The sequence below is a fragment of the Homalodisca vitripennis genome, chromosome X (assembly GCF_021130785.1).
Source record: "Homalodisca vitripennis isolate AUS2020 chromosome X, UT_GWSS_2.1, whole genome shotgun sequence".
NCBI classification, from domain to species: domain Eukaryota; kingdom Metazoa; phylum Arthropoda; class Insecta; order Hemiptera; family Cicadellidae; genus Homalodisca; species Homalodisca vitripennis.
Window position 1 is genome coordinate 59,993,299 of NC_060215.1, and position 56,594 is coordinate 60,049,892.

At 32.3% G+C, this 56,594-nt stretch overlaps 1 protein-coding gene across 1 annotated transcript; it reads right to left on the bottom strand.

Moving 5' to 3' along the window:
• Positions 1-14,302: 14,302 nt before the first annotated feature.
• On the bottom strand, positions 14,303-53,469 carry LOC124369051 (protein BCL9 homolog). Its single transcript, XM_046826751.1, has 9 exons — positions 53,199-53,469; positions 46,814-47,171; positions 42,529-42,624; positions 40,928-41,172; positions 37,960-38,148; positions 24,230-24,425; positions 22,017-22,676; positions 19,539-19,746; positions 14,303-16,937 (listed from the first exon to the last, which is right to left on the bottom strand). Exons 2-9 carry the CDS (start codon positions 47,094-47,096, stop codon positions 15,407-15,409), a joined length of 3,408 nt encoding a protein of 1,135 aa, XP_046682707.1. The 5' UTR covers positions 47,097-47,171; positions 53,199-53,469; the 3' UTR covers positions 14,303-15,406.
• Between the last annotated feature and the right edge of the window lie 3,125 nt (positions 53,470-56,594).

Genomic DNA, 56,594 nt, shown 5'->3' on the forward strand with positions numbered 1-56,594 from the left:
AGGTATACACATTTTTGTTTACAATTTTTCGATACAATAATGCAGAGCCTATAAATTACTCTATCAAACTTCACCATTGTCAGGTCAAAATAAGAAAGAAATGTTGTATAAAGTATAAGTCTTGCTTTATATGTCATAACAAGATAAGACTATATACTTTATATGACATATCTTACTTATTTTGACCTGACAAATAAAATGGTGAAATTTTATAGAATAATCTATCAACAGGCTTTTTCCTTTTCTATAGATGTTTAAACTAGAACTTGAGCACAGGAATTACAACCAACCTTAAATGTAGCTGATTTATGGCAGTTAATGACATTAAGAAAAAATAAATAAATTGCAGACAACTTTCTCAATTACCTTGTAACTCACAGTCAAAATACTTACTGTTACAATGTTCCACGTGTTTAGCCTCAATTAATATAAATGATTGGGCTTCTTCAAATAGGAAAATAGTTTTACACAAAAAGAGCTGTTAATAAGAATATTAAAAGTCATATAGGGAAATTTTGGTTTTAGAACTGACATGCCTGATGAATTCTAGGATAATGCTGTCTTAGACTACTATGGTTAACATAGCAGAGGAAGCCGGCATTTCTTATTTAGTGGAATATTTGTTTACCACATAGTTAATGTTTTAATTTCAATATATCCATACTTTGATCCAGAAGAAAAGGATGTAAACAAGTTTTTTGCATAGCAACACATATGGACATTAAAAAAATAATTAATCAAACTTTTATGAAAAACAAAACCATAGTTAAAATTTATTCGAGTTTAACACCTATCCCTTCTTGGATTATCAAATGGAAGCTCAACATGAGGTAGAGATGGTAACAATTATTAGAATAATGAGAAACATGTCAATTATTTATGAGATTTTGACATAATTTAAAATACATACAACATATGTACTTTATTTTTAAGCTGCAAAATACTTTAAAATGAGTGCAAACTAACGACTAATGAAAAGAAAAATACTAAAATATAATAGTTTTAATGAGTTTCAAACATTAATATAACAAACTCTCAAAGGATTAAATTTATACAAACAATCCAACAGAGTGAGATCAATGCATTTAATAAATACCTGGCATTGACAAATTATCATGAATTATTATTAACCTTAGAAAATTACTAAATCTATTTCTAACATATATAATAAAGTGCTTCAATCTTTGAAAAATAAAACAAGCAACAACAAACCAAAATTATTTCATTATTAAAATATTACTCATGTACAATAGAAAAGTGTACTGTCTCAAAATTTATTTATTTTTGGTTTTACTGCATGAGAATAATTCTTACAGCGGTTTAAGAAATGTTAAATGTAATAAAAGCAAAAGTAATACATTTTGAGTTGTGATACTTTTCTAGCGTACATGCAAATTATAAATTAAAAACTCTTTTTTACTTAAACATTTCATGCAATGTAATTGTAAAACATATTCCTTAAGATATTTTATAAGTAAACAATAATAAAAAAAAACAAAAAAAAAAAACAGACATTTGGATCAAAACTGAACAATATGATTAATTTCACTTCTACTCATTAATCATGTTTACAATAAGGCACGGATTGCTTAGTATGAAGGTAACAATGTTCGCAGAATGTTTCTTGTAAAAGAAGCAATGAAAAATAATACCAATTGTACATAAATGTATTCACAATAGAAATGTACCATATATTTTTATCATAATGAATTTGAAGAATAGATTTAGATGTTTTAAAAATAATGTTTACAATTTTCTGATGGTACACACAAATAATTTACATTACAATATTTTGGATAAAAATAACAATATTGTTTTATTCTTGTTTTACAATTTTAACTTAAGAAGCAAAAAAAGACAAAACACTTTATTATGCGAGCATTTACAAAAATCTTAAGATGTACAAAATAGTAAAAATATAGTTGTAAACATTTCCAACTTTTTTCTTTAAATTTGAACTAAATGAGTGTTGATGTTGGGTAGGATATACAACACTGGAGGAGGGAGATGAGCTAATTGTTCCTTAACCAATCTTATTTAAGACTCAGGGTACAATTTTTCGGACTGAATTGTGGTATTATCCCAAAAGATTTAAATATATGAAATAGCCTGTTGGTTCTTTTTAAGACGTACCAGACAGCATACTACATACTTTTTAAGTATTTGTACAGGTTTCACATAATAATTATAAACTGCATTTAAAACAAACTGTCAATAATAAGTAAGATCCGATTGATGATCAAAATTACGTGACACTCCCATGATTTAAACTTAGGCTCTAGCATAGTTAAGTGGGTAAATCAACTTTAAATAAAAAAAGTGCCTATTCTTAAAGTTGGAGGAATTTAGCTGTGCTCGTAGGACCCAAATACTACCCTTTCAACAAATAAACGCTATTTGTTTGGCGGGTTGCATTTATGTGCTAGCCGTTGAGATAAAGGCGCAACACTCTCTTTAACGACTTTAAACTCACGATTTCGATTTGCAGATTACTATTGACAAATACGTTATTTTCAAAAACGCGTTAAATAACACTATAACAACTGAAAAACAAGGATAAGTCCTATTATTGCTATTATTTGGTATTCTCTTATTATTTAATTCCACCACAATCAGCACTGTCATAAAACAGACTGATTGTAGTGAGTGTGATGAGTTATTTGGGTCAATACGATTCCTGAAAGGAGGGTTTTACCCATGAGTCACAGGAAATGTTTTTGGGATGCAGCGCATAATGGTAACCCACCACCCCTCCTGCCTATCATCACACACTTAAGGTCACGTGCGCAGCTGAAGTCCTCAAACTGTACCTGTAATAGGAAGACAGCAACCATATCCACTTTGAACGTATGTAAATACTTCATGTAGATGAAATTTAAATTTGAAATACATTTTCAGATTATACTATAACATTAAGAGAAGAAACTATCTCATTTTTTGAGTTGACAGACGAAACAACTAGACCGACTCAAAGTAGTATTTGAAATTTTTGGAGCTTACCAGCAGCCAGTTCAATCAACTTCTAGCATTAGGAAGTGTCTACTAAAGCTACTGACCCTAACAATTTTGCTAGTAGAATAGAGAGTTCAGAAGATATGTAAAACAAAAAGCTAAACATTGTAACACAGCAAACATTACCAATTTATTTTTGTGCATACTTAATCTTAGGATTCTTTATTGGGTGAGCTTTAGCGAAGCCTATCACTAGTGGAGCTGGAAAAATTTCATTTGTCTTTCTGTTTGCATGATATCTCAAAAACAAACTAATCTATAGCTTCATTTCTACATGAGGAACACCAAGTTCTAAGATGGTGCATGTCACTACAAGGGAATTGGCTGAGCGTTAATGAATATTTTTACCTTGCTCTTATGGGTAACTAACTATGATGGCAATAAGAAAATAGCAGAATAAATAAATTTGTAAACAAACTTAATATCCCCATAAGAGATTCGAACATGTGACATCACACAAATGGCAAACGCAACATTTTCTCCCAACAAATTTATTATTTTATAATGACTGAGTGTATAGAATTTTATTGTTTAAACACTAACATGAGACCCAATTTAATGAAAAAGAGTCTGAATGCATCTGTGGTAAGGTTTGTCGAGAAAGATTTCATATACAGACTTTAAATTTTGCAAAAAACTTGAGTGCTACAAGAATAAATTCTATGATTCGTCATTTTTATATAAATGTTTTTCCTGTATGATTTTCTCTTTACCTATCTGTCTTCAGGATATCTTGAAGTGAAATGAGCTATAGAATAGAAATTTCCATGCAACTTTAGTGAAGCCTGTTACGTGGTATGGTGTACTTCTACTTTGTATTAACACAGTGATTAAACTTTATGTTAGCAAGGCTGTCTTCTAAAAGATTGTTATTTCCAATAACTCAACATAATATAAACACTAACTACTGGTTCAAATACTATCTTTTGAAAAGAACGCATAAAACACAATTTGGAAAAACGATTTTTAAATACTTCGGGGCCTTTCCAGGAGATCCTCTTGGTTCCAATATGGGCACACTTTTCTTCTTGTTCTATATTAATGATGCAACATCTGTCCTCCAGATTTCTTTGAATATGTGAGAGGTGTTTTTTCAAAAAGAACAAGGATACATGGTTGTGCATGAACTTGGATTTTGTAATGTAGATGACCTAATTTTTAACATGCTTTATAGATCCTTGGTCTGAAGCCATCTTGAGTATGCCACCATTGTTTGCAATAGGGACAGAATTGATAAGTACATAAATACAACAATGAAAGTGGTACAGAAGAGACTCGTTTTGTGGATAACCTGAACCTTCGAGAGGTGCCTTAAAGAAATGTATAAGAAGAGCTACAACTTTCTGTCCACCTTGTACTGTGGTAGACTTTTTATTCTATTAAGATTTACATGGTTACGGCATATTCCAGAGCTCCATAATATACCTTTTACAACAGACACCCATTAATTTTTCCTTTTTTTGGAATTTATAATCTGTAAATTACATTCACTGGGATTCAATTTTGATGTTTAATTTTTGGCACAACTTTGGCAAGTTCTTACAGAGCATGAAACTTACATACTCTAGGACACATCTTGTCTTTGGTAAGGACTCATTTTCTCACATGTTGCACTCTCAGACCTCAGAGCTACTTTGGACATTTGGTTTTTTAGAGTTCAATTGGACCATGAGGGTCATATGTGCAGAAATAACTGGGAGCCTCGCTCTATATATATATATATATATATATATATATATTTATTTATTTATAATGTGTGTGTATTATACCCCTCTTACCAGTGTGTCCAAAATCTAGCAGTACTATTACAGTATTGTCTGAGCTGCCAGTGCAGATGTTAAAGTTAAATTACAGGGTTATTGTAAACCATTCCATTTGGAATAAATAGATCAATATTACGTTATTAATTTACTTCAAGCAAAACATTGAGTAATCAATATATTATATGTTTAAAATATAACCTGAAAGAAGGACCAATTCTAAAAAAAAGTAAAGAATGTCTTATTTTACCAGGCGAAGTTAGGACTAAGAAGCCCTCTCTAACACTTAACACTAATTCTGACATGGTTTCAACTATTGCAACTTGCAACCAGTGAATCTACAATGTTCTACAAGGAATCCTGTTTAAGCTGGTATATATTAAGTACCATCTGGTAACAGACAATACAGTTAACTATCAGCATATTCCAAATACGTGAAATATTTAGTCTCATATGGTAGTAAACAAATTCCTTGCAGTAACAATACCAATATATCACACTTCCCATTCGGAACTCAAACTCTTGCAACTTAAATTGAACATCATTTAAAATTATTATTTTTATTGGAAAAGTATCTGGTTATTGAATATATACTGCTGCATTAAGATACAGAAACCATATATAAATCACATCTGGAATCTTCATTGTGGAATCTTTTTTCTGACATCTCCACCCTTTGGACACCAACCTTTGATAGAAATGCTGAGGTTCATGTGAAAAGCCAGGTTCATTTGAAAATCACTGATGTCCAATTCATCAGCTGTTAGGTACAAAATATTTTTAACTTTATTTACTTATTTAATGTTATTTATTTTAAAGTTTGTTTCGACTGATCAGGTTTTTCCAGGTAAATGAGGACAAAATTGATCAATTTTGTCAAGTGACCCCCCAGGAAGTGAGTCCCCAGAAGCAGTTCTAAGGTCTCCTTCCTGTTCACAAGTTGGTATGTAATGACCTTGACACAGCCTTTATATTTAGTTATTTTACTCTCCTTTTATTCTTTATGCCTATTATAAACATTTCTTGTTATTCTATTTTAAAAGTTTTGTAATTTCATAATGAATATAAGGTGCAACTACTTTATCAATTTAAAATATTTCTGATAAAATTATTTTTTGTACATATTTGTTGGTCTTAAGTGATTATCTTATGTAAATTACTTTTTTCTTAGAAATTATCAAATATGTTATATACATAATGCACTTTTATTATACGTTACTTGATAACCAATCTAAAAAACTTACAAAACGAAAAATATATCTCAATTTACATGAATAACTAATGTCTCGAGCGTTAGCAGTCACAGATTAGGCAGCAGCCTTGGTTTCTGGTGTCCAAAGGGTTAAATTGGACTAATGTTGATAGTTTTCTAACTCGAATCTACAAACCTGTATAGATTGTATGTCCAATTCTTCAGGACATGGTTGTATGGGCCAAAATAAACAAAAATGTTCCTATAAAATGTATGTCCTAAAATATTTCTTTATCACCAATCTGCCATTTTTCGATTCGGTTTATATTTCTTAATATAACCTCATTGTCTTACATAAACTAAATAAAAGCTTAACCTATTGAACTTATGTTTACATACTTATCCACACAAATTTTATTTTGACAAAATAATCAACCCCATCCAATGTTTTGTTTCAAAATGGTGATAATTTTAGACCTTTATATTGAAATAACTCTCACACACAGTAAAGTATTATAACGTTTGGAATGGTTACCAGCTCTTTAAGTATTAAAATATAATAATCTAAAAAAGAAACTTTGTTCCATTTGTGGTCAACGTTTAATAAATAATTGAGGTTAATGCCTGTACTTATGACCCAAAGCCCGTATTTCAAAGTGCAGTCAACTTTCTTGAAACATTAAAATTAATCTAAACATTTTGTACCTCACAACTGTCTGTAATAGACTGTCAATAATCAAACAAACAAAACACCAATGCCAGACTTTTAATTTTAGTTGTTGTAATTTGTCAGAAGATAAAACCACAATAATTATTAAAATATTATGACAACTGATAATTAAAAACCTTACATCATGCTCACTAATTCAAACAATTAAATTATAAACAAAAATTTACAACAGTAAAATAAACTCAAAACATATATATAATTAACTCATAGAAGTTTACTATACATCTTACAGTATTGTATATGTATTATGTTGTAAATTGATATACAGTCCAATAAAATCTAAAACACTTAAAACTATACATAACAATATAATTCGGAACTAATTGTTAATACAACTGAACACTTAAAATATACAATTAACACTATTGCTTGTGATGTATTTAAATTAACGCATAACTTTTATTAAACTGCAGTTGTTAGGAACACAAGTTTTGTCACATACCATCAGTTTCAAGTTTTGTTGAATAAGGTGTATTGGCTAGATATACAAAACAAGGTTTTAAGAATCCCTCCCTGCATCACAGACAAATGACAAAGAACAAAACTAGAAATTTGTTCGTAAGTGTAGATTCTAATTCTTACAGATTCGACTAATGTAGTCTTATATTAAACACAAGTTATTCCAATTTTCTAACACAATGCAAGGGTCTTGTGAAAACCTCTCCATTAACGATAATAAGAAAATAATAATATATTATGTTTCAGCATAATAAAGATACTTTCTAATCCTTACAACTGTTGATGAAACTCTTAAAATAAAGCATTTTACAGATAAATAAACATGAACTAAAATATGCTGGGCTTAATTCTTGCCAAAATGTCTGTTCTGATTCTAGATTTCTCCCATTTTATTCAATTGACTATAGCAGCTTATATTATGTGTTCATACATATTTTTACAAACATAATAGTTGCTGATGAATACCGTATGGTAATAAAATTTATCTCATTATAATCCAATCTTTCAATCCTATTTTTAAATACATACTTATAAACAAAAAATGTCATGCTATTTCCATTCATGTTTTAACAAGAAAATAAAAATTCTAATATCATTAATTATTGTAAGCTAGTTGTGTATGATTCAAATCAGCCCACATAATGTCAATTGTACAATTAAAGAGCTCAAACAAAACAAAAGCTTTACATTTTTAAATTTTATCATAATAACGTAACAAATGGTTGAAACATTTTACAGTAGGTATGTATGTTTTCTACAGAAAAACATTTCCATTTTTAATATCTTGAGTTAAATCTAATCCTTTTTTGTTTTATTGCCTTTCTTACAATACTGGTGCAACTCTTGATTATGGATCCTTCTAGATATGTCATCCCTATGAGACGGGTGTGAATAGCCAGTGTATCCAGTTTTACGTGGTTCACGTACCCACCACCAGTCGCAACCATTGCTTCACCCATCAGCCCCTCCCTCCTCTAGCCCCTTGCCTACCCGAAAAATTCATGACCCTATAAGAAAGACCAACAAATGTTCCTATTGGAATATTGGATAAGAAATAAAAAGTAATGTTAGCAAAATAAATATAAAAAGAAATTGAGCCATTAAAGACCCATTATTATTATTTAAAGAAAATATAGTAAAATGTTTTACTCTGAAGAAATACAGAATAAAGCTATCCAATTCAAATACAGAAAAATAAGTAACTTATATTTATGGCAAGCAATATACACATAAAAAGTACCTTATTATATTAAAAACTATGAGTATGTTTTGTGAAAGGAAACAAAAGTAATCTGTCAAAAATGAATTAATAAACTTAATCAGTCTGCAAATAACGATTGTTTTTAAACATTTGGATTAAGTTAATTAAATATATGATAGTTTTGTTATAATACAATGTTGACAGAGAACAGTTGATTACATTTAGCAGGCTCTTTCAATTAATATTTTACAGCTTTGGAGATCAAAATGGGATTTTTTCACTACTTTAGAGACCGGTGGGGCGTAGCCCGGAGGGATTTTCAAAATAATAATTGGCCTATATTCATACTAGGGAAGCTAAGAGTATTCATGTTAAATTTCAGTAAAATCGGTTGAATAGTTTGTGTAAAAACCAAACAAACAGTCACTTTCGAATTTCTAATATTATTAAGATTTGTGTATATTATATTATAAGTAAAAAATAAAAATATTTAAAGATGTAGTTGAGATTTACCTTAGACCTAAGATTGAGGCTGTGTAAATTTAAAATTAGCTGATGTCAATTTCAATATTCAAAAATGTATTGGATACAAATTAGGTTTACCTACAGGATTTGTCTCATGTTGCTCTTTGTTTATGTTTTAATCTGTGCTTTGAAAGAAATATATATTCTAATTCCTGAAATGAGCAAAATGAGGACCAGTTTGTTTCTAAATGATAAATTGTTTTTAAATTGAAGCAGTTTTTGAAATAATTTTGGTTATATTGAATCGCATGTGCAGATAATGGTCTCATGTTGTTACACCAACTTTACACACATATCCAAGACAGGTAAACGGCCGCTGGGGCCTGTACGCAAGGTTGCAACCTCAGGACGATTCATAATCAAGTGTTGCAACAACCTGCTGTGGCAAGTGTGTTTCACGTGTGCATGATCGCTCCACCGTTTACCAGTTATAAACTGCACAGATTGCACTAGTTCTACAACACTCCACTTGGCACTGCTCTCTGTTCAATAATAGCATGTGTTTCTAGAGTTAGCTGCTAGGTGGCACATAAGTCGAGGAATTTCAAACGGGCACAACTTATAGCCATGAAAAGTATATCTTCTCAGAAGAATCCATAATCAAGGGTGTCGCAAAGTTTAAAGTAAAAAACATACATTAAACATTTAAAAGGAAACAGAATAGGAATAGTCTTCTGCCTGCAGTTAATTTATAACACAATCAAACTTAATATTGTTATCAGTAATGAGAAAAGATATTAAAAATATTGAAAGCTGATTTTGACTAGAATCCTGCAAAACTAAAATATTATAGGATTATGGCCACACATAATTATTTTAACTTTGAGTGGCAGTCCATTGCTAAAGCTTTTAGATGTTTAATGATCTCCATCTCTCACCACAGATTGTAAGAGCTCTGGTACTTTTAAAATAAAAATTTAAGCCCTATTCAAATACATTATGTTATGTTTACATTAAATTAATAGTAGCATTTATAATTAAACCTATTAACTAGATTACGTGCAATTGTTAAAGAAATTATAAATAAAATATGTGAGTGAACTTTAAAATGCTACCTTTTCTCATATATAAAACAGAAATTAGTTACTGGAAAATAACATGCAATTTATATAAACAGTGAATTGTGAGGATGTTTTGTAGAAACACAAAAAGTGCTTTAAAGCAAAATATCCTCTGTTTGGTTTCTCCTGAGGGCATATGAAGCTCAGACAGAATCTCTTGTTTTCTCTATCTTTTTTTTGCTATCAGTTCACACTAGAAATGGTTCACCACTAACTCTTTCTTAATGGTGCAATAGCCCACATTTAAATTCTATTATGCCAAATAGTTAATAACAAAATACATATTTAGGACTTTGAATGTTCTCTATAATAAAAAATATATACTTTTTGAGCCATCCATTGCAATCAAAATGAACTCTCTTTTTATGCTCTTACGGAATAATTCTCAACATTTTATTTTATCGCATAATTAGGATTTATTATTGGAGTAGGGGATCTAAATTTTAAAATATATAATAATTTCTAAAAGCCCATAAAAAATCAATCAAATATGAGAACAATCAATAGTTAAGGAGTTTACTTCTAACTTTCAACCAAAAGCGAGTGCCCCTTCAAAAGTCTTTTGGCACAAACCAAATTTTATTTTTTGTTTTTGAGATATTTTAGATCCAAGTTAAAATTGAACTCATTTACAAAAATTCAACTTAATGTGGAAAAATAAAATATTACTGCTAAATGTTTTGAAGAATTTTCAATATAAAAATTAGGGATAAACTTTTAAAAATTCCCCCTTGAATCTTCTTAATCTGTACTGAATTTTGTTTAAAATCACATGCCTTTGTAAAATTATACACTTTTAAAGGTTAAATAGCTGTAACTAAAATATTTTAATAAATGATGCATCTTGGATACTTTGTTATAAAAATCTTTGGGAAAATAATTTTCAAATGTCGAAAATCAAACCCAAACATTTCAAATTCTGATTAAATGCTTGTTGAATGGAAATCGAATATAAATTTTACTATAATCCAACTATACATTTTCGTGTAAAGTTAACATATTTTCTTAGAAAGTAACAAATATTATTTCAGTACACAAATGTACTTGTTTAGAATACAGTTATTGGAACACAGGTTTACATTTGAACCTGTTGATATTTAAACGTGAGAACTCCGGTTGGGCACACCCTGTACATAAAATCTATTTTAAATGGATTATCTGTATGGTATTGTATTTTGTTTGTTGAGCTGGAAAAATTTCATTTCTGTCAGTCTGTCCGCATGATATCTTGAAAACAAACTGACCTATAGACATGAATCACGATGGTGCATGTAACTCCATGGGATTTAGCTGGGTGTTAGCGAATATTTTTACATTGATCCAATGGGTAACAATGATGGCAATAAGAAAATATCTGAATAAATAAATTTGTAAACAAACTTTAATACACCCATGGGATTCAAACATGTGACATAGCCTAACTATTCCAACACATACTACACCGTTTTATAGTGACTTGGTGTGTACTTTTATTACTTAAACACACCAAATCCAATTTAAAGAATACAAATTTAATTAATGTGTTAAGATATTTTGAGAAAGATCTCATATACAGATTTTAAATTTTGCATTAATTTTTATTAATACAAGAATTAGTTCTGTGATGCATAATTTTTGTGTCAACTTTTTTTGCATGATTTTCTGTCTATCTGTCCGCAGAACATCTTGAAGTAAAATGAGCTATAGATTTGAAATTTTGCATGTAACCTCAGCGAAGCCTGACGTGGTGTGGCGTCCTTACACCTAGTTTTTAATAGTTCTAACATTGTCACATTATACATACGTTTAGGAACCCTTGGTATAAGTTTTGTCTTGTCACTATTCAATGAGAACATGGACAACACCCCACACCACTAAATTGTTTAAAGAAATAACACGTACAAAGAAAATATTTAGAGTATTATTTACTCAATTAAAACAAATTTAAAGCTCAATACTTGTTTAATTGTGTTAAATTGATTTTTTGCACAAATATTATGTTTCCTTACTATATCTAGAACATTCAAAAGAATCATTATGTTTGTAATATTTCCAGTAACCATAGTAACCCTGAATAAAAAACTATTCTGATTATTAGTTCATTCATTCATATTATTGTTACTGAACCAATGAACTGTGTTACATATGTAAACAACACAAATCTTTGAGATAAGGTTTGTAAATTAACAATTTTAAATTATTTCTGAATTTACTGTACGTTAATGAAATTATGTAACATTTGAAAATTAATGTTAGGACATTATAATAAATTGAAAATAGAAGAAATATATCTTTAACACTCTATATTAATCCTGTACAAGATAAATAAAAATTAATCGGACAACAAAATGAAAAATTAATAACAAGGTCTTACTCTACATAAAGTATAAAAAGGAGAAAGAGTTTCTCTGATAGTTACAAGATTACATATGCCAGTAAATAGCTCAACACTTAGTAACAGACTTTTCAAAATAAACATCAGGATTTTACGGTTATTGTAGTATTAATACCATTTGAAACAATTATAAATTATACATCAAGTTTGTCTTTATCTTCCTTTTGAAATTAAAGATGGTGACTAATAATCTGAAAGTCTTTTTGTGTTTTACACTTTGCAAAGACTGAATCTGTAGTTACATTAGTTCTACTGTAATCATTCAAGTAATAATAGTATATCTAGATGTTATCATCACTTCAAAACTCCGGCTGTCTATGTAAAGGGGTAAAAACCGACCAATAGTGACTGAATTATGTACTGGAGAAGTGAGAGTCTTTCATGCACAGCACCAAGAAGTTATGTGTGGAAAGCAAGTCTTGTATTAGCAATTACAGTACAATCACTGTAGAGAGTGTTAAGAAGACACTTACAACTACATCCTTATAGTTTACAGCTGTTGTAAACTCTACACCCTGTAGACTACAGTTTAATTGCTAATAACACCTTAAAATCCCGATATCCATTTTGAAACACCCTGCACTTACCTTTTTTGAAACTTTAATACCTAGTAATACCTCTAACAAAACAAGTGAGGGAAGTTCACGTTCACCCCATAACCTAACTTCTGGGTATAAACATAAAACCATATGTTTAATAAACAATTTTATTTTAATTCTGACCCTTCCAAAATAAGGAATGGATTGATAACTCCCAATTTGGGATTCATTAAATAAAACACCATAAAAAATAAATCCATTAAAACTGCCCCCAGGAAATGTATATCTTTGTCATACTGAGGTTACAATTCTGACATTCTGAGTTCCCATATGTACCTTTATAAAAAAAAGAGATGACAAAAACCAGGAGATATGTAAACAATTTATATTTTTTATAAAATGTAATATGAATGAAATGGTCTAAAGACAAAAGAACCTTGTATAATTAAGTGTTAAAAATGTTCTATTGAGTGCTCAATACACTTTTAGGTTATTAAACATTTCAATAACGTTTAAGCATAATGGTTACAGAGAAATTAATTTTTTTTATATACTTAATGGTTCCTATACACAACCTTACTATCCCTTCACATATTCCAAAAGAGGGACGTAGCACTTTGTCCGAACTGAAGTATTAAACTATTAACTGGCAAGACATCAAACTAGTGGTAAATTGTAATAGCTAAATTATTGAAGAAGGAAACTATGCATGCCACTCAAAGTATAAGACCACACATTCTGGATGTTTTGGTGTATGTTACAAACTTCAAAACTGATGAATGGTGACGAAACTAGGTAAACCTATTATGCTAGTATTTAGCTCTTGATATACATTATATGTATGACCTTTTTAATGCCTCAGATTTTGTTCTCAACCACTTCAGGTATGTAAGTTGGGTATTATAAAAAATATTATAAAACTTAAATATATTAGATTTAAACAGTTAATAATAAGTATGTAACTAACATGTTTTATTATTTAGTGATAAATACTTTTAAGTTATAAATACTAATTTACTGTTTACAAAAAGACATGTCATCTGGCAGAAAAACACATTTTAGGTTGATTTTTGCAATAATTGTTCTTAATGTAAGTGCTTCATATTTATAATGAACCTTATAATTTAAAATCTATATCAAATTATTCAACTTAATTTTTTTTAAGCATTCAACATTATTGCTTAGGCATCAAAACCGATCACACACATTTTGTTCATCAAGTACTGAATGACACAATGAAATAAATTAACTTTCTTGTTTAGATCCTGACTAATTAAAAATTAACAACAATGCAGTGACATAAAAAAATAAACATTGATTTACATGAGTAAAATGTTAATTAAAAAAATGAACAACTAATGTTAAACATTACAAAAATGAAATTTGAATATAAATTGCAATACTAATTAGTAACAACAATAAATAATTGTTTTTAATTATTAAAATGAATAAATAAAACAACAAATTTATTCTAAAAAACAGGCAAGAAACATATTAAGTTAATAAAAGGCTACAAAAATATACATCTATTTGTTTGTAGTAGTGATGGCCCGATGCAACCCCAACAGTTTCACCAGAGTGACTGTTGCTCCGAGAAACTAATGAGCAAGGATAGCTGTTGCAAAAACAGGTACTGATTCTAACAACTGTTCTGGCTTTGATGGCTATATCAGTTAATGTTGCTCCTGGAGAATAATTACTTGTTTATTTTCTCTCAGAGTACTCTACTCTCTAGTGTATTTTAATTTTTAGTAGGTCTGCATTTTAAATTTTCTGGATAATGTGATAGATACTTGTACCGGTAATTATTGAAAATTTTGTAACAAAATGAACTTATATGAAATTTTGATTTATACAAATGCATTGGTTTATATTTCAACACAACTGTCTACACTGATTTAAACCTGTTTGAATTGACCAATTAATATTGTAAATAAAATCTGAATAATACATAGTCAAGAATCTTTATTTAAGTTTTTCTGCAGTAAAAAATCAAAATGTGATTTTTTTATCTATCTAGTATTGCATTAGTTTGTAAGAATCAAAAACAACGTCTAATTTAATTTTATATGCAGGTGAAACAGGTGGATAAGGTACAGCAATGCCGCAACATTTGATTAGTATTTCACTGTTGCAACGCTTAAGTTCAACGAAACAGTTGCACAGCGGCAACTGTTGCGGTTGCAACTGTTTCATGCAAACAACAGTTAGGCCATCACTAGTTTGGAGAGTTTCATCAAAAACCCATATAAAGTAAAAATATTCTCTGTGTATCTGACCTATTATAATAGCATATTATATATTAAAACAAAATAACAGAATTTCCAGAAAAAAATATAATTGTAATTGAGCTTATTAGAATCCGTAGCATAGTCACATAACTAAACCCATATACTTAGCAAAATATCATGTTTATAGTTTCGATAAAACCTTAAAAATATAGTCTTGTTTTAAAAATTAGTTAAAGTTTAAAATTTACATTACAAAAGTTGTCTCACAAGTAAGCGTCATAAGTAACCTAGCTATTTACACTAATTATTCAGAAAATTATGTTCATTTTGGAACAAAGAACTGTTGATTTGTTCCCATGGCCTGACTGCCTAGCTGACTTCTTGTATTAGTTGCATACAGTTGCTGCTGGAAGTTGTGGAACTGTTGTGCATAGTTAGGGTCTGCCGTTGTAGGACCAATGAATGATGAATTTTTGAAGTTGTTGGCTTGTCCCATGGATGGAGGTAATGGTTGACTGGCCTCCGGGGCCATTCCTCCCATCCCCAGTGGTGATCCTTTAGAACTAGGCACAAACATCTGACAACTGGAACCACTGGGATTGGGGAACATCTGTTCATTTCCACTGAAACCGGGCATGTTCGGCATGTTAGGCACACCTACTCTCATCATGCCTCCAGAGCCTCCTCGCAAAGTGCCACGCATCACCACATTACCCGGTCCCTGTCCCATGGCTCCGCAATTAATATTACCCAACACGTCCCCACCCGAGCTGTTTTGTTGATAGTTGTTAGGGAAATATTGGAGATTATGTGTGGGCACTTTAGCATCTAGATTGGACAAAGGATTTGAGAAACGATGAAGGAATTCTAAACTGGGAGGCCCTCTAGGCCCAGCAGATCCTTGTTGGGGTCTTGTGGGTAGGTACTGGATGGTATTAGGGGCACTGGGTTTCACCTGGATATTAGCTCCGTTGTAGGAATTAGGCACTGGAGCTCGAGACACTAGGCGGGGCCCCGAGGGCCCATTGTACACCCCCTGCATCATGTTGGGTTTCGGTGACACAGAAGGACAAGGCATTCGGTTCACAGATGCTCCGTTTCCAACAGATCCTGGACTGAATGCATGAGGATGAGTTGCCATCTGAGGATTTCCCAACCTCACTCCCACACCAACTCCTGGGCTGCCCATGTCCTGACCTGGACCTTGGCATACACCCATTTCATTCATAGGCATCATGTGCATAGTATTTGAGCCACTTGAGTTGAATGGCATCATACCAGGATGCATTCCTGGAGAAGGACCGATTATCCCTCCAGACTGATTTACTGGTGAGCTTCCAACATTGTTTGTTAATTGTTGACTCATTTGAGCTAAAGATGTTATTGGATCAAAATGAGACACTTTATTCCCATTGCCTACAGAAATTCTAGTCATACCGTTTGGATTCAAAGGTATATTATCTGGTCCGATGCAAGGATAGTTACCTCCCACTGGATCCTTGATGTTATCCCCCACACAGCTTTTGTTGGGAGAAGGTATGTCTATAAAATGGGGAGCACTTTTAGGTTGCTGTTGTTGCATGAAGCTGTTAGATATTACTGGAGATGATGATATCATATTGAACCTCGATGTAGCAATGGAGTCTTGTATCTGTGGACTCGAGCAGAAGCGTTGGTCGGAAGGATTACGTGCCGTAGGCTTGTCAGGTGTTGGCTGCGGACTTGAAGTGTACCGTGACACTCCCAGCTCCATGGACACTGGTGTCAAGGGTGTGGTTCGTCCAGACACTTTGCTGTTCAGTTCTGAATTTGATCCTCCTGTTAACACTCCCTCGACATTTTTCTGAGGCAACCTGCAATGCAAATTAGAGGATGTAGAGTTAACAAAATTATTATGATTATAACTTGTTAATTAGGTTTAACCAGTTAACAATTTTCCTTCAATTTTTCAGAATACTCTTTATTGAAAATGTGTGTATTAGTGATGGGCAAACCCGGAATTTTTGAATCTCGAAACCTATTCTGAATCTTAAAATATCGATTTCCAATCCTAACGCTTAATTTTTTAAACCTGATTTAAACAGAACCATCACCAATTCAATTTCTGTCATTCTTAAATCTTTGAAGAATAACATTATAGAAAGTAATCCAAGAATACCATTCTATTGTAAAAGGATTAGAAGAGGTTCAGAGAAATAGCTATACTTTAAGGACTAAGTATATATCCCCTACATTCTACTATAATTTGATAAGATATAGGCCTATTTTAAACTTTTAAAAGTAAGACAAAAATTAAAACTACTAGCCATGATAAACAAGTAATAAGAACAAAATATATTCTATAGAAGAAATATAAATAAAACTACTATAATTGCAAATTAAAGAAAAATTTGGATTGTCTGTCTGTATCACGTTGAGTAGCTGATGTCTGCACATATACGCAGGAGATGCGCGGCATTGCACAAACATAGAAAATACAAACTGATAGCAAAACATAATTGACAAAAGCACAATAATTTGGTAATCTATCTATCTTTTTCCATACACAAAGTACGACAACACCACGTTTTAATTATTGGTACTTTGTATAGAAAATCACTAACAATTCAATTTCTGTCATTCTTAAACTTGTCATCTGCGAATAGATGAGGCAAACTTGTGGTGATGCATGGCCATTAATTAAGAAGATACTAACTGCAAGTAAAATATTATTTTAAAAACTATGATAGTTTGTAAATTAGATTAGATTATCTATAGATTTTCATAAACAAAATAACAATAATAAACACGTTTCTTGCCTATCAGCTTTATCCGTTTATAAATGGAGTGATTCGCAGCCATTCACAAACATAAATATAGAAAATACTAACTGTAAGCAAAATATTATTTACAAAACTCAGATAATTCATTAATAAGGTTATGTTTCAATCACAAAGTATGAAAAAGTGTTTGAACGATGAGTAATTTATCTACTGCTGATAATTAATGACGTGGTGAGGCTCCACAGATTCAATTGTCGCATTTGAACCTTTGATGAAGATTCAGTGAATTCAAAATTCGGCTTCGACACATCACTAATCAGCGCTAACCTTGACTAGCCCATGCGCCATAATCATGGCAACGTCACTTCTGCAAGGCTGTTTGGAATTTCTGTAAACCTCGATCTGGAAATTTCCAGAAGGTCTACTTGTCTGCCCTCTTTTGAACATTCAAATAGAATACAAAAGTAAACGACAAGAATACAAGATACAAACGACAAGAATTACAAGAAAAAGCAGACAATTATCCCTGTCTATTGCGAAATTCTCTTGACTTTTTTATGGATTTTTTTTCATATTGTTAAAATTCCCTGACTATTATACCTGTCGCTAGACACCCTGAATAAGTATTAAATAAAATTAATAATAGAATATAATACAAACTACTATATTAAATGACGCATTGAATAAATTAATAACAAAATATTACAGGTTGATAGTAACTCTTAGCAGATAATTCTGATAGATAGCTACCAGCAGTCAAGATTTATTAACACTCATTAAGACTATAAAGAGCCTTAATAAATGAAGAAGTATTTTAATTTTGTCTTGAATCATGATAAGACCTCTCATTTTTTGAGCAATTTACAATAGAAAATTGTTCGCATGAATCACTCTTGGCCAAGTGACTCTGATATCTGATGATGGGTTGTGATTATGAACTTCATTGAGTTGGCGTAGACTATCATATCTGAGTTTGAGGGATAGTAACTTCATAAATATATGTGCCACACACTGTCATAATACATTATTTTACACTGAGGTGACTGTTAAAAGGAGTCTTAAAAAAGTCCTAATTGCTCTTTTTTGTATTTTTAAGATTGAATCTAAATTTCTGCTTCTTTTCGTGCCAAATACAGAAAAGACCAAAGATATCATTATTGAATAAGATATACGGAAATTTATATAAGAAAACTGTAAAATTGCTTTGGACAAATGTTTTGTAATTTACTTGAAGCATCAATCCTAAATGCTGCTCTAGCAAGAATACTTTAAATATATTAGCTTTCAATATAGATTTTCATCTATAGATAATACTAGCAATATGGAATAAACAGCTTATGCAATCTGAATATCTTAAAGTAGGCTGAATGGGTATTTTTGTTTGTGATTAAGAACTATGAAATTGTTTTATCAATATTGAAAATCAATTTTTATATTTTTTACTTGGTGCTGGATGACGTCATCACTCATCATCAGATGAATCTGATTCTGATTCCCAATGAACTCTATGGTTTTTTTTTCTTAGAAATTGAAGAATTCTAAATTAGTTTTAATTGAATTATAAAATATGTGAGTTTATTATTTTAGTAAAATCGCATATAAAGGAGTCCTTAAAAAAACGTACGTTTGTACAAGACGTACAAAAGCCAAGAGAAACTTAAAAAGTAAGCTACTTTAAAAATAAGCACTTACGAAGGGGACATGATATTAGTTTCCTTAAGACTCGTGTTGGGCTGTTTCTGGATTGTCAGTTCCTGGCCCTCAAACGTGTTCAGATATTGTATCTGCTGAGGAGAAGGCACTGGCATCAGGTTAGGCTCCTTAGACGTTGGTGTTGAGTTTGATGAAGATTGTTTCTGTTGGCCAAGTGATTGAAGAGATCGACAAAAGAGGCTATCGACTGAAAAATAATTAAATAGTATACAATAAAATGGCTTATATTACATTAAACTATACCATAACATATTAATTCTGAGACTTAGTTCTAACCTACAAAGGAGTTTAGAATCTTATCAAGTGTATTACTTCATTACAGTACTAAACAAATCAATCAGATCCAACATAAAGATAGAAGATACAGTAAAAAAAAAGGTTTGATTAATTCAGGTCTAAAACCAGCACTGCTGTATGGTTTACTTAAAGTGCACAAGGAAGACATTAAAATGAGACTAACAGTCAGTTTTATTGGCTTACCAAAGTCTAATGTAACTAAACACATCTCCAAGTTGTTATCTGCTTTTGTGGGAAAGACTGATTCATACATAGATTCAAAAGTATAAAAACTGTACAATGTTATACATGTCAAGTTTTGCAGATGAATCCATTTTCATCAGCCAATTCTGGAAACAGTTCAGTTAACTAAGTACATAAAATCTCAAGAAATAGCAGAATTGGCTGAAATATGCCTCAAATGAACCTATTTCTTTCTTGACAGTAATATTCACCAGCAAACTGATGGTAATGGGGTCACTATTATCATCTGTAACGCCAAACCTGCATATGGAATCCTTTTAGAAGATTGTACTAGAAAAAAACACAGAAGAATCTTAATTTATGGATTCATAACATAGACGATGTATGTAGGCAATTTGCCTAGCACCAAGTTAACCATAAAATGTAGCTATGGTATGAAGGGTTGATTCAATTTTATTGTTGAATTTAGCTCCAGTTCACCTTCATTTTATTGCAGCGTCTGGTATCTGACACTGTCTCAGACTTGACTCCTTGAATGTGGAGTCATATTTGTCTGAAGAGATCCTAAGAAGAAGCTCAAAACAAACCTTTACATTGTTTCGACATCAGAGACACCTAAGACTACAAGATACAATAATGTAGTGTAATTTAGGTGAAATGGTAGTCTCATCAGATGGACATTTAGTGTGAAGGAAACCAACAAACTAATAGCTATCTGAATGTCCAACCTGATCATCATTAGGCCCAGAAATTCACGGTATTGATATTTTAATTTTATCAATCCTGCTATCTACAAATGAGATAATATAGATGAAATACTGAGAAGAGGACATTATACAATGTATTACAAAAGAAAGTGTACAATAAAGCACAGATTGAGGTTGAGTGGTAGAGAGGACTTTACAATCCTAACTCTGCCTCTTTAATAAAGGCATATTTCATTTCATTAATCAATCTTAGAAAGCCTATCTTCCTAACATGTATGGAATAACTGACAAAAGTTTATTTACAAAATTACTTCTTCCACTAATTTAATGATAAGTTTTAAATATTTATGGAAAAAACAATAACTTCTCAAATAAACAGCAAACTTTTAAATACATCTATTGTACTTTTTAACATAAGTCAATTTGTATTTTCACAAAACTGAAAGTACTTAAAGTTTTACTACAAAGTGTGTAAAAACGTAAGCATGAACAAAACAATAGTGGCTAATAGATAAAAAAAATCTATAAAAAGAGTTTACTATTTATTGGAATACTATGACAAAAAGAATATGTAAGAAGCAAATATTAAATGAGTAAACTATTATATATGTCAGCAATTGTGGGCTGTAACAAATCTAGTATCAGTTCTCAGCATGACGTTTGCATTTGTGAATTAAGAGTGTACCAACTCTAAAAATTATAAAGGTATTTATTTATTATTATTATAAAGACACTTATGTTAATGAAATCTTACACCATAATAAAACATTTTAACCATATCTTGTTAAAAATGGTTTTGATATTAAAACAATACAAACTCTGTGTTGCAACAACTATACAGCAATGGCATCACTGTATATGAATTTGTGATAAAGAACATTTTTTGTACAAATGAGGCTGATCCCCTTTTAAGTCTTATTCTGCTCACCCTCATGGGCCACTGGCATGTGTGAAGATCTTATAAAACAGAATAAGGAATAGTGTCGCTTCAGTATAAGATCGATGATACTGATAAAAAGTGCTACGTTCACAGACAGCATTTGAACTATTTTTAACACGAATCCCAATACATCTCGGCCATCAGCTCTCGCAATTAACTTAAATTATAATGAATTAACTTAAAACTAAAATCATAGTTCTTACAGAGAGACTGCATAAACCAGCCACATTTAGATACAATGTACCCACATCATACTAAAAACTAATTTTATTCAAGAAGGCTATGCTGAAATATCAAGAACAATGTTAACAATAATATAAAGATAATTACCCGGTGACTGCTGGCTAGTGGGCGCTGAAATGTTGCTTGTTGGGGAAAATTCACCAACTACACTATTATTTCCATTTTGCTTCTCTTTCTTAGGTGACAGATGTGTGGAGACTGGAGTGCCTGGGTTACTAAGGTTCATAGAGCGAGGTGGTCCTGGTGAGTCAACAGGTGGGCTAGGGCCTGGAGGATGTCGTTTGGATTCGGCAGGACTGTTGAGGCCTGAACACGTGCGAGGTGAGGGTAAGGACAGGTTGGAGGTAGTGTTGTTGGGGGACCCAGGAGTGGGACTGGGCACTGCTACCGGGACACTAGCTGAGCGGGTGGCTTGATGATACGGGGGAGGTGGGCCCTGACCCCTCCCATTGTTTTGACTACCACCACTTTGGGTAGGGTTATTACTTTTTTTCTTCCTTTCATCATAAAATTGCATCTGCAACTTTTGCCAGTCAGCCTGGCTAACAACAGGCTGATTCTTATGATTCATCATAAGTTCTGCAGCATCTGGCATCACCTGGTCCAGGTCAGTAGTGGTGTTGTCACCAGTACCAGGAGAATGATGCTCAGGAAACAACATCTGCTGCATCTTGCGCAAAGTGGCCAACTGTTCTTCTCTGTGTTGCCGTTGCTGTGGGGTTAGGTTTTCATCTGGCACTTTCACTCCTATAAAATAATATACCATTTGCTAAATATCTGTATAAATTAATAATAAGTACATTTGAGTTAGTAACATTACTTGAGAAACAAGGAAATGCGTGATGAAAATTATGAAGATTTTACAAAGCAAAGCAAGATTGGTTAAACTTACAGCACATGACATTTTACATAAAAGTGTGCTTTTTGTATTCAGTTTTGTAGTACTCTAAATTAATACCAGTGCCATATCTATTAAAATTAATACATTAATACAGTTAGAGATGGATAAATATATATTAGGGTTTTCAAAAACTTGATAGGATTAAGACTTTGTTAGATGTTATTTTATATTTGTTGGAATTCCAATGAAACTTAAATTTGGAATAATTGAGATGAAAGTATAGTCCTATTTTGTAATGGAACATATACCTAGAGTTATGCCTGTAACTAATCAGCACTATTTATGGGTATTTAATAAAAACATCAAATATTTTTGCTAAAATCTGTTTTGTACTCTTGATATAGAAAATCAACTATAAAATTAAAATATCAAACTAATATTAAATGGGTCCTGGATGTACCTACAATGTTGACTAAATGCACAGTTTTAGGTATCTAGTTGAAAGACGAATTTACTTTTTAAAGTATACATTTCTGTAAGTATTACATTTGTATTTCAAATGTAGCAACTAAAAAGTTTTGTTATAAAAACAATAATTTTTATATAAGAACTTATCATGTTATTTAAAAATAAATGTCAGTGCTTGGAATACTCTTTTAAAATAAAACTTGTAATACTAGCTTATTTGCTAGTAATGTGCATGCATTTTTAACCGGTCAAAGAGTTTGTGACAAGACGCAAATGAGTAGAGTACAACCACTGTCAATGACTTGCACGTGTATCAGGAGCATACAGTACATGCACAGGCACTCCACACTTTGCAGTTTCCGCCGAGTACTGTCATTGGTTCAAATTATCTGCGTATATTCACTACTATTTTCAATTATTAAAATTTAGATTAAAGGTGCTCCAAACTGACCAATGTATTTTATTTTTCAATAAAATAATTATTTTTACTGTGAAAGATGTTTTTATACAAAAATTATTGATATTCTTTACCATTCACCTATAGAATCTATTGATGGATATGTCTAGCTGGTATCTTTAATGAATTGATGGTAACAATTTTATAGTGTATAAAACAGTTAATGTCAAGAGTAGATGGCGAAAAACACAAGACTGGACATGTGTAAAATGACTAATACTGTGACATTATAAGGTATAAAAAAATTAACAGTGCCAACAGATAACTACTATTCATAATAAAAACATGTTCAAATACAATTATTTTACATTAAATCAATTTTTATGGTATAGCATTAAGTCTTGTAAACTGAAAATAACATTAAACACGTATAGTACCAAACAACCAACGAAGATATAAAATAATCAGCATTAAAAGATAATGGTCAAGAACAGTTTATCTTATTTATCACCAGTTTTTAAATCATTTGTGTTTTCATAAAGTAATAATAAATGTCCTATAACTAACTAATAAATATACTGTTATCCCGCCTACCAGCTAAAGAATGGTGTGGACCTAATGAGATGCCGTCATCTGAAAACTCACTTAGGGAAGGCATTATGCCTCCCTGCAGAATGTTGGAACCAGGGGAGCCAGGCATCATGGTGGAAGGTTCTGGTTTCATCTGAGGGCCAGAGTTGCCCATTCCTAGTCCTATGTTGTTCCCTCCATTGCCTCCCATCGAGTTGCCCTATAAAAAGAAAACTTCAACTTAACCTTAAGACGGTTTAGTGTCATTTTCAGAGCATTTTTATTTTCAAAGAAGAACATTTTGGGTTATTATCTATTGTATACCATACCTCATTAAACCAATTAGGCATATTGTATTTAGTATATTTAAGTTGTCAGTCTTATGTGGTTACAGCACATGTATAAATTTTCACCCTATATTACAATAACATGACTAAATGATTTAAGGCAGGGAAAAGTTTATAAAGTACAAATTTACGAAAGTGGAATTTTATTATTTAATTGTGATCAAATCCAATTCCAATCAAATTAAAAATTCTCTGTGTACAGATTAAATACCAAGTTCCATCTAAAATAAATTAAATAAACAAAAAGTTAAAAAGTAAGAAACACAGGCTCTGTTCAATAAGTATCATGACTGGTTCGATGTAACCTCAACGGAGTGGTGGAGATGGTCCGACCAGTTGGCCCCGGTAGAGAGGTCTCCCACCACTCAGGTGCACTTTAATTCAGTCACCTGCGGGCATGCGTTGAGGCAGGAGGTGGATTTTTGTGACAAGATTTTTTTTATGGTATCATTGAGTCAGCATGGAGTAGCTGTGAAGTTTTGCTTCAAACTCGGGAAATCCGTGTCCAAGACCCTTTAACCCATTGAACAGGCTTATGGGGATGATGCCTTAAGTCAAACAAGAGTTTTTAAGTGGTAAAACATTTTTAAGGAAGGCCGTGGTTTCTGACATCGTTTAACCATCGCTCTTGTTGGTGAGGACCGGCCTTTTAGTTGGAAATGTCCACACCATTACAACAGAGGATCTTGCGAAAGTGTGCGTGCAGCTGGTGCTGAAAGCCTTGAGCAAGGAACAAAAACTGTCGTGGGGTGAAAATTTCACAAGAAATTTTGGACTGCATCCAGTTTTTTTATTTTTACCACTGTTCACCAGAAGTTTGAGCATACTGGAACAACCGTAAACGTTGCATTTTACATTACAAGTTTTACATTTTACAAATACTGACACGTCTGCGAAATTGCATAACGCACATGCAACCAGCAATTGCGAAGAATTGGAAACTTCACCATGACCATGCGCTGTGCTATGGTGCGACTTATGTGTGGCAATGTTGCCTCAACCCCCCTACAGCCTGGACCTGGCACCAACAGACTTTTTCTTGTTCTTGCGATCGAAAAGAGAGCTGATAGGACATCGATTTCACTCCATCAAGGTTCAAGAGGCGACGACAAAGGTTTTGACAAGTGGCAGATGCGCCGAACCACGGTATTGATGCAGGAGGAATGTATTTTGAAGATTATGAAGTAATTGTAATAATACCTTTTGATTGGATAAATTTTGATTTTTGGAACCAGTCCCGATACTTATTGAACAGACCCTATATATTGGAATTAAATTAATTTAATTTCAAACAGCTAAATTTCTATAAAAAATCTAAATATTCTACTATTTTACGATTAAATTTTATCTATTATTCTGGACTATATTTGTTCTTTATATCTATTTAAAACTAAGACAAGTTTTCAGCAAAAACAAATAGAATTAAACAAGTGAACTAAAACAACTTATTTGCTTCATTTAATAAAGTTTATCAAATTATGTTCCAAAAATTTACAAAATATTATTAATAAGTCATTCATTCAAATTTGTATCCTTCATTATAATTTAAAACATTTATTATTTAACATGCAGATCAGGATATTCTTCATTATTCATATTTTGTAAATCCTTTATACTATTATCATTAATCATTGAAATCTTTCAATATAATCAATGATTTATCTTGTCAAATTTTTAATAATCTAAGTTCTTTTAAAAGAACAAAATAATTGACATTGAAAATAATATTGGTCTCTTATAGTACAATTTTTCCCTACGCGATAATCACTTTAAAACGCCAATAGTTCTAATTAACCATCTTTTAACACTTGACACTCGATAATAAAAACACATGAAATTAGTGATCCTACACTTAACCCTTTTAATACTGACGTGTGCCGTGAGCGCACGTCACTAGGTTTTACGAAAAATGCCGACGTGTGCTGGGGACGCTTGTCTGGTTTTTGTTATATTGTAGTTTTAATTATTGACCAAATGCCACTAAACTTTGCATACTGTATCTAGACACTACTACTATTGATACAAAAAAATCTTTTTCACTCTATGCTCAACATGTGATGACGTATATCAGCTGTTTTCAACCTCATTTACGTCCAATCATTCAATGAGCGTCTTTGGTTGCTGTGGTAATACGTTGTTGCTAGGTTATGTTTTAATGGGAATTATTCATGCTTTCCTTTTGTTTATTTCAGTTTGCTTATATTATTATAAGTTTTGTGATTATTTTAAATAGATTTGACCATGAGTAAAAGAGGGGGATTCATACTTTGTGCTTTGGCAAACACAAGTATTAAAATATTTTAAATTATGTACCCTATATTGTAAATAATTAATTTTAATTTTATGTAACCTACTTTCTTTATTATTTCAACAAACAATTTATACATTGGGCTAAACAACACGTGTAAATAAAGTGATTTTGAATGAAACTGACCAAAATATGTCATATTGAATTTTACTGTAAAATGTGGACTTTACAAGGTTTTCGATAAAATGCTGTAACTTCTCTATTTTTCAACGTAAGTTCTTCAAATTTGGTGAGTGTGTTAACAATTAAATATAGTACAATTGCCGCTAACTACTTTTTAGTTAAGACTAATAATAAAGTTACTTTTATATGTTCAAACTCGTTTGTTTTTGTTTTTTTATTTTTTTGTTTTTTACAAATATAAATTTGTAAAAAATGTAATACTCATTTTCTTTAAACACTCCACATTATTACGTAAACAACAACACCTCAATGGATAATTTCCTTCAATAAATAAAAAAGTTATACATTAAAAAAAATAGTTGTCAAATTATGGAAAAAGGGCCTGGCATTCTTCGCATGTACTTTTTGAAAACAGGCTGGCATTTTTCGCATGGTCACTGAAAAAATGTATGGCATTAAAAGGGTTAAATATGACCATCTTCATCTATCTCCAGTCAGTGGTTACATTAGTTTGCCCATGCCTAATGCAACTCATCAGTCACCGTATGTTTTCATTGTTAATGCTTCGCAACTAGAACCTAAACACCTAAACATAATTGACGAACAGCTTCAGGGTGGTGGCTACTCAAAACCTTTTTCATATTCCTTGTTTTCCTAGAGTTTATGATTCTCCGGTCCATTTTCAAACTAAATATAACTGTTATACTAAAGAAGAAGAATACTGTATACAATAAAGCCAAATGCAATAGTGACGTTTCGTCACCAGCTATATTTGAAAGCAATTCCACAAAGCTGCGGTGGCCTAGCAAATTTCGTTGTTAGCAGTATATGCGAGAAATCCAGTTACAATTTGTCGCTGCCACCTATTTTAACCCATTGCGGATCGTATTGTTTTGGCACGCGGGCACGAATTAATTTACGGTCAGTGGCCGCACGAACAGCAACGGTGCGCCACATCGTATCGCTCGCTATTGTATACTAGAAAATTCAGCTGTGAAGGCATTCATTCGTTCAGATGGAACATGGGCCTTCTGGGGTATCCGTTATATAGGAACGATAACACGTGAGCAAGGTTCCAGAGTGGCAGGGATGATGTCTGAATCATAGTCTAAATAAAGCGACTCGGGCGAAGCGATTTCAACATCCGGGCCATTGTCTAGACTAAACCCGCCAACATGTACGTCTGCGTCATTTAGTTCTGTGTCACTAACCTTAAAAGTAGTATAATAACAACTGAGGAAAACACCCAATCAGAAGCGCTAAAAAGCAGCGAGTAAACTCATATGAATGATTTTTCAACTTCGACATACAACTGCGATCTGTTGGATATTTATAAAACTTTGAAAACTCTAAACGTAGACCGTTGTTAAACACTCTTAGTTGACAAGTGAAGACGATCGCCCGATCTACTATCCTTATGGAAAAAAAGCTTAAAATATCATGCTGAAACAATTGAATTTGTAGAGGTTTAGGAAAATTGATAAATTTTTAAAACTGCAAGTCATATACTCTACCTTCCATTTTTCAATAATAGAAATGGTAGATTATAAAATGGGTTTCTAAAATATATTTTATTTACATAACACTGTATGGGTATAATTTGTATTACCTATAATAACATTTGAAAAAAAAATCAAAAATCTTGATCTAAAAAGGTAAAATTGTCGTTAAACTAGCAATTATCTCTTTTGCCAAGCAGCTGACGTCCATTGCGAGCGTTGACAAATATAGTCACAGAAAATATGAACTTCCAATAAAATGTTGTTTTAAAATCACGCATTTTGTTAGTGAATGTTGTTAAATAATTTTGTTTAATTCAAGGAACTATCAAAACATGTTTTAGCAATCAGTGCTTACTGATGATCAGTTGTTGTCTGTGACTAGACACAGAAAACTCACGACAACGTGCTAAAATTACAACAAAAAATTTATTTTTAAACTATGGTAATTTGTTAACTTTGTCATCATTCTATCTACATTTCTTTATACAGAAAGCAAAACAACAACACGTGTTAGAAATCAGTAATTTATGAACTGTCGATCAGCTCTCGCCCGAAAATACTTATTCGGATGCGAGATTCAGCTTTGACACACCACTAGTCATAATATTATGAAATCGTGACTTTCCTAACATATTTTAAGTAATTCTGTTTGTATTGAAATCAAATGAAACAAGCCGCAGTAATGAGTAGTGAAATCGAGCCATTCTTTGGCATTATAAAAATTCAAGCATAACCCACAGGTTTCCAGGTTTTCATTGCCAGTGGCAGCCCTAGTTACAGCCACACATATTGTGGCTCAAAATTAGAGTGGCCACTAAAAACCTCTTTTCAAATTCCCGGTTTTTTCCCAGTCGAAAATTTCCACTACTCTAGTTTATTTTAAACGAAATAAACAACTGTAATACTGTATATAACCCTTCCGCCGAGTTCAACGGTGATGGTTTATCATCACCAGCTGTATTTGCAAGAAATACCACAAGCTGCGGTGCTCTAGCATTCAGTTGCTAGTGATATGCGAGAAATTCGGTGACGATTTATCGCTATCACATATTTTAAGCTCCTTAGTTTTTATCTCTGTGTCTTTTGATGTGTTGACGAAACATCATGTATACCTAATAGCTTTCCTTTTTCTGTGATGTTTGGAAAATACATATATCCAATACAGAATAAAGAAAGATAACAAATAAATATCAACACTGTGCTACTGCAATCCAGCGTTGCGGGTCAGAGGTCTGCGGTAGACAAACTTTCGGTACAAGACAATGATTTCGTCGGTACACAAAGTCGGTCAATCTGATACTTCATCAAACACTTTCATCTGAACTTTAATTACTTTATTTATCCTTTTTTTGTGGGTGGGGAAGGGGAGCAAGCCTAATAATACCATACTACTTCGAAGTAATATACAGAGATTCTCCTTTTAAATTATAGAAGTAGTAGATTATAAAATGAGCTTCCAGAAAATATGCCATGTACATAAAAATGTATGGCTATATTTACAATTATAGAGAATCTATTTATGTACAACAACACAAAGTATGACATATACTTAAAATAAACATTAGAGATCGCCTGTTTTCCGCTGAGCAGCTAACGTCAGCACATAGAACTGGAGACACAACAGCGTTAAAAATATAAACATAGAAATATAAACATAAATTTAAATATTATTAATTAATCCCGGTATTTTGTTACCATATGTTTCTAAATAGTTTTTATACACAAAGAAGTACAAAAACACGTTTCACCAATATGTAATTTGAGTACTGCCGATAGTTTTTGTCCACGAATAGACAGAGCACTCTCGACGATGTGCCAAAATATATATATATATTAAATACTAATTATGGCTAAAATATTATTTGTTAAACTACAGTAGTTTTTTACTTTGGTTATCTATCTACGTTTTTTCATAGGGAAAGAACAAAAATGCTTCAGCAATGGGTAATTAGCGTAATGCCGATCTGTAGTCATTCGGGAGTAAAATATTTTTGGATTTGAGATTCAGCTTCATCATATGAATGGAATACTGTGAAATCGTGATTCTTCAAGCGTATTTAACCCTTTGCACGCCAACGTACCTATATTACGGCTGTTGGCTACTCAATTGAAAATCGCCAACGGCCGTAATATAGGTACGTCACGTTTTTCGCCTGTAATTTTCTTATAGTTCATCTGATTGCCACGAAATTTTGACTAATTGATAGTCGATTAGTTGCTTTGAAACCACAAAGTAGTTTATTCCTTTATGGACTGTTTGTTTGGTCGTATTTGAGCTTCGCAGCTGTTGGATTGTTTGGTCGAGAGTGAGGTTACGTTCGTGTTGCTGTGCTTTGTTTACGTTTGTATTTCTCTCATTACTTTTGTTGTTAGGGCATTTTTATTATGCCTCTTTTATTAGATTTATTGGTACTTTGGGATTATATCGACCACACCCGTACCTTATTGGTACTTTGGGATTATACCGACCACACCCAGGCATGAATCGTTATTTGACATTTTGCTTCTACTGATTACTAGATTAGCGTAGAACAATATTTTGTCAGTATAAAACAGGAATTTTCTTATCGCAAACCCCTCCCCATCCTCAGACAGAGGTCAAAGTCGAGCGGTCTAATAGATAACGTGATTGAAGAGTCTCGTCGCCCGTTCAGCTGGTGCGTCGCTTTGTTGTACTTCCGTGTTTTACCCCTACATTTCTCCAAACAACAAAAACAAACATTACCAATCAAAAACTAAACTCTTTATTGAAAAAAACACACAAAACTTGTTTTTATTCTTGATCACACTACGCCACCCGAAATGCGAGTGCCTCCGATCGAAGGTGCTGCCGAAGCCCGCGCTGATGTCAACGAAAGAAAAACATCCCTCGAGATAGTACCTATCAGTAAAATATCAAATTCTAGAGGGGCTGATCAGAAATATAAATTGAATTGTAATGGAAAGGCAATTATGTACTGTGCAAAAACTTAAATAATCATGTGATGCCGTGCGGCCTGCCGTAATCGGGATTTTCGAGAAAGATAAGATAACAGCGACAACAACACCGATCACAATACCTGGAAAAAAGCTTGTTGATTGATGGAATGTTAGTTCTGTCACTCAACTACATAGTTTTATAACGTTCTAAGTTCATTGAAAAAAGTTTAAGCGTTGGGGGCATATAACGGAATCTGACCCCATTAACAATTGATAATCGTAAGTTTGTAATTTTGTAATTAAAAAGTTGTTTTTTCGTTGTATCATGTTTGTTTCTATAAATTTATATTTTTGTGTTCTTCATACTGGTATGGTTGGTATAAACCCAAAGTACCTATTTATTTTAGTATAGTGTTAAATATTGATTTATGAATATATTGTAACATTACATACAACGTCCATGCAACTTACAAAAACTGTGCCCGTGTCACATTTAGTGAAAAAAATCACAACTGAACTTCTATATAAGATAGGCTTTTGAAATTTTGTAATTAGGTTAAGGGGTAGATATAGTTGACTAGGATATAACAGGAAATCAGCATACTATTTTTTTGAAACCACTTATTTGTGCTAAAATAACTTTTTTTTGAATATTTTAATTTTCTTTTCTAAATTTTTAATTTTTTTATAAGTTTAAATTACTTTTATGCAACTACGATTTACCAACTGAACAAGGGCATTTCATAAGCAAAATAATGGTAAAGAAATCATCAATATCTGTTCAAAAATAAAAAAGTTATGATACATTTTGTGAAAGTTTGCAAAACTGCTGAAAATGCCCTGGGCGTTTCTGGGTAGTACTTTTGGAAAATAGGCTGGCATGCAAAGGGTTAAGCACTTCTGTTGGTGTTGGAATCAAGCAAAAAGAGCCCCATTATCAAGTATTGGAAACGATCCATCCCTACTAAAAATTTCCACTATAAAAACACATTATACACATTACATTATAGAGCCACTATAAAAATTCACGCATATTCAAGTTGTTTCCCGGAGTCCGAAATTCATGCGTAATTCACGCTTTTCCAGATTTTTATCGTTAGCGTTAGCCCTGGTTAGAGTCCTGTTATATATCCCACTGACGGCCAATACATGAAGAATGCATCAGAAAGTTATCTGCTAAGGCAGTTACCCAAGTGCGGTTAGTTCACAATCCGTAGAAATACCTCCTACAGTTGCACCCAGAATACAAGCACAATTATTATTATCAATTACTAGCTCCTAAATATTTTATGTCAGCCTTTAATATAATGCAAGAATAGAATCACCCCATCCCGACAAAACACAGTAAATGAACACACAAAAGGCTGTGGCTCGTCACAATGTGTTCGTTAATATTATAGTCATGGACTACGATACAACATAACATAATGCTCCTTATACATGTTGGACTATTTGGTTTGAACAGTTTGTCCAACCGATCATCACGTGTGTGGGGAAGTTGTTCAGGTAAATAGTTGATCGAAGAACTGATGGGATTTCAAGCCGTCATCCAACCAATTCTGCTCTGACGACGAAACTGACGTGCGTGGCTGATTTGGTCGGTTGGATATCTGCTGTCTGTAGACTGGCGACAATATTAAGCTGAGTGTACACTGGCAAATAAAAGTTGCAAGAGAATTTGCACAACTACTGTCGCATAATGTGAACAAGATAAACAATTTTACTCACGAGAACCGTCACAAGTACTTGTTACAGTTGTATCATTGGTTGTTCCGAGAATCAATACGAAGTCTGTTCATACACACAGCAGTGATGTCTCAGCAATGTGTATAGTTAAAATTTTGAAAGTTGAGACTGATCTACAGTTCTTGTAAACAACTGTCCGACACTGGTTGCAGCGGCGCTCGTGAGAGCTCTTGCACCTGTTGAGACACAATTACAGGCTGCGATTGTGCAATTGTTTGCCAGTGTAAACGCAGTTCAGTTGAGGTTTTGATGTGACCGTGATATCAAAACACATCACTTTCTTTGTTTTAACCTATGTAATCTGGTGACCAATCGGAATGTGTGCGAGGAGCAATCATTAATAGACCAACCGAGGTCTCGCCCGCGATACAAGTGGTAAACAGTGGACAATGAGCGCTAAATCGAGCGGCGATTTAAAGTTTAATGTATGTGTTGCACATATGGGGAACACTCACGATAGACATGAGTGGCAGGGCGGTACGACACGATGTCGCTTATCCGCCAATTCTAACAATAAATGTTTCTCCTGTACCTCAGCTCTTACCTCATTCTGTCATTGCTGTGCAACATGTCAGATGCAAAGCGCCTTTCTTGGCGTTACTTGTTATAGCTTAACCACTATTTTCTTCTCGCAAAGGTATCTTATCAGGCATGGTAAAAATCCAACTGAAATTCTGGTGTGCTCAAAAAACCGGGTATGTCAAACCGGCAAACATATTATATTATTTAACGAACCGATTAATAACCCGTTTGTATAGCGGTCACTACAGCATTGCCGCTTTACCTCTTAATGCGTACCGCTCGTTTAGTGCCAAAATCCGGAACGGTTGGCCGATTTTAAACTGTTCAATGCACTTTTTTCTTTTACCGCGGCACAAGAGTAGAACTAACCAAGATAAACTCCACTACACTAGTGAAGGCAACCCTCAGATGAAGCTCGCAAACATATGTCGATCTTCATTCACAATTTTACGATCCACGTAGTGTATAATATGATGTTTTGAGATTAATAAATTCTTGATTACAGATGCTGTCAAATTATGTCTTGATTTTATAAGTTTTTGGAGACGGAAAAATTGTTTTTGTAATTTTCCCGGTTCTCAGAAGAATTACCGGCTTATTCTCGGTTGGGTGGCTATCCTGTGACCAATATATGGAAGAATGCATCAGAACGTTTATCTGCTACAGGGGTTACCTAAGTGAGATTAATTCATGTATCCAGTGTAGAATAAGTAGACGCCTGTACCGAAGAATACCTTCCATAGTTGCCCTCAGAATATGAACATAATTAATGTAACCAATTACAAGCTTTTAAATACTAAAAACTAAAAAGTAAACAAATATGACAGGCTGTTGTTTAGTTCACAAAATGTTTGTTAGATTATAGTCATTGCACTATGAAATATCAGGACACCCGATGATTGGTTGGACGATTAGATTTTAACAGTTTGAATTGTCCACGAGCTGCTATCCAACCAATTCCATTCTAAAAATTGACGTGTGTGGGGAATTCGGCTGGCCGAAGTGCAGATTAGCAACAATATTAGATTAGTTGAGGTTTTTTTTTTTTTCCCCCCCTTGGGGCGGCCTACTGCCATGCACAGATGTGACCATGATATCAAATCAGAACCTCGCTTTCTTTACTGTAACATATGTAATTTAACGAACAATTAGAATGTGTGTAAGGAGCAATCGTTCACAGATAAACTCTACTACTTTTTTGTGTGTCGTTATACACACTGTAGTAACTACACACTGTCCACAAATTCTTTAAACAATTCAGTGACATAATCACCCACATGTCTATCTCCATTCACGGATCACATCGTGTAAAATACAATATTTGGGATTAAGCAACTCTTGATTCACGAAGCTGTAATAAATTATTTTTTAAGTTTCCCCAGTGAAGTAGCCAAACTCAGCTAATCTTGTTTTACCTAGCACTATTTTTAAATGCTTTAACAATATTACAGCCTTATGTTACATCTACCTTAAATACTGTTACTTCATGTTTTATTATAAACTTAACTTCTTTTAATTAATTGGGATGGGCTGATACCAACACAATTTCATTCTGATACCAAAACTATGATCTTGATTCTCCATTCTTAATGTAATTCTGATTTCTGCATTATTTGTAACTCAGAATAAAGTAGCTAGCTAAATGGGGTTGTTTTGTTACCATTTAAGTAAACCTGGCAAATTTGCATAAAAGCGTTCCGCTCTTGTCTGCGAATAGAGTCATAGAGATGGATGAAGGTAAATATAGAAAATACAAATTGTAAGCAAAGTATTATGTATAAAACTACGGTAATTTGTTCATTCTTATTATGTATCTACATTTTTTTGTCATAGAGAAAGTACAACAATAACACATTTTAATGATCAGTAATTCATATACTGCAGATCACTGTCGTTCACTTATTTGAAGGTTCAGTAGATTTGAGATTCAGCTTCGACATATCACTAGTGTTATTGTGAAATTATAACTTTCAAAGCATATTTTAATCACTTTTTGTTCAATTGTTTATTACTTTGTAACAAAATATATTGAAATTTTGGTTTGTGAATCGAGTGAAAATATCTGCAATACCGACTATTGGAATCGATACATCCCTAATTTATAAGTAATGGCTTACTTGTGTTTTATATATATATATATATATATATATATATATATATATATATATATATATATAAATTGATTTTCATAAAAAATGCTGCTTAGCAATATTAATTTTAGCAAAATCAATAACTGTTATTGTATATGTCACAGTAATAACAAATGATCATTTAAAAAAGATGAAACGTGAAAATAAACACTCCTTCCAATCACACCACTTTATACTTATCACTTAATATATATAATTTTCAATGAACATTGAACCGCAAAAAGTACTTGTCCGCCGGGATTCGAACCAGAGTCTCTCACTAGCTGGCTGTGCATGTTACCACTACACCACAGAGCCCTTACTTTTTACAATTCATTTTAAGTGGTAATAGCCTGATTTAATTTTCAATAAACATTGAATAGCGCAAAAAGTACTTGCTCCACTGGTACTCGCATCTGGGTCTCTCACTTGCCAGGCGAGCATGTTACCACTACACCACAGAGCCCTTACTACTTACAATTAAATTATTTTGTATTTGACTGTTTCTGTTACATACGTTTGAGAGCACAGTACTCAACTGGAGTTACAGATAATTTATATAGCTTTCTCTATTGAGTTACGGAGGAAGCTATCATTGTTAACACTTTATCAATTTATTGAAAATTATATTAAATGTTATCACAATGTTAATTTAGGAGTGCAATACTTAATAGGGGTCATGAATAGTTCTATCATTGTTCTCACAACTTAGTTTGACATGGATAACTAATAAAAGCCAGTATTGAAATCAAGCATAAAATGTCAACAGTTTTTATGTTTGCTCTTACCAATCATAAATTTAATTAAATACGCATATGTCTATGACCATCCTTTAAATTATAGTGAATGAATGAATGTAGAGTATGGTTACATTGCAAGTAGCATATAATTTAACTCAAATTCATCGTCTGAAATCTACATAAAACTTTGAAGTAAAAATAAAATTGTTTGAATAGCCTTATCTGTAGTTATTAATAAAAAAAAGAATTTGAATTGGATTCAGGTTCAAGCATCCACAATGACTTTAAAAAATAATAGTTTTAAATACATGTAATAACACTTCAAACCAATAAAATAAATACACTTTACAGTTAATTTTGGATTAAATATATTAAGCAGTAAGAAGTCTCAGTTTATTTTCCTCTTACTAACATTTAGAAAATCTATAATACAAGTGTTATATTAGGGTGCTTATCTTTATAAAGCTTTTCAAAAACACATGTAAGGCTATTACAAAATTAAACTAAATATTTAAAGTTTATTAATTTACACAAAAACTATTGCTTAATGTAAAAAAATATCAAGTTCAAAAGGAAAACTAAAAAGCGTTTGAATGTGTATTTATTGAATATTTAAATGAGACATCTCTCATAATTTTATAACCAATAATAAGGGTGTAGAAGTGTATAATGTTTAATGTTGTTATTCTAGGATAAAACTCAAGGCCGTTTCACTACAGCTGGCTCTTAAGGAACCAATATCAATAACTACTGAACCAACCGCATTCCAACTGAATATTTAAATCAAATCAGCATTGTTACATAGTAATAAAGAATCACCATCTGGTTTTTCACTTTCTCACTAGGCCCTTTCTTAAACATAACTATTTAAATTTTACTAACTTACTTTTTTCAGTGAAACCATATCGCCTATTTGTTTGTAAAATTAAAAATAGACATTTTGACTGTATAACTTTCATGCAGTACATTCTGACAGGCATCATTTCATGGTTAAAATGTTCACCAATTCGTTTGTGAAAAAATCCATTGGATTAAGTGGAACACTGAACACAAGTGGATTGGAACAGAGCTGATACCAAAATTGAAACAGTTTGATTAAAGTGAATAAAATATACTTGACTATTTCTAACACTAAACCCCAATAACACAATTTTAACCTTCAAATACACCATCTACTTTCCATGATTTTTTTATAAGTTTAATGCTTCTTTATCCTAAAACTGAACTTCAATGCTACAAAATAATAGTGTTAATTTACTCTAGCAGTCCAATAAGATCATTTGATTAAAACTTGTTCATGAAATATTACCAGGTAATACATTTGTTGAAATGCATAGGACAATATCATATATATTTAAACAAAACATATTGTATAGTAAACACACTTATAAACTTAAATAAGTATTATAAAAGTTTACCTGGTTCCAAAGAGGCATTCGATTACCCATGCCTAGCCCTACGTCCATCATCATATTGTTTTTGAGTCCTCGGCCCATCCCTTGACACTTGAGATTGCCCGGTGCATTTTTCTGCTTTATCTGTGCGAGGTTATTTAACCATTGAGCAGGATTTTGCCTGTTGAACTGAGTCATCTTCAAAGGATGTTTCTGAAATCCAAAATAGTACTTGTAAGTTATTTGTATATTTTAATTTTATTTGCTATAAAATTTACAATGGTTCATTTTCATGAAAAACAAATTTTACACTGACTTAATGCTAATTAGAAAATATACAAAAAACAGCAAATTATTATGATATAATAACGCATTGCTACCCCTAAAATGAAGATAAATGATAATTGGCCTACTATCCATTTGTAGATTAGTGGTACATCAAAACATTTATGATTTTCTTGATAATAAATGAGTCATTTCACAATGAAATAATCAAATTATTTATTAATATGTAAAGTGAAATATAACAAAAGCCTTAAAATACCCATTTTAAAAGTTGAAATTGGCAACACTAAATGATTGGAATCATATTTTTTCATTTTGATGTTTCTTGATTGTATGAGTGATGTTATTCCATTTTGTGGTTGTGGACCATTTCTGAGCTTTGTGTAAAAGAGTATTTTTTTAAATTGAACTTTAATTTATTTTTTGTTAACATTATGTTCAGTAAACATTGCTTTAATACAAATATGTAGGTTAACCACGATATTTGTATTTTGTTAACCTACATTTGTGAAATGAACCTAAGTCTTACTCTATCCGCTTTTCATTTATAAAAATAGCATACTCTCTTGATACAGATAAATGGATGGATGCATTGTAAACGTGTGTGTATTCCCGGGTCTCAATTCCTAATATTGGTGTTATTACTCATTATGAAATAGTTCTCATTTTTGCTCTGTAATAAATAATTGGAAATATATACAAATTGATTGATTTTAATACTCTAAACAATTTAATCAAGACTAAACATGTTTCCTGAAACAAGTGCTGGATATTTAGTTGAATAAAATTTTGTTAACTGAATAATTATGAATAAGATTCTTGCTCCTCAATGTAGCTTTAAGCCAGACCCACTTTGGTAGGTGATTAAAAATTGATAACACAATGTAACACAAGGCAATGCCTGAGCATCGGTATCTAGAGTTGGCGATGGGGCTATCTAGCACAGCATGTCAAAAACCTTCCCATGACTTACCAAACAACCTACTCACATATTATTTTAAATCTGAAAATGACCATAAAAATGTATTGCCTATATTAAAAATATTTTTAAAATATAATTTTATTTTTTACTTATCAACAGGTATCGACTCATCCACAGGAACTGGCACAGCCACCAGTCACTGTCCGACTCCACCTGCTGCCCGTTCCAGTGCACTACTCCTGATCGACTCTCCCGCTTATCCTGCAGACCTTATCATTTGGTGCCCTCCCTCTCCCTCACACATTAACTTATCATCTGTCCTGCCTGGCTCACTGGGTTACCCTGCCAATTGAAATAATATGTGGTGAATACCACCACATGATCTTTAAAGTAAGGAAAGGGTACTTTACTTGGAAAATCAACATTAAAATATGGTTCTGCAACCAAAAACAGAAAACTAATAACACTATAAAACATAAGAACTATTATGGTAAAGTATAACTCACAAGAAATATTACGGTAAAGTATAACTCACAAGCTAAGTGTTGATCAAAATGGGGAGCAGTAAAGACTATTTTCAATGGCCACTTCCATCACAGCAACATTAATAATGGAAACGCAAAACGAGTCTCACATCAGCATACAATCTGACATTTTCAGTGATGCCTCAACAGTTTAGAAAGGTTGACATTGTAAATATAAACAAATGCAAGTGTAAGTGTGCCCGTTTTGTGATGCGTACCACCACAGAACTTCCTTCGGATACAAACCAACAAGGGTTAAGGAATTATGTTCTAATTTAATATGCATTTATGCCAGTATTTATTATTCATTGTACATGTTGATAAGTGTTGACAAACGTAGAGACGACGTTTTAGAAGGTTTCCTTCTTTACTTACGAACCTAGGAATGGATATTTCACCCAGAAACTGAAAATAAGTTTTCTGTGCCACTATAACACCTTTAACCAGATTCTTTTTTAAATGAGAAAATAGAATATTATACATGTATTTTGTCGAACAGTCAACCTGTAATTGCTGTTGTGTTTGGAACTGTGTGAGGCTGCTATGTTTTATCAATATCCTTTTAGAACTCAACAACTTACTGTTAACGTCTACGTTTTGCTAGAATGTACCAAACATATTTACAAACGTTTTAATATTTTGGATAGATTCTAGCCAAGAAGAATATGACAATACATTTGTTGTACTGAAAGTAAGGGTATGCTTCAGTGTAAATCAATGGTGTAAGCTGAAACATCCATCTCATTATATGAAAAATTTGGCCAACATATTTTATCAAAACTTAATCTAGTAGTCGTCTCATATCAAAAGAAAAATATAATGGCTTCACATTCTCTTTAGTATTATATTATTGTTTCAAAAATAATTGAAAAAATAAACTCATCAAATTGAATACATGTTCCATCCAAAATAAGCATGCAAAATACATAAAATGCAAAGCTGAAACTATCAATTCAAAGAATTTTCAAGTTTAAAAAATTGAAATTTCTTATAATACGGTTTTGAGTCTTGTTATAAAGGTCACTATTAAAAAACCATACACTTTTTAGAGACAATCATACCTTGTTCGAAACATTCTTCTAAAAACATAACTACATTGTTTCAACATGGTTTTTATATTTTTTTAACAAAACTTCTCATTACTTCATATGAATGTAGTGTACCTTATGTTTTTGAGTGAAGACCAGTACAGTTATGTACCCTGGAATTAAATGTCCACTTAATTTCCAAAAGAACTTATCAGTAGAAATAACCTAATTACCTCAAGGAATTTTTTGGTACGGGGTTGAGCACAATGGTAGGCTATAATAGAGGGGAACTGGCCTTGGAGTACAGATTCAGCTGATTTATTTGCCAGAGCTGTAGAAAAGACGAATATCTGACTTTGCTGCTGCATGTACTGTGCTTCCATGGTGGCAGGTTGTTTATTGATAACATTGCTGGCCAGAGGCTGTACTCCATCTTGCGCAAGAGACAGTCCAAGCACTCCTTCACATCCACCCACCTCTATTATCATACAACATGATTACTATACTGTCACTAATTTACTCATAGCAGTTATGAAACACTATTATCAACCAATTTCGTGTTACTTGGTAGGGTTTCTTATAATTTACAATCTACGAATTTGGGACTACTCTTGTACAAAATTAATAGACTTGTATACAAACGTATTCAGAAAATAAGTACATTTTCATTGTACAATTGCTGCAGTACTACGGTTGGTGATCCACGCATGCGAGCTCATCTTTATCCATCACTTTCTCTTAACTGACACCACGTTTTACATTGCGTCTTCAGTTTGCTGTGCACATTTTAAATTACTAATCTCCCCAACTGTGAGATTCATGCTGTAATTTGATTAATGAATGCAAGGAATGTGAAACCGGTTGAAATTTATCAAATTACGTTAAAGATGCGATGAGTGGTTGATTGGTGAGAATGTGGGTTAGAATGTGTTATGAAGGTCATACAAATGTCTACAGGGCTCAAAGTGGTCAGCCTTCAGTTGTCTATATCTTGATGGTAACAATGAAACAGTGATTCTATACTTGCGTTGGGAGAACGATCACCCACCATACAACCTGGACGTACTGAAGAGCAAACTAGACAGTAAGCGTTTTGAATCCAATAATGAGGTGAAAAATGTTATGGAGTCGTGGCTATTGGTATTGACATTGATGTCCCTAAAAAAAGGTATAAAAAAGATAGTCACCCACTGTGACAAGTGTTTGAACATTGCTGGAAACCAAGTACAAAAATATGATAAGTATGGTCTTTCACTCATGTAGAAACAAAATTGGCTTGAAAAAAATTGTGTTACTTCTTTCTTTTTAATAGCATTTAATGAATATATCATACATACAGTAGATAATAATACATTTAAAATAACTAAAATTAGAATTGTGTCAAATTTCAAAATGTATTTAAACCTGAACCAAACAGTTATTTATTATGTAGCTATTTTATTCACCATGTATACTTTAACATAGGTATATTTATACAACTTAACAATTCAAGATTTGACACATTTAATTCTTAATTTGGTTTTGTATTGCACAGGATATCAATTTTAACTTACATAAAAGTTCTCTGATATAATAATCTAAAAAGAAAAAATGTCCAATTACAATATGTAATGGATCAAAAATAAGAAATTACTCTTCGTTACTCAAACAAGTTATTCTGATGTTAAAGGCATTAACTATTTTAATGTTATACTAAAGTTCTATAAAAATCCAAATAAGAAAATTGATACATTTTAGCAGATTTAAATACATATTTTGTGATTTAAATATAGTTGCTATATGATACAATTATTTAAACAAATTAATGTGATTAGATTATTTGTTCAATTCTTACCAGCTCCAAAATCCGGTTCAGAATTAGCACCATCTTCAGTCTTTAGAGATTTACAGGACACTGGATTGTCTAACAGTTGGTTTTCTTCGATTTTGGCTAAAATAATAATAATAAAATAACAATTTAAGTAAAATTAATTTAACTAATTGAATAATTCATTGATAATTTATAAATAATCCATTATACATATTCTACGAGATAGTATTACCAACATATATTTACAAAATTGCTCGGTACAAGAAATAAACAAAGAGATCATTGAATAATGATTTGTTTTGTAATTTGACCATGAATGTAATGTCAAAAGTCATTCCTTGCATTATGTCTTATACAATACAACTTGTTTACTCTTATGTCATGATATTGGAACAGGTGTTTGTCTCCTTGATTGTTAAGATGTTCAGTTTATGGGCACACCGACCGGTGGAGGGCAAGAGCATTTTATTTCTAAATAATCAATCGCTTAGTCTATTTTTGAATAAATATAACAATTATGTTGAAACTTATAATTCACTCATAATCAAATATACTAATTCTGACTTTATAAATATTTCAATTTACAAAATACACAACACTGTTAGTATAATAATTCAATTTTGTTCAAAATTAATTTTTTCACTTTACTGTCATGCAGTAATTATAAAAGTGAGGTTAGTCCTAGGTATTTCTTGTGGCTTATAACTGTACCCGAGTACAAAATGTCAAACAACATGTGCTAAACAAGTCCGAGTACTTTCAACCAGGAACATGTAACTGTTCCTGTTAAACATGTAAAAAATATGCATCATAAAAATACCTGTACTGGGTACTTTTGGTTTGTGATGACTAGGACTCTCGGAACAGACAAGTGTCCGGTTTAGAGTATCTTAGTCCTGACATTATCAGTAGTGAGTGAGTTGCTGAGTTCTGAACAGTTCTGTATTGTGTTAGTTTCTTGTCACTAATAGGCAACGACGATAGACGGATTGTGAAGGAAACAGGATTTTTCCGAACATTTGCCATCGTTCAGTGGTACAACACAATCAGTACAGTATTAAACTGTTTGTGTTTACAGTATACAATGTAGTTGCAATAGGGAATACATAGGCAAGACACAAAGATCATTAAACATAAGGATAAAAGAACACAAAGAAAATACAAGAAAAGAGCTAACAGAAAAGTCCAAAATTGCACATCATTGTTGGTCCAAAGACCACGTATGAATTTGGATGAAGCTAGCAATTACATCGTGAACCCCATTTTTTGAAAAGGAAACTATTTGAGGCTTCATACATTGAACTGGCAAACCAACCAATCAATCAGCCATCAATTAAAATTAGGTCGCTTTTATTGCCAATTCTGAAAAATGAACTAACAATAAAACCTAAAATACCTAACAGATTAGAACTTTGTAATAAACCAATGTGGGGTCATAGTAGGTTTTAAGAAGTACACCTTGCATGAACCAATAGTAAAAATGGACCACTCCTGTCCCTCCTTTTTTCCACCATCTTGTTACTATTGTGATGATCGTCATTTACTATTATACTCTAGTCAGTTGTAGTTAGATGACCGATGAGTGTAGACCTATCATGACCTGGGTTCTGTAGTTCATTTTTTAAAATTAGTGTTTAGTTTTGATTAAGTACATTTTTTAGAGTTATTGTGTATGAAGTAGACACAAAACATGGCTGTTGTAGTTCCTGACTTATGTCACAACGCTCTGGTATGTTTTGTTTAGTTTAACCTGAGTGGTAGTCATGCATTAGTTTAGTGATTTACCTGAAGAAGAGATCAGATTGTAGATCTCAAAGATTGTATTGTATCACTGAACAATGGCAAATGTCCGGAAAATTCTTTTGTCTTTTTGGTAATTTAATAACAACTTTTTCAAACTATTTTAAAATTACATATTCAATTACAGAAGACATGTATATGCACCTTTATAAACATTTCATCTTAACCCTTTAAGGAGTATGGACGTCATATGACGTCTTCTTTCGATAGGCTAAAATGAGTAATGGAGCAAATCCAAAAATTACCAAAAGGAGTAAAAAATAAAAAGCCCTAAATTCTCTTAGTTTTTTTAAATTTATATTCTAAAGCTTAATAAAAAAAGACTACATGTATGTGTGTTGTATGTTCTACAAGTCAATATTTCAATATTTCAGTACTTTTTTTAAAATCAAATGTCTTATTTCCTAACTATGACAGACTCAATCAATATTGACTGCTATTTGGACAGCAGTAAGAAACTAGATGGTTGCTCCACAAATATGTCACTCTCACAAGATAAATATGGCCACAGTATGCAGTATACATGGAATGGCTAGTATAATGTGGCAGAATATTCTGACAGCAAAGCGATGCTCGCGTAACACAATCTTCAGTCAGTGGCTTCTACCAGGTGGCTACTGCGATCTGGTGGTAAAATTTGATTACAAGTGAATGTGAGCACAAACATGGAAGTTAAGTATGTTGCCGATAGATGGAACCACTTTACAAACTAATATAACTAAAGGCAATCAGTAATAGCAATGCATTTACGATAATACAAAAATACAGAGGCTAAACATCATATGACGTCCGTACTCTTTTGGGCCATTACAAGAATATACGTCATATGACGTCCTTATTCATTATGTACAGTTTACACGCACTCCTTAAAGGGTTAACTGCATCACAAGTTTCCGAGTTATGAATGTTCGAAGTTGCAATATAAAACTGGAAGTTATTGTAGTATTATTATTATAACGCAGAAAAAACAATATTAATTTCAATATAACTCCCATTACTGTATCTCTATTAGTTAGTTTCTAGTGAACTTTCAAACTCACGATATCTATACATTTTGATCCAGATATCAAGATTAAGCTTTGGTCTTGATTTGTTACTTAGACAACTATTTTGTTTATGCTATAATTAAATTTTGTTTTAGTTAAATACATTTCATATAAATGTTATTCATTGCAGAAGATTGTAATTATCCCTGTTTCCTAGTTATTGGTGGTAGAGTGCTTTCATTGAAACTTTATACACTCTGACCTGATATTTCCCTTATTTTTATTAATTCAGAAGTGCTATAAAATAACAAATTCTAAGACCTAATATTTCAAAACTTAGGGTAGAACCCCCAAACCCCTTACTGATCTGAAGGGTTTTTCATACCCCCTGACTCCCTGGTGTTCCGGACACCACCAAGAGAAGATTTCTGGGTGCGCCACTGGTTCAGTTCGCCCCTGTTTCTTAGTTTAGTTGAAAACACCTTATTAATATATACTTTGTTGTACAGTTTGTTACATAATTTTACTTTGTATAATGTTCATACTGTAAGTAAAACATTTCACATCACAACAGTGAGGTATATAGTAACCTACTATACATTTCTCTTTATAAAACTTTGTAGCAGATTTTATAAATAATGGGTATCCTACAGGTACATTATTTTACATACAAGATACACGTCAAGAAAAAACCGGTAACTTATAGAAATATTACTTTGAGAGCACTGTACACTAAACTTCTCAGTTCATTATCTCACACACTGATGTAATCTGCCATTTATCTAGGACTGATTAGAAATATCATCTCTGTTGAAAAAACACAGATTTCACAACAAAGAATGGTATGTTTCCAGTATTATGACCTTGGCTAACATCCATTAGTTCTTTCCGTTACCAAAGTGGTTTGAGCTCAATTTTTTTTTTTTTTTTTGTTCATGTACAATTAGATAAAAACCCATTTTGGAAAAATGTACATCTATATTTTACTGAACAGCATATTATCTAAGAGTATCTTTAACAACATTGCTATAAAATATAATTGCTTTATTTTGTCCTAAACAAGCCTGTTATCACTGATAAAAAATTTATGAAATATTTGCTGGTCCTAAAAGTGTTAAGAATAGATTAGAACAATAAAATACACACTATTACTTAACCTAAATTATAGTTTCCCAGAAGTGCCTTGAATCATATTTGTATGTCTCTTTTGTAGTTATAGTAGGACCTTGAGTCATCTTTGGTTATAAAAATGAAATGAATAATGTCTATTTTTGAGGTGGAGGCCATAATATTGCTTGTAATCAATCGATAGTACACCAATATTGAAGAAACATTTCTACACTAATTCGTGAATCATACCTTGAACATGACTTTTCTTTTTTATTCTATTTAATATGTAAGACAACTAAGTGCAACATGTAATTTGGATTTTTTTAGCTTAATATACGATAAAAAAATAATTTATTCTTTGAGTGGCCTCCTGAAACTGAGCATAAGAAAAACTGTAATTTACTATTACTTACAGTCAGAGAGGTTAAGGTCAGGTGGTTTTGTATCAGATGGCATATTCTCTTCATTATGTTCACAAACTTGAGGCTCCTCTGGGGCAGCCTGCGGCTCCTCCTTCACCTCTTCCTCCGTTCTGTCCCGTTCTCTCTCCAATGGCTCTGACTTAATCCCAACACTGCTTTGCTCATTTCCATTTCCCACGCTATTCGGACCGTTCTCCCCCCCATTGCCTGGTACTGAATTGTTTCCATTGCTTCCTTTCTTCTTGTCTCTATTTACAGGCTTGTCCTTGCTCATTGCACTGGCTTGTCTAGAACATACTGTGCTGATGATCTGACCTGAGGCTACAAGCCTACTAGCCTCCCATCGACACTGCAAAAGAATAAGTCATTGGAGAATATGCCTTAAAATAATGTTATGAAACCAGTTAATTAAATAAATTAACGGATAAATTAAATCATGAAAAGAACCATAAAATATCAATAAAACATTTATTTTGCCTGAGTTTGAATACAAGCAAATATACTCAATACGTATAACTGGGGATATAGCTCACATGAAAGCTGCCTTAGAGGTTCGGCAGTGTCAGCCAATATGCGATCTTGGTGCGCTGCAGTAACCACGTACAAAAACCTCCCGCCATCAGTCGCTTACTGCTTGTGCATCCCAGTTTATCACCAGTCTACAGGATAACTAGACGATGTGGCACCTTCTTCCCCTTTAACTGGTGTGCCGTTTGATATTACAAGTTATATATTAAAGTGGTCTCAAACATTAAAGTTTTTCAAACAAGAGAAGAAATTATTAAAAGTTTCAAATTTGTAATAGTAATGTCAAGTTTGATTTCTTTACAAATCAATCAATTAATAGAAAAAAATATGTATTTCATAACACAATACCAATACCAATTACTGCCTTCCTGCACACACCCTCAGTGCAACTGAAAAGAAACCATGCTACATGGGGGCGAAAATGTGGAACAACCTACCAGAAGACCTGAAAAGAACTAACAGAGACAGTTTCCTCAGAGAGTAAAAAACATGGCTTCAGGACCGACCTTTCTACACACTGGCAGAATTCTTTAATTGGAGAGGAACTCAAGCATAAACTGAATAAAACACAATTTTATAAAATTATGTTATTTCAATGATTTTATTTAACATCTAGTATTAAGATATTTTAACATATGTGACGCAATTACTGTTCTTGACGAATATGTTAATAAAGTATTATAACTATGACTAATCTTTTTCCTGAACAACAATAACAATATGACACTTTGTAAGGTACGTAATGAACACAGTACCTTAGATATTATACAGGCATATCATGACATGTCTACTTAAATGAAAAATTCTTTAGTCTAAAATTTAAAATAAACTATGTTTAATGTTGTACTACAAACACTAAATTGCATTACAAAGAATATAACAAATATAAAAATGTAAATATTTATTTTAAACATAAAAAATATGTTTGGATTAATTTAACTATTGGACTACATGTAGCTCCATAGTTACATATAGTTACTAAGATTCTTTTATGAATAAGATATTCTTTGTGACTATATTTACAGCTTAAATTAGACTTTAATGTAAACAAATAGCATAATTGTATTTCTTTTGGTAAAGAAAATGCAACCAGTGGAAATTCGTCATGAATTGTGCTCTATACAAGGAGAAGACATTATGAGCTATAGGACTAAGTACTACAGTTAAAAATTATGCCAACTGTTTCATGAGGAAAAAAGTAATGTTCACAACCAAAAACGAAGTGACATTTGGTTACCAATGACCTCGTAGAACAAATCAATCGTAAGTTTAGAGAAAATTGAAAATTTACAATCACAGAGTAATCAAAATTTTCCCCACAGATCAAGAACACTAGTATATGAAACTGTAATAGAGAAACTTGTATGCTGTAAATACTCAAACTATACATTTTTTGTTTAAAAGAGAAATTACTAAACATAACCTAGGTAAAATATCTACTTTATTTCAGTAAGAAAATTTAAGTACACAATTTAATAAAAATGTTTATAGAAGATTCAATGTGTAAAAGTTATAAGTAGTGGAAAATTTAAATTTGTTAACATCATTTAGCTTAAAATAAAATTATGGCCAACTTTTGTAGAGATCTAACAAAAATACTAATTAAAAGATATTTGTAATTTGAAAAAAGTTTTCTGAACCCTTTAAATTATATTGAAATGCATATAATTGATATTAAAACTTTACTTGAATTGTTTAAGACAAGAGTTCTTTCTTTTATTTTTAGTAAAACTATACAATCATGATACCAGGTCCTCCAAAATATGTCATCACTCATTTAAGTGAGGTAAATGATATCCATCTATAGTGGGTGTTATGTTAATCAAATAAAAGTTAGGCCCATGGCTAATTTTAAGCTTGATTGTATTAATATTCAGCATTTCAGTCGCTTAGGAGCAAGGGATCATGATAAAAGACATTATACTTCTTACTTTAAAAATGTAATGTGCAAAGAACATAATTTGTTATTTTTCTGCATTTCATGCACATTATTATTTTAATTAAATTATGAATTTGTTTCATATTAAAACTATTCATTCATGTATGTAAAACAAATATTAAATGAGTAAACAGTATAAAAATTAAATACTGAAAAAATGAACAAAGATTCAGCATTGAATGTGCAGCAACTATTCTACCACTGTCAAATCTTGGGTAGTGCAATAAGTTAAGGGCTGGCAGAATAAGGGTTAACCAATACTGAGATGACAATGTTATGAATAAAATAATTCAAGATAGTTACTGAGCACACTTGAACACAAGGAGGTAAAGATCCAGGGTGTAGATAACTATTACAATTGCCACAAATAAATGTATGTGGATGGAACAAATTTGAATCTAAACTCAATTAGAATTAACATTTAAGATATGTAATCAATATTTCAAACAGCTCATTTTATTGGTAAATAGATCTTAAATCAGATCTCCAAATCTAAATTCAGACTTATGTTTGAAATAACAGCAAGAACATTGTTGACCTATTTGATATGATTAAAATAAATTTTGTAATACAGATTAAGTTTACTAGAGTTACTTTAAAAGAATCAATATCTCCATGAGACTATACCGTAGGTAACTTATTACATGTCTAACTTAATGTAATTATTTTGAGTTGAGAGTGTAAAATTAACTGTCAAGATGAGGGATGTAACGAGTTGTGTGAGTTTTTGGAAGCAACGTGTCACCGTGCAGGACTAGGCTTGTAGCCGCCTGCACGATGAAGCCCGTGGAGCGACCATAATCCTAATTACACAATATCCTCCTGCCAGCTTTGATAAGTATTTAAAGTTATAATTTAAGGACGAATCAGTAAAAGTAAATCGTAAAACAATTTATTAACCGCCAAAGATAATTTACACATATCAACACCAACCCCACGCGGACCTCCCATCCCGACAAAACCCGCCCCAACATACTAACAATTTAGAATTTACAATCACCCCCTATAATTTTCCGGCACCTAACCCCCCCCCCCTTGATTATTAAATCAATCCATAGTGTAACACACAATACCACAAACAAATAATTTAACTAAGACGCGACAGGTAAGTAAAATCTCCGTCACCGCCACTCGCCAATCAGACGTCTTCGCTCTTCCGTCACTCAATCTAGACTCCCTTATCAGACCACCGGTCCTCCATCAGCACGCGGCTTATCAGAAAGACCGGTCCTAACCGTTGATTCAGCGGTCTGATATATGTGGTGGGCAGTCACCACAGGGAATAGCAATGAGATCTTCACTGTCACTTATGTTTTACAATATCTTTATAGAGGAAATTGTGCACAAAGCCATGGCTTAAAATGAAAGAACACAAGAAAGTGGCAAACAGAAAAGTGAAAAATTAAACATCATTGTTGGTCCAAAGACCATCGTATGAACTGGGAAGAGGCAACATAATAAATTGGGAACCTCAATTCTTATAAGGAACTTAGTCAAGGCTTCATAGCACATTAAATTAGCAGAACACCCAATCAGCCAACCATCAGTCGAAATTCGGCCACTTTGGTTGCCAATAATAAAAAATTAATTAAAAAATCCTTAATAATCAATAGTCAGTTCCATTGAATTAATGTGTAGTCACTGTATCATTTTAGGTAAATCATCTATGATGAACCAATCATAAAAAAGGCCTGCTCCCGTTCCCTGATTTGTTCCCACCTTGTTTCTGTATAAACAACTGTTATCTACAGTTGGCCACTGATTAGGAGTCAGTGGCTGGTTATTGCGAACAGTGATGTAGCCTACCACTACCTTTATTTTTTGTTCAGTTGATAATAATAGTTTTTGTTTTACTAAATGAATGTTTTAGGGATTCTGTGCATGGAGTTGACACACAAATCGTTTGTTGCATTTCCTGTATTATGCATGTCAGAAGGCTTTGGTATGTTTTGTTTATACTAACTTAGGTTATACATTTTTTTAAGTCTTATTATAATGGCAAGACCTGGGTTGATATTATGTAATTTAGTAGCTTTGTGTAACTACATTCAATGCGTGTTTGGCAGAAACACTGTTAAGGTTTTCTGCTTTTCTGTACATTCCAAATTACAATTCAAAATAACTGCCACTATCAATTCTCTTACTAATTGTTACTACTAGAGGTTTTTATTGGGCATATAAAGAACACATTATGAGTTAGAGCAATAACAAAATAATACAGGTTGTTTCGGGAAGGATATAACAAAATTCATTTCAGTTGTATTAACAGCTAGCTCTGATTGTTATAACTATTCCTACAACATATACATAAACACAAATTAAGGTAATTATTTGTTTTTACATCATTTTCTAGTTTAATTGTTGGAGTTGAATCATTTTTTTTAAGTTTCATGTTGATTGGTTTTATTTTATTTAAAAAATTTTGAAATTTTTTCACAGAATTATATGGATTGATTGTGTATCTTTTCCTATAAACATTCAAAACTTCTGATTCAGAAATGAAAAATCAAACAAAGAATACAAAGTTATTCAGCAAACCATCATTTAATTTCTACGGACCAACTCATTTTTCCCAAATTTCAACGTATAACTAATAATTATGATGATAATCATTTATCTTTCGAGGAAAAATAAAATTTTTGGTAATTTGATAGATTTTGTACTAATTTTAAATTTTATTTGCAATTCTTATAAAATATTTGGTATCAATTTACAATAACGTGACCATGGAAAGGTATGTTCATTTTTTTCCCCTGAAAACTACAATTTTTCCTGAAAACAATAGTGAAGAAAAAATTCGTCGGCAACGAAAATCAAAGGAGTTACGATTTTTTGAAAACTCTGTTTTTGACAGTATCTCTGGAAATTTTACTGAAATGATGCTGACAAGTACGTTAATTCTGTCAACGATGCCTGCCCGCTGTGCAGTGCTGCGCACTGCTTGCTCTTTAGAAAAAAAAATTAACTCGAGCTTGCAAAAGTCGAATCCCAGATCACGTGATGCCCCTGATCCTTAACCCTCCAAGTGTTGTTCAACAAAATTTTGTCGGTTATTTTCCATTTTTAACGCAATAATGCCCGAAAGGCATCAATATAATACAATAATATACTTTCCCCCCAGTTTATATGCACCTGTGATAATAATACTTGGCTATAAATGCCCAACCCATGAAAAAAAGTCCATTTTTCATGGTCACGGTATTGTAAATAAATACCAAATATTTGTTATGTTTGGTATATAGCTTTTTTTATTCTGAGCAAAAGTGTGCAATAATGGTTATATGCTACAATAACCGGAAGCATTCACAGGGTTAATCTGAACAATAGTATCTATATGTTAAAACAAGTTAGAGCCTACTTTAAAAACAACCATGAGATAAGACATTGACCAATTGTTAAGCCTACGAAGAATCATATTGTTAGTTATCATTTGATTTAAATCCTTATTATTTTAGATTTGAAAAACAATTCAAAGCCTAATTGTCTCTAAATACTGTAGAGCCTATTTCTATTACACAATATTAATTTATAGGATAACTTTATTAATTGACATTTGATTCTAGACAATGACAAAACTAATAGACTAAAAAAGTTCGACTTCCACTTTTAAATATCTTAATAAACACATTATACTCCCACGACAAAATCACTGGTTAGCTGTAATATAAATTAAATATGTTTTAATTTAAATATAATATTAACACATTATTGTAATGTAATAGCCTGGTGAATTGATATTAGAAGAAATAAGTAATTTTCATCAGCAACTTGTGGAAGCACACACTGAGGTTATTGCACATATATAGGCATATTGTAGTGTACACAGACAAACATGAATTAAAATATGTATTCACTTATGCAAAATTTTATATCTAGTTTTGCAAAGAATCATAACACAATTAGACCTACCTGTAAATAAAATTACATATCTGATTATTTCTGAACAGCCTCGGACACAATTACTCCCAAAATAGGACGTTCCAAGGCAACGCACAATCACTTTAGTTGAGGTTTAAATTATAAACTGAACACCACATCGTCTAAATAACTTGCTGACGGTAAAAAAACGTTTGTATCTTTAGTATTATAGAATTGATTAATTTAATAACCAATAAAACAATGATTTAATGTGCAACTCAACGTAAACAGCGACAACTCTTCCCTCTCCAGACCATTATCTGCCATTTTGAACAGGGCAATAGCCAAAAAGCCTTCTTAATAACAATGCATAAAAGAAGAGGAGAGAAGTGACAGACTATATGAAAGATTCCCAATCAATTGTAATGGTATTAATCACCCCAAGTAAATCAAGAAACTGAAGTAATTATTATTATATTTATACATTTTATATATATATATAGTTTTGTTTGGTATATATATATAGAGAGAGATAGAGAGAAAGAGAGAGAATATTATAACGAATATTATATAATTTATGAATATTATAACAGCCGAACTACATGATTACTGTTGGTGTTTAAAGGTTTAACAGTAGTCAATATTTGTTTGTGACATATTGCTCTATAGGCAAATCTATGTATACCATTCCAAAGACGAAGAGACTTTCTTGCTGTTCTATAAATAATACACCCCTGAGACTTAAGTAAGTTTACTTACACTTTTTTAAGAATGTGTCCATCTAACACATTTCACATGATATAACTTTTTCTTTTTTTCACTAACGTTTGAAATATATTTTAAAAATACTAGCATTTATCATTTCCCTAATCTTAATTTCCTTATGTTTCAAACACTTACAACCTACGTGATATGCTTGACAAAATAATATATACCACTAGTAGGTTTATAGGAAAGAACACTATGTTTTATAAATTATAAACTAAATATTTACATAACAGTGAACAGCAGCTGCCCATGTGGATATATATATATATATATATATATATATATATATATATATATATATATATATATATATATAACTAAAGCTGTTGCAGGGTTGATATTAACGGATATTCGCTAATCAAAAATCCATAATAGAAAGAGTTTTTGACAACGTTCATTCATGACATTTTTGGAAGCATCCCACTAGGGACAATGCGGGCTTCTCAACATAAGCTTCACACATGTATTTTGTGTCTGATCTTCTTTCCTCATCACTGAAAATGACACATCTTCTTCATAGTAGCCTTCTTTTGTTATCCATAGGGAGTTTAGTAAGCCGGTGTTTTGTAGCGGCAGGTCTGGCCGCCTCATGTGCTAACGGAGTTAGCAATCCACCAATCGCGCTGAGTCTAAATTCTACAAATGATACTTTTTTGCCAACGTTGCATTTTTTGTAAATCAGGTAAGCGTTTAGTAGGTTCATTTGTAATATATGGATCAACAACTTTTTGTACCACCTGATGATCTTTCTTTCACAGGGGTAGTACCTTAGAAGTAGATCTTGTCTGTCAGTACCACTAACAATTTTATTTCATCTGACGATTGGCAATGGTTTTTGTTTCTCTTCTCCTCTTTTAGGAAATATAGTTCTCATCTCGATTTGTTATTGGCTTGAAGTGCACAAAATATCCTTCAAGTCCCTACATTTTCCGACCATTACACCTCCATGGTACTTAGCATAGTTTCCCCCTTTTAAGTTTCATTTCACGACTTTGTTTAGGGTTTTCTACCCTATTTAAATGGAGTGTTCCAGTTACGTACGTCTGTTTATCAAGAAGTTGTTTTGCTAATGGTAAGCTATTATACACATTATCAACAAAAATAGCATGGCCCTTTCTCAACCGCTGAGATAATAAGTGCATTACCGTTTTTAGTGTGCCCAGCACCGAATAGATCGTCATTATCTCCATAATCAACGAAGAACTTCAAAACTAGGCTATTAGGCTCAGATTGAAATCATAAATTCTATATTGACAGACAGAATAACACTGCAAAATAGCGTCAACAACAATATGTAATAGTTAATGACATTAGGTGATTCAGAATAACCTAATTAAATTAAATAAAAAACAAAGTTAGATTAATTAAAATAGCACTAAAGGTTTTGTTAATGCTAAAATAAACTGAAGCTTATACAGTTGGATAGTCTTAATATAAAGCTCAATATAAGCTAGACTGACCAGAGCACTCAACAAAGTCCCTGACACTGTTATTAGCCCGCTGTACCAAATGCCGTTTAACCTCCCTCTCAAAAATGGACTTGTTTTGTTTTCATAGAGTCTGGGAGAGCATAATATAATTAAATGCCGCGGACTAATAAATGTCTTAAAAAACTTGTTCTATGGGCAGGAATGGTAATTATATTGGAGTGACGTAGATTTTGACGATGTTGGGGATTTTGAGATTTGAAAAGGTGGAGGTTTTTGTGAAGAAATTTCACGCAGTTCAAGATATATATCGATGGGAATGTCAGAACTTTGGCCTCCCTAAAAGCGACCAACAAGAAGTTCTACACGGTTTCCCAAAAATTGCTCTCAACGACCTTTTCTGGAGTTTGAAAACGAATTTTATGCGTACACTTTCACATCCCCAAATAACTATAGCATATGTGAGAAAGGGGTAGATCAGCTCATAGTAAGCAGCCAAGATCACTCTGGTCTCAGACAAGCGCAATATGATCGTGAAAGCTTCATTTATTGTCAATTTGAACGCCTAGAAACTTTAGTGAGTTACCAGACAAAATCTCTTCATCCCCCAAACGGAATTTAATATGCTCCAAATCCTGAGAACTTTTGATAGAAAAGGTAACCATTTAAGTTTTCTCATTACTTACTGCGAGTTGGTCATGCTGAAACCACTGAGATATTTTGCGTCTTTCTGTAATTCCGCCAGTCCCGTCTAACTAATTTATCAAAACTGCCGATGGCTTTGACGCAGGTAAATAAAGTACTCTCGTGGCGACTGGATAATAAGTTTAATTTTGAATCTTACTCAACTATACAATCGGATTTTAAATTAATGGTATTCAATATTATATTATAAAATAATTTAGAAACAAACTAAATTTAGAAGATGATTTTAACAATATTACAATAACTAATGGGAAAGAAAGAGGACGCGGACCGAGATATTACCTACTTATAATTTTGAACGCGACTGACGACTACCGGCTCAGCAGGTCAAGCGGTGGTCATTGCCTCAGCGGCCGTGGTCAATCTAGGGCCTGTGTGAGAGGCTAGCAAGCCCTGGAGTCAGCAATTTGTGTCAGCAACGCACGAGGCTAGCTGCACAATTCCAGCTCCATAACTTTGTACTATTTCTTTTGTAATAATATTTGATTCCAGTTTCTGGGCTCAAAACCTTAAATTAATTGTTTGGTGAGGGGTCAGATTAATTATT

Bases quoted from the DNA above. Each gene is read 5' to 3' on its own strand.
- LOC124369051 (XM_046826751.1), bottom strand. From the start codon at position 47,096: ATGAGCAAGGACAAGCCTGTAAATAGAGACAAGAAGAAAGGAAGCAAT. The intron at 24,426-37,959 runs GTAAACTTTTAT...TTCTTTTTATAG, and splicing joins GAATGCCTCTTTGGAACCAG to GGCAACTCGATGGGAGGCAA. The intron at 19,747-22,016 runs GTAATTATCTTT...ATTATTTTTCAG, and splicing joins CACTAGCCAGCAGTCACCGG to TCGATAGCCTCTTTTGTCGA.